Source organism: Lonchura striata, chromosome 26 (genome assembly GCF_050655825.1).
Source record: "Lonchura striata isolate lonStrDom1 chromosome 26, ASM5065582v1, whole genome shotgun sequence".
In the NCBI taxonomy this organism is placed as follows: Eukaryota; Metazoa; Chordata; class Aves; order Passeriformes; family Estrildidae; genus Lonchura; species Lonchura striata.
Window position 1 is genome coordinate 7,083,694 of NC_140728.1, and position 60,144 is coordinate 7,143,837.

Sequence of the window (60,144 nt, forward strand, 5' to 3'; positions counted from 1 at the left end):
TGGAGAGGGATGTGCAGCTGCTAATGGGAGATTAGGAGAAATCTTCCACTTTGGAAGCAATTAACGAGCCAGAAAAGTGTTTGCATGTGCGAATTGGATGGCTGGGTCGCGCTCCCATCCTCCGCCGGGCTCTGGGATGTTTCCCTGCCTGTGCCCGGTGCCCAAATTCCTGCCAGGCTGCCCCACATGGCATTCCCGTGGGGCACCAGCCTTGGCATCGCCACTCGACCGCCCCCGACAGCTCCTCCAGCTCCGGCTCTGGCACAGATGTGCCCAGATGTGCAGCCAGGAGAGCGCCGCTGGGATTCGGGCTGGCTCCGGCCCCTAATCCCATTTCCCCGGAATTTCAGGAGCCGGCTGTTCCCACGGCAACGGAGCAGGCTCTGCGTTTGTCCTGCCCCATCCAGGTACTTCATCAGCTCCAACCAACTGCATTTTTAATAGAAGCATGGGTTTTAATAAAAGCACGGATTTTTGAGATGTACGTGCTTTAAATACCATGTTTTTAATTAAAAATGACACGGGAATGTAAAATATATAATTATATTTGCATGAGTAACACACTGTCTTAAATATATATATATATATATAAAACGCTGTAAAATATAATTACAAATTATCTTTGAGGAAAGTCCATGAAAAAAAAATACATTTCTTGTACATTTAAGTAGCACTGCTGCTGAAGGCTGGCTGCAGGGTTTGGGAGCCAGGCAGGGCTCCTGGGATGCCTCTGGCTCTTGGACAGAAATCCAGAGTATCCAAGCCTGTGCATCTGCAGAGAGGAGACAAATTCCACTTCTCCCAGGCTCACCTGCAGCTTTGGCTTCTTGACAAAGTGGATTTTGGAGTGATGTTCAGCCCAGCAAAGGAGCAAACTGCATCACCTCCTGTTGCCAAAAGGATCAGGGACTCACAGGATGGTTTGGGTGGGAAGAGACCTTGAAGCTCATCCAGTTTCAACCCTGACACCTCCCACTGTCCCAGGTGCTCCCAGCCCCATCCAGCCTGGCCTTGGGCACTGCCAGGGACCCAGGGGCAGCCACAGCTGTGCCAACACCTCCCCACCTGTCAGAATCTGAGGTGTTGATGATTCCCAGATTGTAAAAGTCTCTGTCTGTCAGCCCCCTGCCAAAGCAGAAGCCATCATTGGTCTGTGCTGGTTTCCAGGTTGTTTATTCTGTTGATCTCTCACATGTTCTGCTGCCCTGCCCAGCTCTGTCCTGCAGGGCAGCGTGTGGGGCTCTGCCCTCAGTGGGATGTGACAAACATTAAATACCAGAAACTCCCTGGGCTGCATTTACAAGAACGTGCCAATATCTGTCACCTACGTTGGACAGTGTGTCCCCAGCCCGAACCAACAGAAAAATGCCAACACCACAGTGAGACATGGAGGGCATGAAGAAGGAGAAAAAGGACAAGGCACTCCCAATTTCCTCCGTCTTGTGCCCTTTGGACCTCTTACCTAGAATCCTAAAATTTTACTTTTGCACCTGTGCCACACTTAATTATTACTCATATCAAACCCTCAGAGCTGGTAATTCATCCTGTAAGATTGCAAACTCTTTTCCATTTGCAGAGATCACAGCCAGTGTCTCTGGGGGCTCTGTCCAGGGGGTTCCTGACCCCTGCCAGGGTCCCAGGGCAGCCAGGGCAGCCAGAGGGAAGCTCTGGATTCCCACACCCACCCTCCCAGCCAGGAATTCTTTCTTAATATCTAAACTAAATCCACCCTCCTTTAGTTTAAAACCATTGCCCCTTGTCCTAATCCGGCTGACATCTCCTGCACCGTGCAGAGGCAGCCCAGCTCTCCTGGGATATCCAGTGCTGGGAGGAGAATCCCACCCCCTGTGCCCCCTGGGCTTGCTCATGCAGGAGCTGAGAGTCCCTGGAGATGGCAGGCAGGGTTGGCAGTCCCTGCGTGAGCCACTGCAGAGATGAGATCCTGACCTGGCATTTGAATAAGTGCACAACTGTACTGATGGATAATCTTAATGGCAGGAAGAACAATGAGGGCCCTGGGGGAGAAAACCTCTGGCAAAATGAGATTGAGAAGTCTCGGGTTGCCTAATTAGAGACACAATTAGGAGAGCAAATAACAGAAGTAGTAAAAGTGAAGAACAAACAGGACGATATCAGGATCTCGATGATCAGGGCTGTAATTTTCTCCAATGAGCTATATATTTTTTTCTGTCTGATTTATTATCTTACAAGCAAAGATAAAATTTATCTGGACTGACATTGCTTGAACTAAAGACTGAAGGAGGACTGGGATGTGTTTGGGATGGAGCCCATTGGCTGAATGCTCTTCACAGGCTAATCAAGAATTATGTGTAAATAAAAGGTTTGCGAAGACATAAAACAAAATTGAAATCAAAGCACACAAACCTGCTCCTGCCAGAGAGCTGGGCCCAGGGAAGAGGCAGGGCAGCTGGAATTTGTGCCCACAAACCCACGTCTGTCCCCACGGTGTCCCTGCACTGCCCTCTCTGCTGCCTCCAGCATCCCACCAAGCTGCACAGAGCTGGGTTTGTGATCCTGAGTCCCAGAACCCCCATCTGTCCCTCCCTGTCTGCAGCTCCTGACAGCCAGGTGGGCTTTACCACTCCTGTTCCCAAAAACGTCTTGTAAAATAAGTGATTCCCAGCCCCGGGGACAGCCTTGCTGTGGCAGCTGTGACACACATCAATATTGAAGTTACATTTATTTCTCAGCTGCTAATTTTTCCCCTAAGATAATTAAAGATCATGTTTGTTTATTTCTTAAAGTATAAACCCCCAGTTGTTTTCTTCCTCACTGTTTTTTTTTTTTCTTGGTGTGTGTGATTTGCCAACCTGTGAATAGCATTCTGTAATTAGCAATTAAAGGCCACATTTGGAGACTAAATATGAATTGTTATGACAAGACTCTTCACTTTGCCAAACAAATGTGTTGCTGATGTATGAAAAAACCCCATCACACAATAATGTGATCAGTGGGAAGCCAGTAGTGGAGAATATCCTCCTGGCTGGGTATTGGGAAGGAATTCCTCCCTGTGAGGCTGGGGGGGCCCTGGCACAGCTGTGGCTGCCCTGGATCCCTGGCAGTGCCCAGTGCCAGGCTGGATGGGGCTTGGGGCACCCTGGGATAGAGGAAGGTGTCCCTGCCGTGGCAAGGGTTGGAATGAGATGGGTTTTAATGTCCCTTCCAACCCAAACCAGTCTGGAATTCCATATCTGGAACTCACTTCCCACGGGATGTTTTCCATCTTTTTTCTGAAATACAACTTATTTTGTTGTCAGCTGGGTGGGAAGGAGCAAGGCTGGGACAGTTCCCAGCCCTCTGAGCCCTCACTTTGGGCTGGACCCGTGGGATTTCCCACGGCCACCCTTCCTGCAGTGTCCCCTCCCCTCCCTCAGCCAGCCAGTGGCTGATGGCAGTGGAGACCCTGAGACTAAAACTGAAGAGAAAGGAAGGAAAAAAAACCAAAAAATGAAAGGAAGGTCTGGGTGTGTTTATTTTGCTTGCACTACTCAATAAAACAGACTATTCATTTGTGGCTGCTTGCAGCAGCATCCTCCCCTTTGCAGTGACTTTCAAAGGAGCCCCAGCATGGCCAAGCCTCCTGTGGGACGTGGCCCTGGGGTGACCCTCCTTATTTTGCTTGGAAATAATTGAAATGTCTCTATGAGTTGCTATTACAGGGTCGAGAGCAGCAAGTGAGGAGCGAGAAAACAACTCAACAAATCTTGGCGTGGCACTTGTGCTGGGCTCAGCTCCTTCCCAGGGTTCTAATTCCCCCCTGGATGAAAGGGAAGGGTTTGCCCTGGTGTGTGGAGCTCGTCCCCGTGAGTGTGGCCAATCCCCCCGAGTGACAAACACACAATGGGCTGATTATCCCCTGGCTGAGGGATGTGGCAAAATCTCAGCATTTAAAATATAAATTAAAGGTGGGGGGGGTAGTTTTAGCCAACCAGGCGTGGGTGTCACTCACTAACGTGAGCCCCAGCTTTCCAACAATGCAAGTGACAGCCAGTATTGAGTGAAAATTGATTATCTGTGTGAAGCAAGGATTAAAAATAGCAGCTTTGTGTCAAACCCCACGTATGTTTTGACTAAATCCTCGATAATAAGGAGAATGGATAAAAGATGGAGATTATACAGAGAACGCCAAAACCCAAAAAGCCTGGATTAGAGAAGAAAAGGATTTGAGTGGGTTGCTGCAATTAATGATTGTCAAGTGCCACCAGCTGGGACTGCTGTGGCTTCTTCTGGGGACGTCTTGTCCTTTGGTTTGCCAACCTGCCAGAGGCAGTGCCAGCTCATTGCCCTGCTCCCCTGAGGCTCCTCCAGCTCAGGCAAAGGTCCAGGGGCTCGTGGCCAGTGTTTGACCCACCCAGTCAGTCAGTTTGCATGGCCAGAAACTCACCCCTTAATTAAACACGGGACATTCCCAAAAGGATGATGGTCTCGGGAAGGTTGTCCTCCCTTTGTTCCCCAGCAGAAGCTCTCAGAACACTCTGTGTTGGGAAACCAATGCAGTTTCACCACTTTTCTGGGGCAGTGTGCTTGGAAATACAATTTTTGCTGCTGCAGCTGTGCTCAGGGGCTGTCCCTGGGATGGTGTGGCTGCCCCAGCCCAGGCAGGATCTGCAGAGCTCCAAATGACACCGTGTGCCCCTGCCCAGCCCCACTCCGTGCCAGGCTCTGCCATTATCACATTTTATGGCACCCACTGTGATCACTGTGCCCATCCAAAACCACACAACACACAATTCCTGCTCCCACAGGAGGAAATATTCCACCAGACAGGGCAGCACTTACAAACCAAATCATTTTATTGAGTTTCTGCTCCTATAGCATGTGGCACATAAAGAGAATTAAGACACAAGGTGTGATGAGGAATGATTTATTTACCCTTCACTGAACAAAGGATTCATCTCACCCAGGAGCAATGCAAACACCCCTCTGTGCCAGCCCTGATGTGCAGCCAGGGGTGACGTGGTGGCATTTGGGAAAATGGAAACTGAAGCTGACCTGAGGATTGTGGCTGATGAACACAGTCCTGCTAACCTGAGGGGAGGAGAGCCGGCTGCCTCGCTCCCAAACTCTACCTCCAAACCAAAATATCTGCTTTTGCCTAATTTAATTAGGGTGGAATAAACAGCACTAACACTCTTCTTAACTCAGAGAAAAATCCAGGATGAGAAAGTGTCCAAAATCCACAGCTGGCTGATAAAGATCAGCTGATTTAGCTGTAAAGGCAGAGCTTGGGATGTTCTAACTTCATTCTTGGCCTCTGCAGCCAAGGAACCAGCAGTGATTCAGGTTTTTTTTTCCCAGAACTTGACCCTCCTTCAGGGCTTGGGCTGAGAAACTTTATTCTTTAAGAAAGTGCTGACAGTCATTAGAAAAAAGTTGGGAAGCTTTTTTTAGCATCAGTCATGTTTTTGTATTTCCCTTTGCCCCTTGGGTCACCCTTTTATTACTTGGATGAGTTAAGAAATAGAGACCCGGTGGTCATGCAGGGCTGTCACCCATTTCTGTAACATTTTCCCCTTTTTTTTCCTGAATCCCACCTGTGGCTATGCCATTCCCTCCACTCCAGATAACGTGGGGATGTCCTGGGGGATGAGCAGCAGCTACAAAGGGGGCTGAAGGAACTGTTCATGCAAATAGCTCTGGGGAGATTTCAGATACAGGGGAAAAAAACCCAGGGTTTCCCTCCTGAGGAATCAACAGCATTTTTATAATATATGACAAAAGGAATTATGGGGTACACACTGCACAAACTTCTAAGAGCTCATGGACACCTCTACATGAACAGGAAACCCAGGGACGCTCTGCAGGGCTGGGGCTGACCACGAGCATGGAGCTGGTGGTGGCTTGGAAGAGTCTCTTCCATCTTCTGCCACGGCTTTCCAGTGGCCACTGTCCCCTGTCCCAGCCACCTCTGCTGTCTGCAGACACCTCCTCGCCCCTTTCCAGCCTTTGCACACACTAAAAACTATTTTACACGTTATTTTACAGACCAAACTCCCAGCACGTGTCTCAGTCCACCTTCTCCCTCTGGAAACAGATCCGTACAGAAAAAGCCACAAAAATAACATCACCTTGGGAGACATATTAGACAAAAACATATTTGACCACAAAACGGGTTTCTACCTTTACTTACGCAGGAACAACTAGACCGGAAAGTCCCGCTGCTGCCACCGCCCCTCAGCAACCACTGAGACTGAAGGCCAAGTGCAAAAATTACTTGGTTTAGTCCCATTTTGCTGTCCCTGCTCCAGATCATGGTGTGGGGGGTGGTTTGGGGGAGGGACAGGAGCCCTGGCTGTCGAAGCTCGCTGCCCGGCCGTGCCACTGGGGGACAGAGGAGAAATCAAGTGAATCAGACAGGAGAGATTGTCTGGGATTATTCCAAATCCTGCGTTGTGTTGTCCATCTCCTCTTCCTCAGTAATCCCAACCCATCCCATCCCATTATCCCATCCCATTATCCTGTCCCATTATCCCATCCCATCCCATCTTATCTCAACCCATCCCATCCCATCCCATCTCAACCCATCTCAACCCATCTCAACCCATCTCAACCCATCTCAACCCATCTCAACCCATCCCATCCCATCCCATCCCATCCCACCCCTGCCCTGTTGTGCTCTCATCTTCTCTACAAGTCCCAATTTCTGCAATGGCCGTGTTTAACCGCTCAGGAGGAATTGCTGAACGATTTACTTTATTGCTTTGTAAATCAATTCCCAATTGTGAGGATTCCTCACCCAAAAGAAAAAAAAAAAAAAAAACAAAAGGAAAATAAACAGTGTCTGTGTGTGCTGTGAAGACAAAATGCTCTCAGCTCTTCCCTGCTTTATTGCTGTTGTCTTTTTGGTTTAAAAATACTGTCTAAGCTCAGAAGTACTTGAATCTTTCCAGTCTGGTGATTTTACTCCACAGCAGCTCTGTCCAGAGCACCAGAGACATTTCTCAAAGGGAAAATCAGATCAGAGACTCAGTGGATGGAGCAAACATTTTTTTTTTGCCATACTTAGGGGATCATAAATTATTTGTCATCTGCCTTGGGGGCTATTATCATAATTCAAACCCATTATTCCTGAAGCTTTTGAGCACTTGCCCATCTCACCATCTTGCTATATTAAATTCCAGTGACAAATGATAGACATCTCCCAGACACAACGGGAGGCAGGATTTCCACTGCCTGGATCAATTCCCTGCCCTCCCACATCAGCAGAAACTCTCTGCTGCCTGATATTAATGTTTAAGCATGTATGAATTTCATTTCTCTGGGTAAAAACTCACTTGGGGAACCAGACCTCACCCTTGCCTTGGCAAAACCATCTTAAATGAAAACAAGAGAACAGCAGCCTGGTGCTCACAGGGAGGCTGAGCAGGGCAAGCAGCTCCTTGCAGATGCTCCATGGGTTTGGAGTGGTCAAAAATTTGGCCAATTTGGCCAATTTCCTTCCCCAAAGAAACCAGTCAGTGTAAAGTAACTCACTGCACAGGTTTGCTTTGAGCTGCCTCTATTTCATCAGGGCTGAGCAGAAATTAATGAATGAAGACGATGAGAAGCTCGTCCTGCCTAACAGCTGCCTTAAGGTAAGGAAACACTTTCCTCTGTGTTTCTCATGTCAAAAAAACTGCCTAAAATCCCTGAGGAATTTATAATACAGGTACAACCTCCCCATGAGAATTGCCAGTGAGCAGATTGCAGAAATTACAACAGAAATTGGCTTTTGGCAGAGCCATCCCCATGCTCTTTGCTTCGTGCTGCCTGCACGACAATGACAGAGTTGCTACTCCAAAAATGTGATAAAAACTCCTCCAAGGACAGGTCCAAGTGACCAGAGAGGAACCTGGAGATACCTTTTCTTCATTTAATTAGAAAAAGTGAGCCATGCATTGTGTAGTCAAGAGTCAGAAATCGGGACCAGTTCAATCAAAGTCAAACAGGCCCAGAAGTCTGGGAGACTTTAAAGACAAATTATCATTCTTTGTTATGGGCATGACTTGGCTCTCAGGAGAGTTACCAGTTTTAATCTGGAGCAATGTTTTAAACAAATAAATGTTGAACATCAGAGGCACTTGGCAGCATCAAAGACCCGTTTTGCTTCGTGCTGATGACGCGACTCCGTGATTCCAGGGTTTGTCTTTCACAGCTCACAGGGAAAATCCCCATTTTCAGAAGTTCCCTTCAAATCCTGGAAGAACGAGCTGTAATTTTCTGTTTCTCTTCGTGCACACCCCCTTGAACCTGGCTGGTGGGTGGAGGAATGCAGAAGGAACACGGGTGGGGTGGCTGAAGGACCCGGGGAGGGAACAGCTGCCAGCAGGGCCTCGGGGCTGAGCACTGGGAACAGCTTGTGCTGAGGGGGAGAATTTATTGTCAGAATCACCCCACAAAGAGGGATTCTCCCTTTCTGCTCAGAAACTCGCCTTCTGAACATCTGTGTGAGGAGGATAGCGCTTAAAAGCCCGTAATTAATGATTCATTTGCACATGTTCTCCATGTTCCCTCTTTAATGATGATGGTCATTAGAGAAGTGCAGTCATTATGGTTTGTTATTCACTGTTGATAAATATGGAGCAACCAAAGACATGATGTGCATCCGAAGTGTTTCCCTTTTCACTGGAGCCTTTTCCAGTGAAAGCAAAGAGGGAGTGGCACCAGAGCATGGAGGAAGAGCCAAGTTGCTTTTGGCACAGAAGTGAGGGGTTGGGCCATGTTAGCCCAGCACTGTGGCTGCTGGGACAGGCTGGAGCTGCTCAGGTCCTCATGGTGGACAAAGAATCATGGCCCAGCACTGGAGGAAGCTGTTGGTCCAACACCATGGACACAGCCATCCATCCATCCATCCATCCATCCATCCATCCATCCATCCATCCATCATCCATCCATCCATCCATTCCTGCTGTGCCAGGGTAAGGGGGTCAGGGCTGGGCCATCCTCTTGAAGCAGCACAGCTCTGGTGACATTCTCCTGGTAAATTCACCAGAAATTGTGACTCTGAGCTGTAGTCAAAATACGTTGGGACCTCCTTCTCCTGGCCAAAGCTTTCCCAAGGTGCACCAGGCAGGGTGTTGGTCAGCAAAGAATTTCCATATTCCCACACTTTTCTCCCCTCTGAAGGGTGGGGAGGAGGGTGGGACCCCAACCACAACGAGGGGAGGTGGCAGTGCCTGGAGCAGCTCCGTGTCCTCACACACACCGCTCCAGTTGCCGTCCCTGCATTTAGACATCAAAGGGACAATTCAATGCCGGCTCCCTCGCCTTGGTTTGAGGTCAAGCACTCAATCAGGGAAGATTTAGATGGAGCCAGAGGCTGTTACTGATGGTCAGAGCACACAGAGACCATCACGAGGACCAGGCGGGAAGCAAATGTTCCCTTTGCTGCTGCCCGGCACAAACGCACTCGGAGATGAAGATGAAGAGGAAGAAGAAGACGAAAGAGGAAGATGGAAATGATAGCTCAGGATGGCACCTGAGTTGACCCCCACAAAGGTGAGGAAGGCAGGAAGGGCCAGCAGTTCTCCCCCAGCATCCTCAGGGCAGAGGGACAGACAGCCAGCAGCCCACAGAGCCTGGAAGGATGGAGCAGCTGCACAGAGACCCAGAGCTGGGTTTACAGGACCAAACCCCCAAATCTCTTTTCAAAGGTACCCAAACACAACATGGAAAAGATGATATAATGTCTGGTAACCAACAAATACCATTTCCCATTAATATCTCTCCAGGAACCTGTGCCATTTCTGTTTGGTTTTTCTTTTAGGCTGCACTGGGGATTTGCAGACAGCAGTGCTAAAACCTAAAAGGGCAAATAAACACAGGGACCATTTGCTTGCTGGCTCTGTGCACCAGTTTGTAGCAGAAATACCAGAACAGATGATCAGAGGGTTTTTTTCTTTCCTTTTAAGCAGAGCTCCTGACCTGTGCGTTGAGGGGTGAAATGATTCACTCAGTTTTTTTCCAGAGTCTTGGGGGCTCAGCCATGGCTTTCAAAGTATATTTTAGAAGGTGAGTCATTTTCCATGTCTTCCTTGACTTCTCTGTGTTTTATCATAACAATAATGCCTTTTTTAACTTTTTTCTTAGTGATTTTCAAAAACTTTACAGGAGTTTTTCTTTCAAAACCCCACCTGCATCTGAAAAATAGTGCAGAGAGCCATAAAAATTGCAACCTGAAGAAGGAACTACTGCCCTTGGATCAGCCATGGCAGCTGGTGTCACACTGTGAGGTGCTACAGACGCCAAGAGATCAAATGAGAGATCAATTCCATTTCTGCTCAAACCTTGTGGCTGCTGGTCCCAGCTCCCCGTGGCAGTGGGAGGTGACACACGGAGCCTGCCCAGGGCCAGCAGGGGAGGGGGAACAAAGTCCTGGTGCTACTCAGCACCCAAAGGCAGAGCTAGCACTGCACACAAAGTGTTTAATTCTGCTCTGACTCACCCCAGCCCTGCACAGCTGAACCCTGTGCTGATTCAAGGTGAGCTCACAGATCACCTCACACAAGGGAGGGTGAATTTTCAGGTGTCCATTGTCTGATATATCTGTGTCCTAAGCTAAAATATCAGCTGCCAGGTTTTCCTTTGTGTGTAAATGACCTGGGCTGGGACAGAGGGCACTGAGCACAAACTGACTTCTTAATCATGCAATGGTTTGGGTTGGGAAGGAACTTAAAGATCATCCAGTTCCAAACTCCTGCCATGGGCAGGGACATCTTCCACTATCCCAGGTTGCCCCAAGCCCTGTCCATCCTGGCCTTGGGCACTCCCAGGAATGGGGCAGCCACAGCCAGGGTGTTCCCCACCCCTTCTTGTTGGAATAAAGAGCAGATTTCAAAGAAAGACAAGGTTTATACACTAATTCACACTACTGTGGAGTCTCAGGGAGCCCAGTGTCTGCCTTCCAGCACAGCTCAGCACTCAACTTGAAGGGGAAAATGAGATGCTTTTTGTTAAGTATTTACTCTGTGGCTTTGAGGGAAAATACCTCCTCAGCCCCAGACACAGTGGGAGGCTTTATTGCCTTTATTATCATATCACTGGCCTCAAATGCTGGTGCTTTGTTCTCATACTTGAAGTGTCAAATGCGTGTGTGCCCTTTTCCACATCTCTGTCCTCCAGAAATTATGACCTAAATCAGGCAAAGCCAAAGAGCTCCACAGAAGCATGAGAAATTGGAGTGCAAGGGGGGAGAAAATGTCAGAGATGGTTGAAATGGTACCCAGGCATTTCAGCCCTATTTTATCCTCTGGGGCTGCATCAAGTCAATCTCTTTCTCTGGAGATGCTTAGAGCAATTACATTTGTTCTATTTATTCTCCCTCAAAGGCTTGGAGATGAGTCAACAGAAAAATCTTTTAGGATGAAAAATTGAAACTTGAAATAGGCAATATCCCTGGACAATTTGTTCTGCAATCAGAGCAGCATTCTATTTCCTTACTGCTCTCAATCTCTAATTTAAGAAGGAAAAGAAAAAAAAAAGAAAAAGAAAAGAAAAAACCCAAAATGTAACAGTCACATCTGTAAATACAGTTCTTCTCAGTCTTGCTTGCAAGCTCAAGGAGCTATTTCAAGGCTATACAGAAGTGCTTGTTTTCTAGAGTTCATTTCTGGTGAGAAAATTCCCTCAGCTCTGCTCAGAAAATCCCAGGCGAGAGCAGGAGCTCTCTGAAAGCCTGGAGCCAGCCCAGTCCCGCCCAGCACAGGCACTGGAAGGGAAGGACACCCCACACACCTCTTTGAAGGATTTCTTCACCTCCACCAGCGGGTGCCAGTGGGCGATGGGCTTGCGGGGGTAGGCCAGCATCTCATTCCAGTGGTCTCTGCCCAGCCCCTCGGCGTTGATCCCCACACGGCAAACCCCGATGATCTCGTTGTGGCCCACCCTGAGGAACGGCAGAGAAACAGCACCATCACCATCCATCCATCATCCATCATCCATCATCCATCCATCCATCCATCATCCATCCATCATCCATCATCCATCCATCCATCCATCATCCATCCATCCATCATCCATCCATCCATCCATCCATCCATCCATCCATCCATCATCCATCCATCCATTCATTCATCCATTCATCCATCCATCCATCCATCATCCATCCATCCATCCATCCATCCATCCATCCACCCATCCATCCATCCATCATCCATCCATCCATCCATCCACCCATCCATCCATCCATCATCCATCATCCATCCATCATCTATCCATCCATCATCCATCCATCCATCCATCATCCATCATCCATCCATCCATCCATCCATCATCCATCCATCCATCCACCCATCCATCATCCATCCATCCATCCATCCATCATCCATTCCTCCATCCATCATCCATTCCTCCATCCATCCATCATCCATCTATCCCTCTCTCCCTCCCTCCATCCCACACCTGCCCACATCTGGCCAGGCAGAGCCTGGTCCCCACTGCTGGGCTCTGGTGTCTGCCCCAGCACTGCCATCACCACGGGTAATTACAGCAGCTTTTAAATTATTTCTGCAGGTCAGTCAGACACAGAGGTGTGAGCAGTGCTCTACAGCAGGAGTAACCCCAGCTTCAATAATGCATAATTCATACACCCAGTGCTGCTCGGGCTGACATTATTTGCTTTCTAAAATGTGCTGCAGGACAAGTAAATAACCAAGGGGAACGTGGCACTTGCTCAAGGAAATGCCATAAAGCAAGGATCGGCCTTGCCAAACTTGTTATTTTTCCATAGTCATAAATATCAATGTCACTGTAGCAATATATCACCAGAGACAGGTGGATAGCTGAGCTCTGCCATCGAGACTATGGGAAACACTGTGGAAAATTGCATTTGAGCTGGAAAATCTGCACCCAATGGGATGCTCTCCCCTCCAGCTCTCCAGAGCCTCCCACCTACCGATCATAATCCATGACAGAGATAAGGAGGCTGACTTGATCCATGTTCTCGGGGGGAATGTCAAAGATTATTGCTTCATTGTAGGTGGGATTAAGTGTGTTTTTCTTTATGGTGGTTTTCTTCTTTTTCAGTCTTCGCCCGTCACAGAGCAAAGACACTTTGACATATGGATCTAGGGAGGAAGAGATAGAAGACCTTTTGTTGATGGAGATGTGTTTTGTTACCTTTGCAATATAAAAACAGCTTTATCAGAGGATGGGTTGTGAGTTTCCATGAGCCAGAGGTGCTCTTCAAATGGACTTTTAGAAAAAAGTTATTTGCAGACCAGTAAAATCCTCCATCTCTCATACTGGTGTGGGTGGTGACCTGAGCTTCAGGCACCAGAGAACCAGCACTGCATGATTATTATTGCAGAAAGGCTGAGCTGGCTTCACCTGAAGTCTCAATTCTCAGACTTTTCATATAGCATTAAGCTCCAGCTGAGCAGAAACATTTTCTGCAAAGGTCTCTTTTGTTACTGCTTTTTGTACAATGAAATTCAAATACTCTGAAGTTGGCGTCTGGAAAAAAAACTGGGTTTTATGATGAAAGGCAGAATTTGTGCATTCTAAATTTGCAAGTCAGCTCTTTGAAACTGCAAATGCAGTTTTTAGGTGGCTGTGATCCTCAGGTTTGACTACTGGCCACTGTACAGGGGAATGCACATTGCAGTGGGATTTATCCAGGTGGGCCATGATCCTTTCCTGACCTTGGGGTGAAAGAGTTGGTTCTGGCTGTAAAGGGTTCCAAGAAAGCTCTGGCCCTGCAAACCCTCCAGTGGGATGGGAAACAAGCCACAGACTGTCTACTTTTAAAATTTTTGTTTGCACTTAAAACACAGACAAAGCTTTCTTAGTTATTTCTGTGATGGTTCACCCACCATCTACTGAGGGTACAGTGAGGGAAGAGAGGAAATGTGGATGCAAGGGGGTCCTCCTCAGCCACCAAACACCCACCTGAGTAACCAGTGATGTCCATAGCTTTGAGATTCCTGCATTTAATGACTGTTAAGGTGAGGCGACCTGCAGTTGGCAAATAACAAAGGGAAAACATGATCTCGCCCAGGTCCACGCTTTCCTTCAATAAAGCAGAGAACACATTTTATTGGAAAAGTGCAGAACCAGCCAGGTGCCTCCTCCTCCACCCCAGCATTTCCTCTGCTCTGCCACTTGTAGCAAAGGGTACATTACTTTATTCAAGTGCACCCCACCACAGTTTGGCTAAAAAGAAATACAGAGAATGGAAAAAATAGGTTACACCTTCACATCTTAGTTAAGGACAATCTTCCTCTGCCTCAGTGGAGTCTGTGCTTCCTATTGCAACCTCCCAGCTCCGCACAGCTGATGCACAGCAGATGCACTCCTGCTCCACTGCTCGCACAGAGGAGATGGGATATCTCACACCAAATCAATGCAGTGAGGAAATCAAATTAGTATCAAGTCTTGTTTGAGTGTACTGTACATGCCTCTGGTGCCTGGTTCCTCCAGGAATGTGACAAACTCAGTGAGGTGACGGAAAGTTGAGCTCCTGGTATGCAGTGATGCCGTGCTCTCCAGGTGTGCACTGCAAAAATCTCAGAAACTTTCTGTGACAGCCAGTGCCATCAGTTCATAACATCACAGGCTGGTTTGGGTTGGAAGAGACCTTGAATATATTCTAGTTTCAGCCCCCTGCCATGGGCAGGGATGAATTCAGTAATAAAGGTTTATGACAGTGCCCAACATTTCTGCATAAAATGAAAATGTCTTTGAGTAACACAGTGTCTTTCTCTGAGCGTGAGTTTTTGGGCAGTTACCAACTGGGGGTAAAACTTTGAGCCAGAAGACAGCCAAGAAGGGCTCGTTGAGCTTTTGGTTTGTGATGTGCCTACATTTGGACCACCAAGCCCTTTGAGGTGCCCTCAAGGAGCAGGCACAGCATGGGGCTGTGTGTGAGTATAAATGGGGAATTAACCAGCAGATGGCACTCAGAAATGTCTGGTACTTTAGGATTACACAGAGGCCAACACAATTTACTCTTTTAGTGCCCCATCAAATAACTTTTATCCATAGCTCTTAGCACTTCTTGTACCTGCAGCTTCATCGACTACACCTCCTAAAAGCCCTTTCCATCACTGCCTTGCCCACGGGAAGTCAGGGAAAAATAAACAAACCAAATGTCTGATTTAAACTAGAAAGCATCATCATCTGAAGTCAGCAGAAAGATTTCCAAACACCTTCTAAAAATGGATTTAAAAAAAATTCTTATTTTCTACATACAGATCCCACATCTGTACAGCAAACAACCCATTTATTTTCGGAAACAGTGCGTTTGATTCCTTTCAATGTGATATAATGATCTGCTGAAGAGAAATTGTGGCTGTTAGGAGTAGAGTGATGGAACTAGAAAGACAAGTAAATGCACTTAAAGCTTTGCTAAGTGTTAGGGGAATAGATCTTGTTGATGGATGAGGTTTTTGCCAAATTATTTCCTGCTCATTCTCAGGTAAGGCAAAGATTAAATCTTTATTCCACTTAGATGTGCAGAATGCTAATGAATATTATATAAAATTTTGATTGGGTCTATTCTTTCATGCATTCTTTGTTCTTAGTCAGTGTGGGAGGGATGAGGGCAGGAAACCTTGGACAAGATGTCAGAAGAGAACAGCCCTGTGTGAAATGAGGGTGAGAGCACCCTCTGGACACTATCTCATCTTCTATGCCTCTCCTTGCACTGAGAGCACCCGTTCAGGGTATAAAATGAACATAAATTATTCTTTGACCTCATTGTATCAGGTCAGGAGATTTTTCTTTGCAACCATAAATACAAGAGAGCAAAGCGTGTCCTGTGGGTACATTATTTTCTTGCAGATTATAGACATTGGGACATTTCCAAAATTCATATCAGTACCTTTTAGGAAATAATGGAAGCTCTGAATCAATAGACTTGAAACCAGAGATGTTTCCCTGATTCACAAGCTGTACAGTCATTAATTAAGTAGCTGAGTGCTGGCTACTTGACCAGATCAGTTCTTAAGTGTGTTCCTACCCTCCTACCCACACCATTGATCTCATGCATTATTAGGCACCCAGAGCTTTCTTGGGGTTTTATGCAAACTGTATTTACCCTTCTCAATTTTGATTAAAGAGAAATGTCCTTGGGTGTCCAGCTACAGCTGGCTGAGCTGTTCCAGGAGCAGCACATTCCTTAAGAATGGCATGGGGAGGACAAGGGGATGGAGCTCTGCTGATTTCTGCTCAACACATCATGGGCACGGGGCTGGCTCTGCTCCCCTCACACCTTCTCTGGAGGCTTTTCCCTCAACAACCTTCTCCTGGTGTATCTCCACCTGCTTTTGTGGAGTTTTCCTCCATTAAATGAGATTATTTAGCCAGGAAAGTATCCACTATTGCTTGCAGAACCAACAGGCAGGTTTCTCCAGGAGGCATCAGCTCATCAGGAGCACTTTGCTCCCCTTCCAGCAGCCCCTGTAGGGGTGAAGGATGTGCCTGGTGCCTGCTTGCCTCTCTGCCAGCATTTCTGCTTTCATTACCATCCATCAATCACACAGCCGTGGCTGTTTGCAGGTTGGAAGCCAAGAGCTGTGAGCACCCTGCTAACTCAAACTGTTGCTTTCCTCATGGTTGATCCTCTGCCTCCTTCCTGCAGCCCTCCCAGGCAAGATGCTCAAAAAGCAGCACAGCAGCAGCTCCCAGCACGCTCCCAGCGCTGCCCCAGGGTGCCTGGCAGGCACCACCTCCAGCCCTGGCAGGGTAAAGCTCTCCGTGCCCTCCAGGGCAGCTCCAGCCCCTGAGCCACCTTCCAGGGTGAGGTGCTGCATGTCCCCTGAGTGCCCCGGGACCCCGTTGGGCACAGCAGCAGAGGGCACGGGGCTGTGCACACCCGCTGGGCTTCCCAGAGCTGTCAGAGAGCTCTGAACGCCCTGCAGCAGGAGAACGAGCACTGGAGGAAGTCACCAAGAGGTTCAAGGGGTGGGCAGCACAGTGCTGAGAAAAAAGCACCCGAGTTACAAAGCAAATGTCTTGTGGCAGTGCTGGCCACGGTAAATATTTATGTTTGACAGTTCCCTCCTCGGCACAGAAAGCAGGGGAGCAAAGGTATGAGATGAGCTATAAGGGAAGCTGCAGGACAGATTTTTGCAAGTTGTGGCGTTCTGCCAGTCACCAAGAAAGATGTGACAGGGCCCACGCTTCCAGCCACAGGGGCGGGGATGTCTCATCTTTCATTCTCAGGAATAACAATGTGAAATGACAATGACAATGGCTGATTTAGTGTCCAGCTGCAGAGCAGTTCAATCATTCATTCGCCCTGAGGACCAGCCAGATCCTCCTGGGAGGGCACTGGAGGAGCAGACAGCTATTATGGAGAGGTTAATGTCACTGCTCTGCACGCAGTGATCAATGTGAGCACTTGGCTTCTCCTGCCAGCTCTGTGTGACACAGAAAGGGCTGGGACTTTTCCTCTCTGAGGCTTGGTTTCTCTTCCAGAGGAAATTCAACAGAACTATCAAAAGACCCAAATCCAGCTCTGGAAGAGTTGCCAGCAGCACATCCAGCATCTCTCAGCACCAAGAGGCTGGTACTGGCCCCATTGAGCTCTTCCTTACTGTGATCATCTGGTGACTTTTTAGCTTTTCTATTTTTCAGATCCTGTACTGCATTGGTGTATAACTCTGAACTCCATGTAGAGTAAGTTGTCTTCATATTTTTGTCAGACAAAACAATTCTTCCAGGCCTGAGAATCAAGGTCAGCCTCTGTCTCAGGCCCCAGAGTATAAACAAAAGTGAATCAGGGGCCAGAAGCAAACCGGGGAAATACGACTTCCTTATCTGAAGTTATAATTGGACAATTAACCCCTGATATGCAAATAGACCAAACTCTAATCTGTTTGAGAAACTCATGACCATTGTCCCCCTTGGGTGCAGTCTCTGCAAGGCTTTTGACTGCCCAAGTTGTATCTATCGAAGGCCTTTAATAAATACTCACTTTATTCTCCTAACTCTGCCTAACCTCCATTCTGGGTAGCCACTCCAAGGCATCACAATTGCACATGGCAGAGAACTGGGCCACGGTTGTGGGTCCCAGGGTCTGACAGGAGGTGAGGAACCCATCAGCTGGGAGCCATGAAGGATTTATCCCTGTGGAGAACCCCCACCCTGCCCAGCAGATACTCACCGTGGTGGCGTACTGAATGTCCCTCCAGATGGAAGTCTCCCGGGAGAGGTCCGAGTCCTCAAACAGGTTGTCCAAGATAACTTCTCCAATCATGTCGTGCCTGGAGAACCTGTCAAAGTCAAAGACGCTCAGGTGGAGCTTCCTGCTGGCCAGCTCCTCGTGGGGCACAGGGAAGTGGAAGGACTCGTCGAAGGTGGGGTTCAGAGTCTTCCTGTGCACTCGCGTCTGGAACTTGCGCTTGCGGTCGGGCAGGAGGTAGATCTTCACGTAGGGATCCGAGCTGCCGCAGAAGTCTTTGGCTGGCAAGTCAAAAGCCCTGAGAATCCGGACAGTCAGCGTCTCGTTCTCGTAGTCGTACTTGAGCGTGAAGTTGATTTTCCCACAGGTTTTCTCCGCCTCCTTCTTGGGGTCCTCGGTGTCCACGGTCTTTTGTTTGTAGAGCTCGGGCTTGATGCGGCCAATGCTGGTGGGCTGCTCGGCCACGGCCGGTGGCTCCAGGCCATAGTCCATGCTGGACACGTGCATCTGCCGGGGCAGGTGCCTCTTGAAGGAGATGTGCCTGCAGGAGGGAGACACCAACAGCTCTGTGGCTTTCCAAGGACCTGGCTCTCCTTTTTCACCCCTGGACTCAAACGCCAGCACAGAACAAGCTCCGTAGGTGCTCCTGAGCTCTGCACTGAAACTGGGTGTGTTATGGAGGTGAACAGAGGAGAGCACCTCCAAACATCTGCAAGGATCCAATCCAGCAGATTCCTTAAATTCCAGAGCATTTGCCACAAGCTGTATTTTCTCACCTGTGGCACAACTCACAGCCCACAGCTGAAGAGATGGGCCCCAACAACTCCTCATCCAAACCACAGACAGCACCACGTGGAGATTTTCCCCACCCTCAGTCCTTACGCTTCCAAGATACTGGCACTAAACTCTCTCAGACAAAAAACCATTGGTTTTTGCTTTTTTCTTTTGGTGACAGAACCACAACCAGTTCAGAAGCTGAGGCTTTATTCAAGGAACCACAGAACGATTTGGGTTCAGAGTGTTTTAAAGCTCATCTCAGTGCATCCCCTGCCACAGACAGGGACACCTTCCCCTAGATCAGTTTGCTTCAAGCCCTGTCCAGCCTGGCTTTGCTGGGTATTGCTGCTTCCAGACTTTTCCAACAGCCTCATCACACACTGATAGATAATTGTTGACAGGGAGGGAGGCACAGCCTTGTCAGGAAGAGTCTCTTGCCTTGAGCTCTCCTCCAGCACAAGCTGGAAGTGAAGTTTTATCTGAACAAAGCATAAAAGCCTTCTGTGAACTGAGGGCATTATTTCAGATTATCTGGTGTTTACAAGAGCAGTGTATAGAGTTATTTAACCAAACTAAAAACTCTACAGACAGAGCATTAGCCTTCAGTGATACGTGGTGCTTGGAGACCTTGGCAGGTTCCTCAGAGGTATTTTGCACAGGGTTAGGCTGGGCTGTGAATCAGAGGAACCTGCCAAAGAGAAAGTGTGTTTGAAACCTACCCACGTACAGCTAAGTCCCACTTTGTTTATCCTAATTCAGACTGGCTGAGGGTTTTTTCCTCCTCTGTTGGAAAGGTGTAATAAAAGCAGAAGGAGGGTGTGCATGCAGAGAGGGAATCAGCTGCCCAAAAAGCAGTGTGAATAAATAAAGGAGTGTGGCTCACAAATGCAGGTGGCACCGTGCTGATCTAACTCAGCTCCTTCAAACAGGGGGCTGCCATCAGTGCCTCACTAATCCTGCAAAAGTGCAGCCAATTTTCTGAGCAGCGCCTGATTTCCCTGCCACACTCCTGTGCACATCCCAGGCACGGCCAGCCGGGCAAACAGAAGTGCTGGGGCACAGCCAGGACCCTGTGATCCCTCTTTCCTGTCCCTGTTTCACCTCCTTCTGTGTCAAGGAGAGAAGCTGCATTTCACAGAATGGTTTGTGTTGGAAAGGAGCCCCAGAGCTCACCTCATTCCACCCCCTGCCATGGCCAGGGGCACCGTCCACTATCCCAGGTTTGCTCCAGCCTGGCCTTGGATATTTCCAGGGATGGGGTGTTACATTGTGCTCAGGACATGCCTTTTCCCCCTTCCCCGGGACCCCGTGACTCTGATCAGATAACCCTGGACCCTCCTTCCTGCCCTGACAGGGTTGGTGGAGAGCCAAGGAGCCCTCCCTGCCCAAAGCCTGGATAAACCCCTGACATTTCCTGTTTGTTCTCTTTTTGCCCCGCTCTTTCCCTTGGACATCACAGAATAAAGAGAGCTGGACAACTACATCGGGGTAAGAGCCTCTTTTGGCAATCTTTGCCATCTCCTGATATTCCTCCCCTCAAAGCCTCGGATCTCTGGGCTAGCCTGATAATTTAGGGGCTGAGAGGGGGGAAACATCAATGGGGCAGCCACAGCTTCTCTGGGCAAACCTGTGCCAGGACCTCACTCCACTCTGAGTAAAGAGCCCCTTTCTAACATCTAATCTAAATCTCTCCTCATTACCCAAGCTGAGAGGGAGTCTCAAGGTTCACACAGCCTTTCCCTGGCTTCCTGAGGGTGATGTTGATGTCTCTGTCCCCATCTGAGCACAAGCACCGAGCACAGCTGGTTCAGGGCTTGTGCAGCGAGCGATCCATCAATTGTGCTGATCTAATTGTTTCTGCCAGGAGCCACAACAGAGAGAGAGAGCCAAAAGGTCTAATTCTGTCTGACAGGGTACATCATTGATACTTCAGCCTGCCTCTCATGTTGGAACAAAATTAAAGTGGCCAAAGCGTGCGGGTGACTTGACACAATGAGGTCAAGTCGCAGTAACAGGGCTCGAATCCCTGATTTTTTAAAAGAGCCACAGTCTTAGAACATTCCTTGGTTAATAGCCAAGCTTTGGGCAGTAATCTGGTGTGTAGGTGCTCTCTTTAGTCTCCCTGAGGGTATCTGAAGCTCTGGCTCCATCCAACAATCCTCCCACTTCTCCAGCTGCTGTCCCTGCTGAGCACCTCAGCCCCACCCAGCAGAATCATGGAATATCCTGAGCTGGAGGGCACCCACAGGGATCATCCAGTCCAGCTCTTATCCCTGCATAGACATCCCCAAATCCCATCCTGTGCATCCCTGGCAGCGCTGTCCAAACTCTCCTGGAGCTCTGGCAGCCTCGGGGCTGTGCCCATTCCCTGGGGAGCCTGGGCAGTGCCAGCACCTCTGGGGGAAGAACCTTTCCCTGATATCCAACCTAAACACCCCTGACACAGCTCCAGCCCTTCCCTGGGTGCTGTCACTGTCACAGAGAGCAGAGATCAGAGCTGCCCCTCGGGAGGAGCTGCAGCCACTGAGGAACTCTGACCTCAGGCTCCTCCAGTGTGAAAATCCAGGGCTTCCCTCTGGCTGCCCTGGCTGCCCTGGGACCCTGGAGGGGTCAGGAACCCCCTGGACAGAGCCCCCAGAGACACTAGCTGTGATCTCTGCCCATGGAAAAGAGTTTTCAATCTTACACGATGAATGACAAGCTCTGAGGGTTTGATATAAATAATAACTAAGTGTGGCACAGGTGCAAAAGTAAAATTTTAGGATTCTAGATGAGGGGTCCAAAGGGGACAAGATGGAGGAAATTGGGTGTGCCTTGTCCTTTTTCTCCTTCTTCATGCCCTCCATGTCTCACTGTGGTGTTGGCATTTTTCTGTTGGTTCAGGCTGGGGACACACTGTCCAACGTAGGTGACAGATATTGGCACGTTCTTGTAAATGCAGCCCAGGGAGTTTCTGGTATTGAATGTTTGTCACATCCCACTGAGGGCAGAGCCCCACACGCTGCCCTGCAGGACAGAGCTGGGCAGGGCAGCAGAACATGTGAGAGATCAACAGAATAAACAACCTGGAAACCAGCACAGACCAATTATGGCTTCTGCTTTGGCAGGGGGCTGACAGACAGAGACTTTCTACAATATCAGAATCATCAATACCTCAGATTCCGACACTCCAGGCTGAGCAGCCCATCCCATCCCATCCCATCCCATCCCATCCCATCCCATCCCATCCCATCCCATCCCATCCCATCCCACCCCATTCCTTACCTGGTGGAAGAGGCTGGCTCCGTGGTTTGCCTCTGGATCCGCGTGCGCCGCATGATGTGATCCTTCATGGACATCTGGACCTCAGCAGGGATGTCCGGGGAGGTGTGGCTGATCTTCACAGCTGCCTCCAGGAAGCTGATGGCCCCCGTGTCCTTGAGCTTGTCTGCCATGCTGTCCTTGTGGCCTGCCTCGCTCCGCAGCACGGCCAGGTGGGAGGAAAGGGCCTTGTTCCTCCAGGGAACCCAGCACAGCTTCCAAAAGAGAAACACAAACACTGCCACCAGGGCCAGGCCACACACAATGACTATCACTGCAAGGAGGCTGATGGAGAGCTCTGAGGGAGACAAGGACAGCGACAGGGAGGGATGGGAAAGAAGAAAAGAAGAGACAGATGGTGAGAAAATCATAAGTAAAAGGAAGAAATGGTCCAAAGTGACTTAAATCACAACTAATGGAGAGCTCCTAGCATATTCAAACCAGAGCCAAGGCCAAGTCAGCACCCCCTGACAGGCTCGGGACACACCTGGGGAGAAAATGGGAGTCTCCAGATGGGCAGAGCTGTGAAGTTTTACACCCTGATGCTTAAACGGGCTATAAAATACCATCCCTGATTTGTTCTGCAGCATCAGCAAACTGCTGAGTCTGAAATCGAGAAGATCTGTACAATTCCATGACAGAAACAAGCTTGGTGCTGCTGCACCACAGAAAGTGCCTTTTTGCTTCGTTTCACAGCTGCTCAGGCAAAGGAATGAAAAAAAAATCCATCTACCAGGGTCCTGGAAGTGGATTGTTGTTGTACTATCAGCGCCCACATCTTGTCCAGATGTGTCCATAGGGAATAGAAAGAAAATACCAACACCAAGGAAAAAATAATCACAAGCTGCTGATGCAGAGAAACCAAACATAGCAGGAGTTTGTGCAGGAGGTGCTACACAGTCTGCCTTGCTCTGAACAGCACAGGAGCTGCGTGTGTGCTCTGATGCTCTGAGACACTTTTACCTCATGTGTGCTGAATTCCAGTCTTTTTCTGGAAAGAGCTTCCATACGTGTGGCTGACGAATCAGGAAAAATGGAAAACGAAGATATATATAGATATAGATATATATGTGTGTGTGTGTGTGTGTGTGTGTAAAATATATATATATATATATACACACACACACATCATCTAGGCTGTGAAATGATTCACAGCACTGCACAAAGAGAAAACACTGGCTATTTTTGCTTCCTTTCCTATTAATTCCCAGGTCCTCATCCAGACCAAAACTTGGAGAGCTCAGGATTCCAAGGAATACCAGTCCCTGATGCTGGAGGCAGGATTTGTTCTGGAGGCAAGTCTGCAGTGTCAGGGCTATGGAGAATTCCACCATGGATTTCTTGGAGCTCATGGACAATTCCTTGATGGATGTGTTATTTGTAGTGCCCAGTAAAGCCACACTCCTTAAACTACCCAAGAGCAAGAAAGAGAAACAAAAAAAACACCCAAACCCACAAAAGTTGATATGGAACAAGCATTACCTCTTAGCCATCCTGTTTATGTCTAGTCCTGGACCATAAATGTTTTGTGTGAATTTTAACTCCCTACCTGAGCCCCAAGGAATGGGGTGGGGGCCCTGAGCATTTCTGAACTGGGGAATTCCCCTCTGGGCTGCATCACAGCTGCTCTAAGTGTGAATCCTGATGTGCTCTACCTAAAACAGGAGCCATAAACCTTCTATAAAGGTTTTTTATAAAGGGAACCTTCTGACCCCTTTGATCATACAGTTTAGTTTTGTAAAGCTGTGATAAGACATTTAATTATAGAATCACAGGATGGTTTGGATCCGAAGGAACCTTGCAAATCATCTTATTCCACCTCCTGCCATGAGCAGAGACACCTTCCACTAGACCAGGTTACCCAGACCCCCATCGAACCTTGCCTTGATGTTAAGGCTGAGAAAAATCTGTGAAATATGAGGGAAAACTTGTTTTTTAATCTTGAATAAATAGCTGAATTTAAAAATTATGGGGAAAAAAAAACAGAATCACAACAAAACAACAGACCCACCACCCATCATAGGTGAACCATGACAGCAAAGTGCTCAGGAGCACATTTGTACCTTCAGATTTTGCTCAGGACTCTCAGGGTGTGCAGCAGCCACTGCAAATTTGGGATAAGTGAAATCTCCAGGCAGCACCAGACACAAAATGTGACATCCACACCCGAAGAAGCCGGCCCCACACAGTGCCTGGGAGCCATCTGTTGTTCCTGATATCCTGGAGGATTTTGTTTTTCCACAAAATTACTGAGCACAGCAAATCCAGCAGGAGCTCCAGGCAAAACTCCCTGGCTGCCTCTGGGTTTTTGACTCAAAGGGAAAGGCTGGAAGGGATGGGATGGGAAGGATAAACATCACCCAGATGTTTTTGAAACTTCTCTTTCCCTTTCCAGCCTCCTGTACAGGTAATTTATTTTCTGTTGTAGCTCTGAGGTGGAAACACAAATCGCTGCTGGGGTGAATAAATAGGTCCCATCTTACTCAATAATAAATAAGGTTGTACCAGCAGCAGAGCTTCCTCAGAGATTTGCCTAAATGTATTCTCACCAAAGCTGAGAGCACAGAGGTTCCACTTTGCCATCCTTTGAGTTAAATCTTGGAATTGTGCCCAGGAAAGTCAGTGTCAAACATTCATAAGAAAACTCAAGAACCTGGACTTTCTGCAAATACTCTGTGTTGGTACAAAGGAAATCATTGCAATGCAGAATCTCTCACTGCTGGGAATTGCTGCGTGACAGAGAAGATTTTTTTTAAAGATATTTCCACCCATTCCAAGGAGTTTTATAGGCTGCATGTCTCTGCCAGCACACCAGGCTCATTAATGGGAACCATCAGAAATAATCAATTATCCTTTCAGAAAACCTGTTGCCAGCTTGAGAAAGATCCTGGCTCCTGTCACTCCTCGCAGGGCTGGCATTCATAATGTCTCTGACAGGATTCACAGATACTTTTGTGCATGACCTCCTACTCCTTCCTCTGACAGCTGACACAAAGCATGAGTGGAAGGGATCAGGATTTTACAGACAGTTTTTAAGCATCTGCCTGCTTAGAATATTGGGTTGTTTGAAGACGATATTGAATTCTCCAAGACTTTTTTGTGACTTATTAAACTTAAATATCAATTGGACAGAGTTGACCTTCATTGATTTAATGAGCTTTCTCTTATGAATTTGAAAATACCTGTTTCTTTCTGAAAAATATCTGGTATTGAAATTGCTATGATTTAAATGTCCTTTAACTTACAAGAAAGTGTAAAAACAAGATAATTCCTCAACTAACAGAAAATGCCCTGGGGCCAGAGGCTGATTTGGTTTTCCTGGCACGGGTGGACGTAAGGCCAGTCCCCCAAAAGGACACCTCAACCCAGGGGAAGAATGAGCTCCTTGGTTGATATTATCCCCCCTTTTTCAAGGTTTGGACCCAAAGTGTGGGGAAGAGAGGGAAAAGAGGGATGTGTCTGCACCCAGCAGGGAGGAAGGGCTCTGTCTAAGGCAGGAACAGCTCAGAGCCCAACTGCTCAAGGGAGACTCACATCATCACTCAGCAATGTCCCACCAGGGAAAAGCACGACAAGAACTATGGCTTTGTTCTGTTTCCTTCTTAAAAATTCACAGTTATTTGCCACTTTTTTATCAGGTAAGTGCTGTGGTACAAGTGCAGAGCAGCTCCAGCCATTCCTCACCCCGGTCCTGCTGAGCTCAGTGCTGCTCCCTCATCCTCACCCAGTTCCCATGAGAAACACGGGGAAAAACTGGAAAATAGTCTTATTACAGCTTGTAATTGAAAAGATAAAGCTTAAAAGAAGGAGGTTGCAAACACAAATTAACATGGCTGTTTTCCAGCCTGGCTCCCTCTGGGAGCAAGCGCTGCTTCCCTGAGGAACCTTCGGCTGGAAAATGCTTTTGGCTGCAGGGCAGCAGAGACACAGCTCCCTCCTGAGCAACGAGGAGCAGGGAAGGGATGGACACAGACACTGGCAGGAGCCACCCCTGGAAGTGGTCAAAACCAGCCCAAGACTTTGAGCAACTTGTTCTAATGGGAGGGCTCCCAACTCACGGCAGGGATTTGGGACCAGATGATCTTTAAGGTTCATTCCAACCCCTCAACATTTCATGATTCTGTGATTCTGTGATCTACCTGCTGGAGCTGATACGTTTAGGATAAGCCATTGAGCCTATATATTTATTATATACCTATTTTATATCCCACTAGTTACCAAAACACCCCAGAAAAGATCTGAAGCTGACAGCAGTGGGGACACCAAGAACACAAGACTGGATTCTCTCAGCATCACCCGAAACTGATCCCATTTCTCCTTTGACTTGACTTCTTGGTTTGTGTTTTTGTAACACCCAAACCCCTTGCTACTGAACCACACCAAAAATTTCAAACTGCAACATCCCCAAGGTCACTACTTCCAACTGCCTTTAAATCAAAGACAAACAGCCCAGGGCAGGACAAAGAAACAGTGGTTTACAGTTTAAAATGGTGAAGTTAAAGGAAACTGAGGAAAGGGCAAACACTCCTTGGTTAATCCAGCCTTTCTCATCACAGTATCCATGGATCACAGAGCAGCTCCTCAGCACACCCCCCCTTTTTGTTTCATCCTGGATGGGAGCTAATGAAGAGATATGGTCCAACTGCTTTTCAGCTTGATGTCCCTGCTGACTTCCTAATGCCTAAACTGAGTTACCAAAGGGGATAATTAGCAAAAGTCCAACCCAAAAGCGATTAATAATATGACAAAGTCATGATTAGAGCAGTCTATTAACTGCAAGACAATAGTGGTCTAATTGTGGCAACATTGACTTTTACTGCTGTGAAGTAGCTTGTGCTGTCATTAAAGAGATTCATGGATAACTCCGAGTTTAATGTGCAGAGTTATATTTAATATCCCAAGATGTAATTTAGCTTTCCTTCCACCCACTCCCCACAGAGAAAACACAACATGTTTGATGGCTCTCAGCACTCCAGCAGCCATTAGTCATTCCAGCTACCTGTTGCATTTAAACAAAGTTGGAATGGCACGAGTGGAAGTTGGAGAGGCTGGAAGGGGCAGTGTGGGACCAGGGTGATGCCACCAGCCCCCAGGACCTGGCTGTCCCTTTTCTCTCTTGTCACCTCCTCAGGCCCTGGAGCCCCTCACCAAGGCAGTGGTGACACTGACCTGACCTTCTGCCACCTCCTGCCAGGCACAGCCACCAGCCTGGCCCTGCCAGGAGCCCAGAGGTTCTTCCTTCTAAACTCTCAGGTTGCTCACGGAAAATTTGGGCATCAGGGAGAGCTCGGGGTGCTTTGCTGCCTGCTGGGATCCCTTCAGCTGTAAAAGCAGCTCCTGGCTGTTCTGAGCACCATGGAACATCCTCCACAGCCAATGGCCCTGGAAGGGCAGCTCCAGGAGGTGGCAGAGCCCAGAGCAGGGTGGTGGTGATCACCTCACTCACACTGGCTGGGTGACTGCCTCCCCAGTGCCACACATCACTCACACCAGCCCAGCAGATGCTTCCAGGCTTCTGTGTCCATTTTCTGCTGCGTTTTTCTCTTGCAGGAGTGTTTGTGAGGATATATTGTTCTGTTTCTGCAGAGCTTTGCAGGGAGCACGCACTCAAGTGATGGATTGGTACAAGAGGTGATGCTGGAGGAGAGCAGCAGCTCTGGGGCTCCAACACACCACGTGAGGCTCCCACCAACTGCTGATCTCATTTTCTCTCAATTGAGGAGCATCAGCAACGTGAGCCTGATTAGCTGAGGGCTGGAAATTGGGCATGGGGGGCTGTGCTGGGTCTCAGAGGTGAGGGCAGGGGGGAGCACAGGGCAGCAGCTGCAGAGGAGGAGGAAGGGTTCCATTAAACCCCAGCCACGGAGATGTTTATTGAGCAAAGCTGCTCAATGGGACTGGATGGAACAGAATTCAAACATTAGAGCCCCACAGCAGCATCCAGCAGCACCATAGAGACAAGAGGGAATGTCCCTTTTGGGGACACAGCACGGAGCAAACCCTGAGGGGCAGCAGGGAGGGCAGAAACAAGCAGAGCCCTTTGCAGCAGGGATTCTGGAAAGGAAGCTGGCTGGCTGGTAAATCCTGGGATGCTGTGCTGGGGGAGAGGTGACTGCACCGTGCAGTCCCTCAGGCAGCTCCTCCAAGCCTGCCATGGCCTCGGGAGTGGTAGCAGAGCAAATGGTACAGATCAGACTGTCCCTGTCACCCCCACAGCCCCAGTTCCTGCAGCAGCAGGCTCTGTGTCCCCAGAGCTCACAGTCAGTGGGCACGGGGGCTGCACAGGGCATGGCAGTGACAGGGAAGCACTGCCAGCCCACTCTCCCACTGTCCCTCTTTGCAGGGGCCGTGTCCAGTGTGCCAGGCCCCGGCCGATGCCTTTGTTGTCACATTTTGGGCCCCCTCACTGCCATTTGGCTGCCATTTGAAACTTCATCAAGTTCTTGATTTGCTGGTGGTGCTCTCCAGGCAGGCAGGAGCTACAGGAATATGCCCTGAAATATTCCTGAGCGAGACGAGTCATTAGGAGCTGTCACTTCAAAGTCTGGCTGCCGTCAACTGGCTCAGCCTGGCAGCAGGAGCTCTGCTCAAACAGCACCGAGCTGGCTCCTGGCGAGGGGAAACATCCATCAGCCTCTCAGCAGATGTTAGAGCCAGGTCAGGACACAGTTCTGGGTGGGGCAGAGCTCCTGCTGCCCCTCAGACGTTCTCTCACGCTGTGGAGGTGGGAAGGGCTGCAGAGCCCCCCTGCAGCAGCACGCCCCAGCCCGTGCATCACTGCAGGTCCCAGGGTCACCAACGTGGCTTTTCAGGCCCTGAGAGCCTCTGCTGTGCAGGGAGTGATGCCAGCAGCAGGGCAGGGCTCAGCTGTGCACCCCCTGCCCACAGGGGGACAGGACCCAGCCCAGGGCAGCACTGCACCCCCAGGGTCTGGGGAGAGGGAAATGAAATCAAGGAGTGCTTGGAACCGTGACCCATCCAGAACAAAGCACAGAATCCCAGAATTGCAGAATATCCCAAGCTGGAAGGGAACCATAGGCATCATCCACTCCAGCCCCTGCCCCTGCACAGGGACACCCCAAAATCCCACACTGTGCATCCCTGGAGCGCTGTCCAAACTCTCCTGGAGCTCTGGCAGCCTCGGGCTGTGCCCATTCCCTGGGGAGCCTGGGCAGTGCCAGCACCCTCTGGGGGAAGAACCTTTCCCAAAATCCAACCTAAATAACCCTGGCACACCTCCAGCCCTTCCCTCAGGTCCTGTCCCTGCTGACAAACCAGGTTGTTTTATTCTCTTGGTAGTGAAAGTAAAAAACACTGATTGTTCCTCTCAGCTGGCCAGGGCTGCACAATGGTATGAAACACCCAGAGAGACCCTGACAGACCCCCCTGCCTCCCTGTGCACAATCCCAGCACCACAGGACAGGTTTCTCCAGGTGGAGGCAGCCAGCCCCAGCTGCTCTGGACATGGCCAAGCCTTGATTTGTTATTCCATACCAGCCACAAGTAATTCCACAGAAGACAGCCCAGGGAATGGGATTGAAAACAAGTTCTCACAGTTTGCTGAGCACTTTCACACTCAGCTCATCACCCAGAGCTCAGTGGCAAAGGCCCCTCTCAAAGCAGAGGGCTGGGAATGCTCAGGAAGGGGATGTTCTAAGAGGAGACATTCAGAGAATCATGGAATCATGGAATGGTTGAGGTTGGGACTTTAAAGCTCATCTCCTTCCACCTCCTGCCATGGGCAGGAACACCTTCCACCTTCCAGGTTGCTCCAAACCCCACCCAGCCAAAGTCTCCCTGGAAGCTAAAGTGAGATTTTTTCTCTGTTGCTGTGCTTCCCCAGTCCTTGAACACTGAGTCCTGCACTATCAGCTCCCACCAGCTTCCTTCTGCCAGCACAGGCTCCCCAGGAACCCCGACAGAGCTGCTCATCTCCTGCACACACTCAGCCATGAAATGGATCCCAGGAAAGTCAGAACAGGAATGCTCCAACTGGCAGTGCCAAAGTTTCAGTTAGACAGCAAAAAAACTTCTTAAAATTTAATTTGCTGCTACCACAGGGCTCCTGCCATGCAAGAGCTTATCAGAATGCAAACTATAAGCTTCAAAGGGGAGGATGAATCAGAAGCTATTTTGAGAGTAATTATATAAGACTATAAAACTCAAACCATCTCATTATTGCACGTTGAGGATGGAGACAACCCTTCATATGGAGACCTCGCAGGGATCCTGTGTTTCCAGTGGCTGATGCATGGCCCAGGAGCAAAAGCAGCCTCATCCCTCCCAGGCAGGCAGAACCTGCTTCCCTGAGCAATGCCAGGGCTTTCCTCAGCATTTGCTGCGTTTCTCCTGGGGATGAGGTTCTGCAGCTGGGAAATGAACTGGAACAGGAGACAACTTCAGCCAAGTGTTGGTCCTTTAACTGTTGCATAATTTAGAGTATCCTGAGTTGGAAGGGACCCAAAAAGGATCATTCAGTCCATCCCCTGCCCTGCACAGACATCCCAAAATCCCACCTTGGGCATCCCTGGAGCGCTGTCCAAACTCTCCTGCAGCTCTGGCAGCCTCGGGCTGTGCCCATTCCCTGGGGAGCCTCAGGGGGAGAAACCTCTCCCAAAATCCAACCTAAACACCCCTGGCACATCCCCAGCTGCTCCCTTGGGTGCTGTCCCTGGTCACAGAGAGCAGAGATTTCTCTGAGAATTCGCTGTCCTGGATAGCAGCTCTCAGCTCGTTAGTGCAAATACTTGCAAATTCCCCAATTTTATAAACTCCAAGTTATAATGAAGGAGGAAATGCTTAAACCATAAATCTGCACATGGAATAAAGTTCTATCCCAACATCCTCAGCCACAGCCTCGAGGCTTTCCCATGTCATGCTGGAGCCTGGGGCACCTCAGAGCTGGGAGAAGATGAGCTCCTGGGACACCCCCGAGCTGTCACCTGCACTGTGCCCTGCCTGCAAGCAGCAAAGAGAGATTTTTTTATACTTGCCTACATATCCAGGCTGCAGATGAAGCTCCCACTGTGTGTCATAGATACATATTATAATATTGGCTTTTTGAAAATATTAAAATGGAGTTTGTAAGTATAATGTTAAAGTAACTTTGTTATATAGTTTTTACTTCTGTTGTTAATTAAGCTTAGGCATAGTAGTGAAACAGCTGATATCAGTGTGCTTGTGTTAAAATGCCTGCTGGGATGGGATAACATCCACTGAACACAGGATGAGGACACCTGCACAGATCTGCCAACCATCAGCACTCGCTGTCTGAAGGCAGTGAGGACCAAGGCTCAAAAGCTGGAGGTGACAAGAATGGACTAAACTGGAGGGGACAAGAATGGACTAAAACCACAACCAAAAAATACACACGCTCTCAAAAGGTGGATCCAAGGAGGATCCAGGCTAAACAATCTTTGGAACATGTGATGTAGTTTGGGGGGAAGTTTACTATGCATGAGGGTCTATGAATATGCAGCAGGCTGATGTAATTAAAAGGTATTTAAGGGGTGTCCCCGAAGATAACAGGGTGCTCTTGGCTGAGTGCCAACCCTAACAACCTTTGCTCTGTGATCCTCGTCTCCCATTGTCCTTTATTAAACTTTTGACATTTTCAGAGCAGAGTGAACGTGTTTTTCCCGTGTGTCTTGGCCCGGAGGAGGCAGCACAGAGCTGCGGGTGATGCCAGCACTGTCCCTGTCCCCTTTGCACCCCGTCCCTGGCTGGGGACTGTCACACCTCATGGGCTGATTAAAGGAGAGCATTAAACAGAGAAAAGACACTGTCAAACCCTTTGCCACCTACTGCTCTTCAGTTCAAGGTTTGGTCCTTCCTTCACCACCAACAGGCAGCAAATGCCCTCAGCCATGGGTGTGAGAGCTGCTTCAGAACCCAGGGGAGTTTAAAAACCAGAGGGAAATCTGAACAGAGTAATTCAGAGGGACATATTAAAGGTGATTTTCAAATGCAGAGTCAACTGTGAGGCACTTCATGTCCCTATGTGAATTTGTAACATAAAAAAGGAAAAATAAATCAACACTTACAAATCACAGAATCACTAAGGTTGGAAAATGCCTCTAAAATCATCTAGTCCAACCAAATGGAAGTGCAGAATACACCAAAGAAAGGGATGTGAGGTAAGATGAGAGTTTGGTGGCCTGGAGCTTGTGCTTTTCCCACTGAAACAGAATGGAGAAAGAGTTAATTGCCCAAAAAGAAGGCAAAAATCCTGAGTAGCTGATGAGCACGGCGTGGCTCTCTGGGCAGGAGGAGCCTCCGGCGCAGCAGCCAGAACAGAGCTCAAAACCCCACTGATGCTGCAGCTCTGCAGGGCTGCAACTGTTGGAAAGGATGGATAAATAGAATTGCCTGGCAAAAGATTCACAATAGTACAGCCAGGATGAAAACAATCCCCCCTACTGGCTGGACAATACCCTTACCTACAGATAGGTCCAAAAGTCAAATGGACTGTTCCATCCAACCCCCAAAATGTACTGTTCATCCCACACCGTAACCCTCCCCTGAAGCATCAAGTGTCTGTGACCCCATTGGCCCAAGTCTTGTTCCAGCCCACCTTGAAGCCCCCGGATAAGGGGCTCCGAGGGGCCAGACGCCCTCTTGGATCTTCCCCTCTCTTGGAACTTCCCCTCTCTTGGAACTTCCACCCTCTCCTGGAGCATCCTCTCCACCCCCGGTCTCTCCCCTCCCTCATCCCCTCAGGCCTTGCCCCATGCTGCGTCTGGCAGCTCCAAGCAGGACCTTTCTCCATCCCTAATAAACCTGATATTGTAAGAACAGCCTTCAGATCCCTCATCTCCATCCATCAAAACCATCCTGGAGCCCAGCCTTCCCTACATGCAACTCCAGATCTGAGTTTCCAACATCCCAGATTCCCTCCTGGACTCTTGCCCATGGACAGCCCTCAGCCCATCCTCAGCTTCACTTCCGCAGGTGGACCTGGAGACAAAACTCCCCTCTCCCACCACCAGCCACCAACCCTGTTGGTGGCTGTGGGCTTCACACGGTGCTGAGGGACATCAGGGACGAGAACAAGCCCCAGTGAAGTGGCTGGGCTGGAGGAGACCCACCACAGGCTCCTGAAGACAAAAATGTTGGTTTTCAGCCATTATTGACCGATTTGGGTTTTCCCTCCAGGCTGCAGATTTGTCACTGAAACTTCTGCTGGCGTGTGCAACCCAAAGGGGAACTTTGTGCTGTCAGAAATGCAGCATTTCTGTTATCAAAAGTGACAAAAAAAGAGAAAAAAAAACTTTTCCAAGCCGAAGGAAACATTCCCTGGTGATTTATGTCACTTTGTGACTTAATCAGCTGCTCTCTAGAGCATTATAAATGTGATAGGAAGAGTTGTCATTGCTTTCTGCCTAACTGATGACAAGCTAATGAACTATTATAAGCCACAGTGAATGCAATTATGGCACAGGGCTTTGTGCTAATCCCATGACATTTTAGCACAATATGCTGGAGCAACATCTGTAAACAAGCCCGTGGTGCTGAACACACACAGTGGCCAGGGCTGGGGTTAAATCCCTGCTGAGCTTCCTCCTCCCCCGGGCTGGGACCCTGCACAGGCTGAGCCCTGTGTGCCAGGGGAGCCTGGCTGAGGCTGCTCTGCACGGGGGAAGCCTCTGATCCAGAGCTGGAGCTGAGCAGAGCCAGGCAGAGAGGAAACCTTGGAAATCCAGACACTTCTGGGATGCAGAGATCCAGCTGCGTTTCAGGATGCAAAACGGAACAAGTAAAAGCTTTTCACTCTCTCTCTGTCTCCCCTGAGCAACCAAAAAACCCTGGAACTTGAAATTTCCTTTTCAAAACTTGATCAAAGCTGTGTCTGCTGTGAGACACCAGCAAGAGCTGCTCTGTGCCCACACTTTCCACCCTGGAGCTGCCACCTCGCTGCCCCTCACTTCCTACAGTGGGATCCGATTTTGGGGAAAGGCTTCCCCGTGTCTCCCTCTCAGATCCTATTTTTGCTCAAAACCCCACTAAAACCAGGCTGCCTTGAAAAGATCTCAGGGTAAAGCTTGGCAGGGAGCAGAACTGGGGTCTCTCCCCATCCCAGTGCTGAAGCCTCCCACCCTGGGATCCAGGCTCCACAAGAGGACACAGTCTGGGGACCCAAAAAGCCTCAGCCAGAGTGGGCAGAAGACCCCAAGCATGGGACAAGAGAGACATGGAAAGCTTCCTAGAGGCTTTCCTGAGTGCCCCCTGCCCAGGACATGGAGCCCCTCCAGCAGCAAGGGCTCCTTGAGCTCCTGAGACATTCTGGATGCATTTATTGCCTGGACCAGTCCCCAAAACTGGAGAACCCAGAACCCAGAACTGCCCTGGCTCCAGGTGCTGCAAAAGCCTGGTGATGCCCAGCCTGGTGCCCTGGAGCTGCCAGCTGGAGCCACCCAGACCCAGAACAGCCACACAAACCCACACCAGTCCCTCTTCCTCTGTGCCTCTCAAGCAGCACAGAAGGGGCAGAGCAGCACTGGCAGACCCGGAGCTGGGCTCAGATGGAGCAGCCAGGAAGGACTCAGCTGCCTGGAGCCCTGGCTGGTACAGGGACCCTGCACTGAAATACAGAGGTTTGGAACAGAGCATTTCTTTGTTCAAGCTGCCCTGAATGAGAAAGGAACTTCCTCCCCATGGCTCTGCTGCTGCCATCAGCAGCTGCTGCTGCTTCCATTAGCTTGGAGCAAAGACAGGGCTCTTGAACCCCTCCAGTGTGCTGCAGTGTGCAGGCTGGGCTGCCTGGTCCTACACATTGATTAAATGGATTCTGAGATGGCCTTTTCCAACAGCTCCTACCACTCCATTGTGAGCCTGCAGCTCACAATTCTTTCAGCATGAGCATTTTGAGCAGAGCCCAGATTCAGAGCTGGGATCAAACAGCTCTGGAGTAAACGCTCAGCAGCATCCAGGAGATGAAGTGCTGCATCTGGAGAGAGAAACTGAGGAGGTGGCACCTCACACTGTGCCACACAACTGTATTCATTTCTTTGCAGCAGCTACGAACGCACAGAAATCAGATTATTACAACACCAGGGGCTAGAATTCCTGGGCAATTATTATTCCAGACGGTCCAGGACCGTGTGCTTCAAGGATGGTTTGAGAGGGCTGGTGTGAAGGGAGCTCCTGGCGTGCTGCCTTCAGGCTTGGCTGCACAGTTTGCTGTGATGTTGTTAAACATGAACCTGCTACAGCACAACAAACTGAACTAAACACAGAGACACCCTCAGCCAGCAGCTGCGGCTCCGCCGCGCAGGGCTCCCCGCAGGAGAACTTTCTTGTTCCCCTCAGGCAGGGAAAATGTACATTTAATAGACAATCACTCCAAAATTCTCCTCCCTGACCCTCCAGGATGCCATTTTGCAAGGTACAAATATAATTAAAGACAATACATGGCAGAGGGACTTAATTGCATCTCTCCCCAACAACTGCCAGGGCGATTGCTCTGTCACGGAGTCCGCTGGATGGAAACACTCTTAGACAAGATCTCTGATTTTCCAACACGCAGATGGGAAGGGAAAATACAGATTGTTGCCTTTGAAAGAGAAATAGAAAATATTAAAGGCAGAAAAATATGCCTATCCATGATGAGATGGAAACCTGGGGGTCCTGAGAAAGAATACTCAATTGTACCTGGAAATGTGAGCAGTGAGAAGAAACAGTTATGAAAAACAAGGGTAGTGGAGGCTATAGTTAAATAAAACAATTGAATCAGACACGATTCCCCGTTGTGGGTCTGGTTTATCCCTGCACAATGAACACGCACACGGGAGAGGATCCGGCTGCCGGGAGCACACGGCGAGTGCAGCAACTCCAGCACAGCCAGGATGCCGAGCAGCAAACACCTGCAAAGGCAGGAGCAGCGAGCACCTCCCGGAGTCACCCCAGGAGCCGCGGGCACCATCGGGCTGTGCCCTGCCTTGAACCAGCTCGAAGCCCACGCTTTGTGCCGGGAGGATTCTGCGAGCGGGGCAAAACCTTCCAACAGCAAAGGCGTCCTGCCGGATTTATTTTCCTTTAAACCATAAGGCTGCGCTTCGTATTATGAAAAGAAAAGGCAAAGAATGATTAAAGTAACTTGAGAAATGCGGGCTTACCAGCGCGGCGGCGGCTCCTCAGCGCGGTCCCTGCTCGAGCATCAATTAGCGGCGGCGGCGATCCCGCTGCTGTTTCTATGGAGTTGGGGATGCTGAGCCCTGACTATGCATGAGGCTGCTGCAGCTGCATGGGAGCAGCTCCGGGGCCGCACGCATCCACAGACAGCGGCAGCCTCCCTGCTCTGCCTCGGCAACGAGGAGCAGCGGCAATTAGGCGGCTGCAAAGCTGCGCCTATGCAGAGCGGTGCTCCCGGGGCTCCCGGGCACGCACACTCCGCTCAGCTCCAGAGGGGCATTTTATTTACCAGGAGCATCACAGAGCATCGCCAGAGGCGGCTGGAGAGCCACGCATCCGCACACAACACGCCAGCAGAGACACATGTCTGGAGACAGGCGATTTAATCCGTTTTTGCCTCGATTTACTCAGCTGGTTTCCAACCCTATTTCAACACGGTTTTACAAACCTTCCTCTGGCAGCAAGGTTTGAACCTGATACCTCCAGGATCCCAACCTGGTTTAGTTGGGCTAAAGAGCAAATGTGCTGCACGTAGCTCTGGTTGGCTCTTTGCTGGGAGGAAAGGCAAGATCCATTTTGCAAGTGCATTGCTCTGTGATAAAAAAGATATTTGCCCCAAGGAGCTGCTCTTCACATGCTGGGCCTCTGGAAACTCAAGCTTCAGTGATTAATATTAGCTTTGCCTGGATGGCTGGGAGCATGTTTACTGTTATATTGACTTAAAATACCCTTGAATGGCAATTCAGAAAAGTGTTATTATGCCTGGTGAGTAAATTCAAGACATGCCCATATTTCACAGGTAGCGGCTGAAGGCATCCCATAACCATGAATGAGGGTGTCATCAGTTCTCAGTAATCTATCAGAAGATAGGTGGGGTTTTTTTTCCTAGAAAATACTCCAGGACCAATTTCTCAATAAAAAAAATGATCTTTCTGCACCAACATTACTGCGATGAAAAATTGCCCAGAAATTCTCCCCTTTTTTCTGCCTGCAGCAAGAACACTTCTGTGCTCGGGTTAACATTTTAATGGTCTTTGCCAAGTGCCAGGAGGGTGTTCAGCGCTGTACAAGCTGTGCTGCCTGCACCAGGACCTTCAAAAAGTGCAGTTCACACAAGGGGCAAAGCAGTAAATGTGCTCTGAATTATTGGGGGTTGGAACACAGGTGAGCTGACACCATGTGCCAGGGAGCAGAGAATATCAGGAGGTCTCTGACTCTGTGCCTTCCCCGCTCTCCTGTTCCCTCCTCTCTCTCCAGCTCTCTCCTCCTGCAGCAGGAAGGCACAGGAGCATTTTGTTGGGATGGATCAGCACGTGAGGGAGGGGTTGAGGAGGGGTCTCACCACGCCGAGATGAGCAGGGTCTGCTGGGGACAACCTGCAGCCCCTCTGCACATCAGCCTCTGCCTCCTGCCCTGGCTCCACTGGGCAGCAAAGCTTTGTACAAAGGGATCACTCAGGCAAAAAAAAAAAAAACAACTTAGGTTGTTTAAAGAAAGCCTCAGCACAGAAGTGCTGAAGGTAAAAATCAAACCCAGAGGTTTTCTCCTGGATGTGCTCTGATCCCAGGATAAATTCCTCCCTGTACCCAGGCACCATCCTTTAAATTAACAACACCAGATCCTGGTTCTAGTCACAGAATCATGGAATCCCAGACTGGTTTTGGGTGGGAAGGAGCTTGAAGATCATCCAGTGCCATCCCTGCCATGGCAGGGACACATTCCATTGCCCCAGGCTGCTCCAAGCCTCAGCCAGCCTGGCCTTGGACACTTCCAGGGATCCAGGGACAGCCACAGCTGCTCTGGGCACCCTCTGCCAGGGCCTCCCCACCCTCCCAGGACAGAATTCCTTCCCAATATCCCATCAAACTCACTCTATTTAGTAACTCTCATCAGCCCTGCAGGATCATTTCAGAACCAGCCAAGCTTCCCCTGTCTCCCCCAGGATCTCCTGGGACAGGCTGGCAGCCTCTGTCCTTGGCCAGGCTCTGTGAACCACGGGGAGCAGCACCCAGCCCAGGGGAACCCCAGAACCCCCCCAGCAGGACATGAAGCCCAGCTCCTGGGCTGCCCAGCACCCCGTGTCCCAGAGCCCAGAGCCTGCTGCAGCTCCACTCCCACGGGCAGAGGGGACAAGCACAGGGGACACATCACTGTCCCCACGGTCCTGGGGGGTGCTGACTCCCCTGCCCCACAGCCAAACACTTCACCTTCAGCACAGCTGCACCTCAAACCCTCTCAGTGACACCCCAGAGCTCTCACTGCCCCTCCAGGGCACAGAAGGGATGAGTCCATCCTCTCAAAGGCCATCACCTGTGGCCAGTGCTGTCCCCAGAGCCCGGGTGGCACTGCCAGCATCCCTGCCCGGCAGCTGAGGCCTGGCAGGGAGCAGAGGGATCAGATGGAGGCAGCTCCAGGGGAGGACTGGCGACAGGCACGACAAAAGGATGCTGCAGCTCGCTCCATCTCGGGCCAGCCAGGAGATCAGTTCTATTCCTGGCACCGCCACAGGCACAGCTCCCCCTCACAGCCCCCCTGACAGCGGCACCAAAACCTCCCTTCCCCAGCCAAACTCCTGATTTTTCTGACTGGTTTGGCTGCGGGCGAGGCAGCAGCCTGCAGTCCTCCTCTGCTGGGTGTGCACAGAGAAATGCTGCAGCTCGGCTGCTCTTCTTGGCTGTGAGGAGGAGATTCAGCTGTTACATAACCAGGGAGTAGAGGTGCATCCACTCCATCCACAGCAGCCCTTTCAGCCACTCAGTCCAGAATGGTTGAAAAAAAAAATTAACACCGCACAGAAACTTACTCTTACATAAACTATACAGTAGTATTGTTATATTCACAGGTTTTTTCCACTCTTGGATGCAGTTCAGGAAGGGTGATGATACCTGGCTCCACACATTCCCTGAGGATACTGCTCCCCATCCACGCATGAAACAGCAGAAAAGACCAAGCTGCCCCTGTGCTGAGCTGTGCAGGAGCACCTTTGGCAGTGCTTCCTTCAACCTGAACTCCAGCAGGACACTCCACAAGCCAAGCTGATCCAGCCAGTACTAAATAGATTTATCCAGGAGGCAACAAACTGCCCGAGAAGCCGGAGACTCCACATGATGATGACAAATGAGGCCAGTTTGACTCCAGCAAATTTGGCGTTTGGCTGCCGGGGCTGTGCTGCCCGCACAGGGACACTCCAGCAGGGCAGGGCTCCTCTGCCCTGCTCCTGACACAGCACCTGCCTGCTGCCATCTGCTCACCTCCACACAGCCCCACCTTCCCCCTGCCTGCTTTGTGAGGATGGCTCTGAACACAGGACTGCAGCCAGACCACAGCAAATCTGCTCCACGTGAGACCTCGGGATAAAATGGACAAAGCATCAGTGCAGATAATTAAATCAACATCCAGACGCTGATGGGGAAGGCATCGTACCTCTGTGACTGTGGTAGTAAACACTTGATGCAAACAGATTTTTTCCCCTTGCTGGAGCAGCTTTACAGGCAGGAACTGAGAAATATTAGTACATGTCAGGCCCAAACTGTGTCCTCTGTGCTGTCTAGACATAAAAATGGGCCCAGTCATGCAGAGCAGAGACAACAGCCCTGGCTGCTCGTGCAGCCAGCCCAGCACAGCTCGCCCGGGGCACTGGGGCTGACCACAGCTCAGAGCACACAGACATTCCCTGTGCTAAAGGCTGATGATGATGATGATGATGATGATGATGATGATGATGATGATGTGATCCCGACATGAACATGAGGTCCTGGACAGGCTGTGCAAACAAATGCAGACCTGTCATATCTATACAGAACAAGAGCAGTGAGGAGTATTTCTGCTGCAGACTCAGGAAAATGTTCATTTTGGTGCAAGGTAAAGAATTCCAAATCGATGCAATAAGTTTGCAAGCTGTTTGCTCTATTTGCAATAGCTGCATGGGATGTGATGTGTAAGGACACAACCGGCCATGGTAAGAGGCCTCCAGAACAGGCAGCTTTAAAACAAACTCATTTGAAGAAGAGAATTAAGTTACAGGCAAAGTGGGATGTGGAGGGAGGGTGTTTGCCTGGAGCTATCAGCAAAGCCGTGCTGGAAGCACCACTGCAAACCAAGGGCTGGCAGAATCCTGGTGCCCTGTGCCCTGGGGGTGCCAGCTGCATCCCAGCATGAGATCCTGGCAGAGAGGGGAAGGAGAGAGGGAGGGAAGGTGACACAGAAAGCCCTGGACAGGGATTGATGGGCAGCTGTGCCGCACGGGGGCTCTGCACAGTGTGCTCAGCAGAGGAGGAGAGTTTGTGAAAATTCATGGTGTAAAAACGCTGGAATTCCACAGATCCTTGCCTTAGAGGAAACTTAGGAACCTTAGAAGAAACCCTCTATGAAAATGTTGGAATACACAAACAAACAACTTTGAGCAGGTTACTAACAATTCTAAAAGCTGTGAGATTTGGGGTGTTGCTCCTCAGCACATGAGCCTGGGTTCCAACTGCCCCTGCCAATGTCATCTGAAGTGGCAGCAGGAGATCTCTCTGGAGTGAGCAGCTGGGAGAATAGGTGTTGGGAAAATTCCCCACTTTGCAACACGGAGCTGTCCCTTTGCTCCTGGAGCAGAATTCCTGCTCCTGACTCATCCCTGACACACCAGAGTCCCTCCCTGGCTCTACAGCCCGACCAGGAACAACTCAGGCAATCCTTAGGGAAGGTAGAACACACACATGGAAGTACACCAAGGTCCCTTCCTGATGAACAGAAATCCACGCAGTCCGTGTGATTCCCTCCATTTCTCCAACACCAATCAGTTCCTGCCATCCCAGCGGCTCAAGCAGGCTCTCTACTGCTTTTTGTTGGTTTGCTCTTGTTTCATACAGGACAGGAGTCTGTGTTTTTGGAAAAGGATCTTTCACAGGAACTTTATCTCAGGAACTTTATCCTGGCTGTCCCCCCGTGCAGCCATCAACAGGTGAGGCAGGACTTGACCCAAAACTTCACCGTGGAACATGTGGGAAGGGAAGGAACCCTCCCAGAGGGTCTAACACGGGTCTCCCAAACCTTTTCCTCCCCTGTAGGGCACGGATGCCCCTCCTGCCTTCCACGAGCATCCTCCGGCAGACGGGAGCAGGGGCCGTACCTGGCTCGGAGATAATCAGGCTCTGGTCAGAAGGCAGCAGGAGGAACTCCCTGCAGGTGTCCAGGTCCAAGCCGGGCAGGCTTTTCTTCTGGCACAGCTCGGTGAGGATGCTGATGGCCCTGCGACAGCGGCCATCCTCCCTGGGAGCGCTCATGGCCCCCCGCGCATCCTCCGCTGCCTCCGCTCTTTGGGAAAGTCTCAGTGGGAGGAGAGGCTGGGCTCGGCGCTCGGCACGGGAGCGGCTTCGCTCCGGTCCCACGCGCGGCCGCGGCAGCGCCCGCCGGGACACGCGGCGCCGCCCGCAGCCCGAGCCCGCAGCCCCCGGCGCTCCCGGAGCCTCATGGCCTCTGAGATCACAGCTCTGCTCGCTGCCAAGGCTGCTCCCGGCAAAGAACCTCCTACCAAACTCCGATCCGTGCCCTCCGCACGAGACGCGGGGAAGCTGCAGCCCAGAGCATTCCTTTTAACCCTTTCGCTGCTGCCCTCTCTGCGGGCGCGGAGTTGGGCGTCCCAACCCTGGATTTTGGCAATGAAAACGAGCGGTGAAACCTCCAGGCTGAGACACAGCGGAGAGGAGGAACCGGAGCGCTCCCACAAACACCGCACAAACTCCTCACAACTGCCAAAGGCGCAGAAGAAAAGCTGCGGGTTTTATTGATCTGTTTGTGCTGTCCTGCCACAGCAGGCTGCAGGTGGCAATAGAGATTGAGAATGCCATTCTAGTTCATAATTAGGTTTTTTTCCCTTTTACTTTCCGTAGTATTTTTTTTTTTATTCCTGTTGCAATTTAGCAGGCAGGTCATGCCACGCGACAGAGCATATATTTGACAGGCAATTGTGGAGCAGGCAATTAAAATTATGTACAGCAGGATGACTTCTTGCAGCTTGTACAAACCTAATGAGCATTGTGGAGAGCCAGGGCTGAGGCTGCACAGGTCCCTCAGCCCCACAGCACAGCAAGGCGTGCTCAGATGGTGTTTGTGCTTTTGTTAATGACCTGCTGGAGCACTGGGAGCTGTCACAGCAGAGCATCCCAGGGGTGGCACCAGCACCCAGGACAGCACAGGCTGCCCTGGGCACAGAACCTGCTCCACACCCCATTCCCAGGCTGGACAGTTCCTCCAGCTCTGGGGCTGGTGTGACACAAAGGGTCTGGGTGGCACTTGAGGAGCACAGAGGTGTTGCCCAGCACCCCTGGAAAGCTGCAGCAGGGTCCTTCTGGCCACTCTGGTCCCTCCTTGGCCAGACCAAGGATTTCTGGACTCGTCACCACCACATCCCTGCTGTCCCCACTGGCACCTTGTCTGGCAAAGCCACTTACCCGCCAAGCTCTGCTCCTCCCAAAAACTTCTGTTGCCAGGACAACGTGAGTGAAACCTTTTATTAACCCAGTAACTGGTCACAAAGAGAGGCTTTTAATTAAACATTGTCCTGGCCAGTGCTCCATGAGCTGCTGCTGCAAACAGTGAGGCAGAGCTGCACACTGAGAGCTCCTCCTGAAGGTGTTTGTCACCTGCCACCTGCAGCCAGCACCAGCAGCTCCAAAGGTCTGTGTTTACTGGGGAGAGAGTCAGACGCTGGGAGCTAAACCAGTAACTTCCCAGAGATCACAGAATCCCAGAATCCCAGAATAATGAGGTTGGAAGAGACCTCTAAGATCATCAAGTCCAACCTGTGCCCTAAAGCTCAGGCAGAGTTTGCTTTACATTTAGATGACAAACTCCATAAAGACACTCACACATTTATTTTTTAAGAAATTTGAGGATCAAATGATGCCTCAAACCTGATCTTTGGGTCCATACAACATCTAGTTGGCTGGGGAGGGAACAGCTCCTCTTCTCTGCTCCTCCTCTCACTGCCTGCCCTGGGGTATTCATGTCCCAGAGTCCCAAAATCAAAGGATTTGTACCCAAGGGGATGCAATGAGCCCCAGGCATCACGTCATGTCTCCAGCACAGCAACAGTTTCTGCCTGAGCCACCAAAACTGCCACCAAGAGAGGAATTCTGGAATATATCAGTCAAGTCTTGCATTTGAAATTTGAATTTATCTTAAAGAGGTTTCAACAGACAAAAAAACATCACAGCTAAACTCTTTGAAAAAGGTTAATGCCCAATTGAGAGCTTGTAACACAGAAATCAATAATAAAATTCAATTATTTGGGGGAAAAAAGGGTAATTTTATTACAAGGGTAATACCAAGAACTTTTACTTTTAAATTTAAAGTCACCTTGGGTCAAATATTCACCTTGATTTACATATCAGAGGATTCCAGGCTTGCTCAATAGCAGTAACAGAAGATCCTGCATCCATACTCTCAACAAATATTCCTTCAGAACAAAAGCCAGACTTTTTTTACACCTTGTACCTTTGAATTTATGTCACACACACTCTTTATTGTCCAGCACAGAAGGCTGGGAAAGAGTCAGGTGGAAGCTGAAAATCCAAACACTGTTTGATTTTCTGGTTCCCAATTCTCCTCTCCCACAGCCACACACACCCAGCAGCTGGGGCACAGATTTTCCCTCTCATGTCCTGCTGAGAAGATCCCACTTTGGAGAAGTCAAATCCCACCCCAGACCCTGCAGCTCCCTCCACCCCTCAGGGCAGCTCCAGAAATTCCATTTTCCAGCTGCCTCAGGCTGAGCTGCCACTTGGACCCCAAACTGCTCCCCGAGCTGTGTTTCCACCTCCCAGCATGAGAAGGAGATAATTCCCCAAATCCCAGGGAGCTGGCAGAACTCAGTGATGTCTCATCCACATCCCCCTTGGCATTTTGGGTGGAAATTTTGGGTTTCCTGTGTCTGGCAGAGCTTTCCCTGCAGCTGCCTGCCCTTGGCGTGCAGGGAAGTGTGGATGCCTCTCCCTTTTATCTCAGCATTTCTCTTCCCCCTGCTCCTGTCCAGTGGCCTGGGGTCACAGCTGGAGAGGCAGAGCCAGGAGTTAAACGCAGCAGCAGCGGCCCCAGAAGGGCTGGCAGTGGAGTAAACTTCGGGAGAAAGTGGCTCAACAGGCTCAACAAAGAAATGAGTTACAGGCAACACAGCAGCTCTTGAATTACCTCTGAAATAACCCCTGAGGGCAGGAGCACAAAAGGAATTAAAACTGCAAGGAAAGAAGGAAAACTGAAACTTGTGGCAGCTCGAGGCTGCTCAGAGAGAAAAGCAGGGAGTGGGAAAATTCCTAAAAACCGAGAGCCACAAAAGAGCATCATTTTCCCTGCAGTAAAGCAGAAGCCAAGCACCAGAGACAGTATTGCACAAACATTTGAGGAACTGGGAGGTTTCACAGCACGCTGCAATTGGATTGATGAGGGCGGTGTGCTCCAGACATTTCCATTGGAAGGGATTTATTTCGGGGCTGGAGCAACCCGGGCCAGGGGCAGGTGTCCCTGCCCATGGCAGGGGCTGGAAGGGGATGAGCTCCAAGATTCCTCCCAACCCAAACCATTCCATGATTCCACGAATGTGCCACTAAGCTGGAATCACAGCTATATTTTTCCAGCTGAGACAGAACTCGCTGTTCATTTAATCCGCATTAGGATCTATTTGAAGCTGATATTTTTATTTCTTAATAATAACCAAGTCTGGAGAGGGAGCAGCAGCATTTCTTTGTGCCAGCTCTATCTAATAGCATGGCATTGTTTACTTTCCCAGTTAATATAATAATTGGAAACAGCTCACAAAGGATCCAGAGCTTCTTGCCAGGAAAAATGACGCGGATCTGGATCCTTTGGCAACGGCGCCGAGTCATCTGTGGATAAACACAACACTTGGGCATTGCTGTGCCTCCACACGCTCCTCCAGGGTGGTGTAGCTGTGTGAACAGAGAGAAAGCCAAAATCTTCACCTCATTCCTGCCTGCACAGAGCAGGGGTGTGTCCCTCACCTGCACGGAGGAGGAGAGCACCTTATCCTATGGAGACAGCGAGGTAGATTCAGTTGAAGTCCAACACAATTAGTTTAAAAAGCAATTACTTACAAATCTGCTGCACAGAGCAACAGCAGAAATATAAAGGAGATGCTGGTTCCCTCCTCCTGTGTTCTGAGTCGCTCCTGGCTGTGCATTCCCTGGAAATTTGGGGGTTGGGAGGAGTTATTTTATTACAGATCCTCTGCTGCTTGAATATCCAGGAAGGAAGGGAGAAAGGGAGGAAAAGAGGAAGGGGAAAAGGGAGAGAGGGAGGAAAAAAGAGAAGAAAAGAGGAAGGTAAAAAGGGAGGAAATGAGGAAGGAAGTGAGGGAGAGAGGAAACGAGGAAAAAAGGGAGTAAATGAGGAAGGACGGAAGGAAACAAGGGAGGAAACGAGGGAGGAAACGAGGGAGGAAACGAGGGAGGAAACGAGGGAGGAAACGAGGGAGGGAGGGAGGGAGGGAGGGAGGGAGGAAGGAAGGAAGGAAGGAAGGAAGGAAGGAAGGAAGGAAGGAAGGAAGGAAGGAAGGAAGGAAGGAAGGAAGGAAGGAAGGAAGGAAGGAAGGAAGGAAGGAAGGAAGGAAGGAAGGAGCTGAATTTGTAGCCTAGAATGAAAATCCCTGGGCTGTGCCATGAGCGCACTCTGAGATGAGGAGTTTAAAGATAAATCACACATTTCCCTCCTGGGCACAGCCTGGGAGGAAGCTGCTCAGCCCAAAGGCCACAGTGGCAGGGGGTGGCAGTCCCGGCTGCCAGCTCCTGTCCTGCAGTGCCAGCGAGGCATTCTGTGCAGGGCTGGCTTCATTGGATTCAGAGCAAGGAAATGTGGCTCTGTGTCCTGAAAAGCTCCAATTCCAAGAGGCATCTTGGACTATGCTGTGTTGCACACAAAGCTGGAGCCAGGGGCAGGGGGATTTGGAGCTGTGTGCATCCCGGCAGGAAGAGTTCCAGAGGCAGGACTACCACCAAAAGCTCTTTCCTGGTGGTGAGGCTTCTGAAATACATTTTATTGACCTGGAATCTTTGCATATCCTCAAGGTGAAGAGTCAGATCCTGATTTGGCAGGGCTGGAAGCTCTAAAAATCCATTTCTGCTCCAGCAGCATCAGATGGCTGATGGTATCAGCTGAGCTGTGCTCAAATCCATTGTCCAGGGAGCTCAGGGAGCTCTGACCTTCCAAAGCTGCCTTTAACACCAGCCACAGCCTCAAGAAAATGAATGGAGTGAAAGCCTGGCCTGGCTGAGGTACCAGGGACCCAGGGAAGGGCTGGAGCTGTGCCAGGGGAGGGTCAGGCTGGAGATCAGGAAAGGTTCTTTCCCCAGAGGTGCTGGCACTGCCCAGGCTCCCCAGGGAATGGGCACAGCCCGAGGCTGCCAGAGCTGCAGGAGAGTTTGGACAGTGCTCCAGGGGTGCCCAGGGTGGGATTTTGGGGTGTCTGTGCAGGGACAGGAGCTGCACTGGGTGGTCCTGGCAGATCTTTCCAGCTCAGGTGCTCCATGGCTCCATGCCTTGGCAGCCTGGTGCCAGCCAGGGCTGTCAGCCTCTGTCAGCCTGGCAAGCTGGGCTGATTTAGGACATAAATTTTAGGAAGATTATGGCAGCAAATCCCTGGAACGAGCATTAGGCTGGGATTAGGCCCATTTCAGTTCCTCTCCCTGACTCAAAGAGTTAATCCTGCCTCCCCCAGGTCACCATGGCTGTTGTTGGTCCAGGGCTGTCAGAAGGCTCAAGCTGGCCTTTGCCTAAAAGTTAATGATCAATATTAACACATCCTTTCTCTGAGAGCAGATGAAAAACTGCTGCTTTTAGGGTCTCATTTCAGCCTTCTGTGCATGGACACCTCTATCAGTGTCACTGCATAATTTATTTTTAAAAGACTGCAGTTTCTTTGAAGGCCAATAAAGTGCTGGTGTCAGAACCCAGAAGAGAGATTAAAATTTGTCCTTGGTTATAAAGTGCTAAAGATTCCTGGGAAGCCTTTGCTCTCACATCCTGCTCAGCCACTGCAGCTCAGGGGAGCAGGAGGAGCCCTTTGCCATTTAATCCCAGCAGGTTCCAGGTGGCACTCAGGGTTTCCAGAGCAGGACGAGGCTTTGGCCATTGATCCCCAGCTCCAGCAGCCATGAAATGAGGGATCTTTAGCTTTGAAACATCCCCACTCCACACAGCATATGGCTTTATCTCAGCACCATTTCCAGCAGTAAAGAGGAGAAGGCTGGATAAAAGGCCCTGGATAAATTCCATGTGTCTGCACAGTCAGAGATTGAACACATCCATCTGCAGCCACCTTCCAGTAACACCTGGCAGGGAGGGCAGGAGGTCCCAAGCCCCACATTCCTTGGAATTAATCCAGGCTTTAAGCCATGAGTGTTTTCATGGAAACCAAAAAGCAAAGCAGGACATCCTTAATCTCAGCCCTCTGGAAGAAACACTCTAAGTTGCTGTCTGTAATAGGAAATACGGAGTTATAAGCTGGGGGTTTTTCCCCCCCCCCCCCCAGTGTGCTAACAAAGTATTTGCTGTATTCTGGTTATTTTTATCTCTCCCAGTAGAAATACAAGTAATAAAAATAGCAGTATTTTATAACAGAGAAAACAAAACCTATGGTGCACAATTGTGCCTGGGAGAGAAAACGCTGTAATGTTTTTATTTCAGGAGGATATTAACATGTGAAAAGAAACCTGAGAGCTCCTTGATTAACCTGCTCCAGCAGCCTCCAGAGAGGAGCGTGGATGTGCAGGAGCTGCTTTTCCTGGGCTGGTGCTTCCCACCAACACCCTCAAGGAGCCGAGTCTTTGACCAAGTTCCTTATCCCCGTTCTCCCCTGCTCTGCCAGGAACCTTCCAGCCCTTGGGAGGGCTGTGGGTCACAGCCACTCCCAGCTGATCCCTCTCAGCCATCCCAAACCTCTTTCTCCAGACTCAGAGCCAGCAATCCCAGTGTTTTCTCCTGCTTGGAGACGTGTGGATGTGCGTGGAGGAGCTGTTTACACATCCAGCTCACCCTCAGAGCCTCCTCTGCAGGGAGCTCCCCTGGGAGCCCAGAGCAGCGTTTGCAATACTCCTATTAATAAAAAGAAAAAAGAGAAAGCCCTTGTCAATCACTTCACTAGTTAATAATCTCCTTCCACAGGTGACAACAGACAGAATCCTAAATGACAGCTGTGCTGGCAACCATGTCCCCAAGGACCCTCGTGGAGAAATAACCGGGTTCAGCTGAGCCACGCAGCACGTGGGCCTTGCCCAGCTTTGGTTCCTGCTGCATCTGCTTCCCCAGAGCTCCACACCCCCAAAAAGAGACACCCCAGTCTGGAATAAAGCTGTCCTTGCCAGCTGCCCATGGCAGAGCAGGAGAGCCCACAGCAATGGGATGGTTTGGGAGGGAAGGAGAAGATTCACAGGCTGCTTTCCCAAACACAAAGGTTCCAACCTTCGAGGACTCACCCCGCAGAAAGGCTGGGATGGGGCGAGGGGATGGTGCAGGGGAATTCTCTGTGGGGTGTTGGCTGCTCCTGCCCGCATCAGCTCCCAGGGCTAAAAGAGTTCACTGGGATTTTTTTTTTTTTTAAGTATCTTTATTTACTGATAACATTATTCCCCAAGGCTCTAAATGACAAGAGACAAGGGCACCCTGCTGTTAGCTTTAGAGCTGTTTGCTGAGTTTATCTGCTGTCTGACAGTCAGACATCCTCCCAGCACTGCCCTCAGAGCCCAGCACCAGGGCAGGGCTGCAAAGGGATGGACTCTAAGGTCCGATAACCCAAACCACTCTGTGATTCTGTGACTCTGAGAACTCAGGAGCAAACAGGAAAAACGTTGTTGAGTCAAAAGGAAGAAATAACTCATCAGGGAACTGAGGATACAGGTCTTGATTTGGATGAAGCTCTGCCATCTTTCAAATATGGCACAAATAAATCACATTTCATCCATGATTCTGCAGCCAGAAATCCTTCCTGTGAAGCCACTTGCTGTGCCCATCACCCAGGAAAGGCAAGAAGGAGAGAGATCCTTGGAACCACAGGGCAGGACAGAGTCTCCAGACCCACCAGCATAACTGAATTATTCTCCACAGAATTTAGTTTTCAACAGCCAGCAGCAAATAAGGTGGCCTGGCACACTGATGCTCTGCTCAGCCACTAGAAGGACCCTGGCTCTGTAACTGCAGGAGAATTAGGCTGATTATAATTGGGCAGGAGATTAAACTGGTTTGACGTCCACCCTGAAGCTGCAGCACCACATTTCCTGCTGGGAAAGGCAACTGGGAAGTGGAGGAGTTAACAAAGAGCAGGCTGAGGTTTTCCTGGACACCTAACTGGGAAAGAGAACTCCCAGACAGCACAGCAGAGGACTGAATGCTGACTACACACTCGGATTAATCAGCTTTTCCAGGGGGCAGGAGAGCATTGCACGAGGCTGGTAAAAGCAGGAACACGCTGCAACTTCATCAGGAGACCCAGAGCACACACAGGTACCCACAGCCCCATCAGCTCTGCCAGTGAGTAATGAAGGAAGAGCCAAAATGTCTCAGTATTCCAGATTTTGGCTCTGCCTGTTCCTTCGCTCATTCCAGGTGGTTATACCCATCCTTCTGTTCAGTGCAGGGCAGCAGGAGGAGATGGACACAGGGAAAGTCCAGCCACAGCTGTTATTAACACTCCAAGCAGGGTCCACACACCCAACAGCCATTGCAGGGCCTGATTTCACCCAAAACTCCAGATCTGAGACCCCTGGCAGGCTGAGATCTCCCCTGGCCTCAGCTCTGCTCAGCACCAAGGACACACAAGGCCAGGAGGAGCATCAGATCCTGCCTGCAGGAGGGCTCAGACCTCAGGGCAAACCTGTGCAGGGACTGCCCTGGGTACCAGCCCTGCTCACGGAAAGGAGCCCAAACCAAGACTTTGAGAGGCAGAAAGTGGCTGAGGAGCAGGTCTCAGCAGTGCAGAGAGCACCCAGAGCTGTGCTCCATGCCTGGAAGATTTCAGATGAGAAGTTCCTTGGTGGTGCTCAGCCTGGAGGAGACTGAGGGGAGACCTCATTGCAGTTACAGCTTCCTCCTGGGGGGAAGAGAGCAGATCTCTGCTCTCTGTGACAGGGACAGCACCCAGGGAAGGGCTGGAGCTGTGTGAGGGCAGGGTCAGGGTGGAGATCAGGGAAAGGTTCTTCTCCAGAGGGTGCTGGGCATCCCCAGCTTTCCCCAGCAGCTCTGCTCACACACCCGCAGCTCTGTGAGGCTGGGAGGGGCAGAAATGACTGAACCCCCAGGCTGCAGCCCCCTCCAGCAGGGCCCTGGGAGGGGGCAGGTGGGGCAGTGTTGGAAAGAATGGATAAATAGAATTGCCTGGCAAAAGATTTACAACAGTACAGCCCAGATGAAAAAAATCCCCCCTACTGGCTGGACAGTACCTTTACCTACAGATAGATCCAAAAGTCAAATGGACTGTTCCATCTCACCCCAAAATGTACTGTTCATCCCACACCTGTAACCCTCCCCTGAAACATCAGGAGTCTGTGACCCCATTGGCCCAAGTCTTGTTCCAGCCCACCTTGAAGCCCCCTGATAAGGGGCTCCGAGGGGCCAGACGCCCTCTTGGATCTTCCCCTCTCTTGGAATCCCCACTCTCTTAGAACTTCCACCCTCTCCTGGAGCATCCTCTCCACCCCTGGTCTCTCCCCTCCCTCATCCCCTCAGGCCTTGCCCCGTGCTGTGTCTGGCAGCTCCAAGCAGGACCTTTCTCCATCCCTAATAAACCTGATATTGTAAGAACAGCCTTCAGATCCCTCATCTCCATCCATCCAAGCCATCCTGGAGCCCAGCGTTTCCCACAGGGCAGGGCAGAGCTCTTCCCTCGGGGTGAACCTTTCTGTTCAAAGCTCCTTCCCAGCCCCTCCATGGGCCACGCTGGGCATCTCTGGGGGCTGCTCCCTGCCCACCTGCAGAACCCAAATTCGGGAGTTTCCGCCCCAGAAAAGCTCCTGCTCCCTCGGAGCCCGGCGTGCAGAGCTCTGTGTTCACAGCACCATCTGCTGCCGCCATCCGGGCAGCAGATTTTAAGGAATGAGCAGTTAATTTGGGGATTCTTGGCAGGATGGTGCACCTGCCTTCACGGTTATCCAGAGCTCTCCATGCTTCCCACCCCATCCCTGAAGTACCAGCACCTTCCCTGAGCTCCTGAGCTGACCAAACCCGGGCTGGCAGATGATCTGCCTCCAAATCTGCCTCCAAATCTGTCTGATTTAGGAAGAATGCACCCTGAGCCTGGGCCCTGCTTGTTGCAACATCTTCCTCTGGAAACATTTAGTGCAAATAGAGAAGATGAAGAATTTTCAATTTGGATTTCCTGGGGACACAAACCCAGAGAGGAAACAGGACTTCAGTTTGGAATTTTTCACCTCGTTCTGCAGTCAGCAGCAAACCCCTGTTAGATCCAGGGCACAGACCGTGTTGCTGTGCCTGGTGGTAGCTGTAGAACTGCACCAAACACAGCTCCAAAAGAAAATTCCTAACGAGTGGGGGTTCCAGGCACTTTCAGAGCTCTCTTTTTCCTGGCAGGAAGGTGATGTGAAACAGATGAACACTGCAATGCAGATCCCATTGTCCACAGCACAGCCCAAAGGTGTACCCCAGCCCCATATCCCCACCGTGGTGGAAATCTTCAAAAGATGTCATTTCCAAACACTTCAGAGCAATTCTTCCACCACAAAAGGCTTTTGGTTTGGCTCTGATACACAAGACCAAAAAAAGTAAAGATACTCTCAGCCAGCAGCTGCTGGACAGGTTTGGCTGGGGTGGCTCATCCTGCCCAGCCTCAGAGGTTGTGTCTGAGGGAGGGCAGGGGCTGAGCTGCACAAACAGCAGCAAATCTGCCCCTGGGCAGTGCTGGGGGTGCAAAAAAGGCCAGGTGGCAGATCACAGAATCCCAAAACAGTCTGGTTTTTAAGGAACCTTAAAGCTCATCCCATTCCTGCCATGGGCAGGGACACCTTCCACTATCCCAAGCCCTTTCCAGCCTGGCCTTGGACGCTCCCAGGGATGGAAGAAGAATATCAGTGCCAGGATGAAGCAGCAGCCAGAGCCCAGCACACTCTGCCTGCTCCCTGGTGAGGGGTCCCCCAGCACCCTCAGCCACTGTGACCCAGACTTGTGCCACCTGCTCGCTGAGGCTCTGTGCTGAACGTGCTCATGTGCTGTGTCAATGAGAGGAGCAGGAGTTTATAGCCCAGCTTTTAAACCCTGCTAATTTAGCAAACATTTTGCTGGTGCCCAAGCATTAACCCAGGTGGAGATCAGCCAGCACTGTGCTGCAGCCCGTGGCAAGCAGTGGAAGGTAATTTGGCCAAGAGCAGTTTGCTCAGCCTTAAATGCTTTGTTCTGCTCCATCTGCTCCACCAACACTGAGCAATGGTCACAGGAACAGTCAGGAGTGCAGTTCAGCCCCTGTGAGCCTGTTCAGGCACTGGAGAGACCCAGAGCTCACATCGGGAGGGAGATTAATCAGGGGAAGGAAGATCAATGCTCTGGAGAAGATCCAAACCCATCATCTCAACCTTCAGACAGCAGTAACTCCAAAATCATCTGTGTCTGCAGGGTATCCACATGCCTGGAGTGTCCAAGGCCAGGTTGGATGGGGCTTGCAGCAAGATGGGACAGTGGAAGGTGTCCCTGCCCATGGCAGGGGTGGATCTGGATGAGTTTAAAGCCTTTTCTAACCCAAACCAGTCTGGGATTCTGTAACAGATGTGAATTCTACAATAGCAGCAAGGGGTTGAACAGTTGAGCAGCCGTTTCTAATCCTTGGTAGAATTTTGGGATGGGATTTTTCACCCTGGGTTGAAATGAAAATTGGCAACTGTGTGATGGGGTGAACAGCTCAGTGTCACTGGAGCAAGCCAGAAGAATTAATTAAAGCCAGGAGAATTAAACCCAGGGCATTAAGAGAAAGAAAATCCAAGCAAGCCTGAGTGGAGGCAAACAGAGGAGCTGCAAATGCCAGCCGCCAGCCCAGCCACAAAGGCCAACTGCACCAGCTGCTCTGGACACAGCCAGGCAGCACCTGGCACAGAGAAACAAAACCCCCCTTGATGCCTCAGGTTTAGCTTTTGTATTCTTCAGATTCTGTGCTGCTTTAGTGGGTGGGTCTGGGCTTCCTTTTAGGGGATGGTGAGCTCTTTAAACAGAGCAGGGAGACAAAACAATTCCTGCTCCAGCTGGGGACCAAGGACAATGATCCAAATCTCAGCCCAAGAGCACAAACACCGTGGGCTGGAGAGAGAAAAACAAGAAGGATGGGACTGGATGGGCTAAAGCTGGAATTGGACAATGAACTCCAAGGTGCAAATGGAGCAGAACCTATAGAAGTGAGAGACCCCATGAGCAGTTGTGCATTTTGGGACCATTTTGGTTCATCTTGGGTGCAGCCCTGGCTGGGCTCTTTTGCTACCCAAGGTGGATCCATGGAGGAGATCCTTTTAATAAATCCCTGCTTGATTCTTGAGCTCTGTCCTAGCTCAGCCCTCAGAAGGCATCAGCCTCCTCCCTGCTGCCCTGCAGCCCCAGGGAGGCTGAGCAGGGCACTCACACCCCTCGTGCCCACGCAGAGCCAGCACCAGCTGTGCCACCAGGGTTTGGGCTGAAAGTGCAACAATTCAGGTGCAATCCACCTGTGTCGAGCTTTGCCTGGCCTTGGGTCTGCAGAGAGACAGGGGCAGTTGTTGGTTGGTGTAAAGTTTTTTATTGCATGAATATAACAAAAGTTTTCTGCCATAAAGTCCTGATGTTCCCAGCAGAAGCAGCAGAAGCTACTACCAGTTTTTTTTTATTTTCCACCCCAATACAGGGGGATTTTATTCATCAATCATCCAATAGCTAAAATCAGGATTCTAAAACATTCTTCCTGCACCTATCCTGGCTTGTTGCTAATGTGTGAAAGCAGTGTCAGCTCTTACCCAAAATCTACACAAATCATTCTGTCTGTCCATGCAAATGGTTCTATCTGTTCTATCTAGAAATGCAAGCAGTGTTCTGCTGCGTTTTTGTTGTCTGGAGCTGAGTTAATTTTGTGAAAAATAACATAACTGAACTTTAAGCTTTGGGGTTTTTACTAGCTAACACAGTCTCTTAAGGCACTTGAGATATATTTCTACTTACTTCAAACTAAAGCTTTTACACTCCTACTTCATGTCTGTGTGGTTTAATATATTTCAGTTTCCCTAAAGGTTCCAATTCAATCTCTGCACTCCTTTCTCTCTCTGAGGGACTCAGAAGGTTTTTATTTCATGCATTCCTACTCAGCTGGTGCTCTGTGCAGGGAGTGCAGGTGTGCCTGGTTCCAGCAGGAACAGAAGCTTCAGCTGAGCTCGCTGAACCCTCTCCTAGAACACGGCGCCCATCACGGAGCCTCGCTGACACTCAGCCACCCCAGGCACTCAAAGAACAAACAAAGAGGGAGAGAAGAACTGGAGTTTCTATGAGCCTGAAGGGACCTGCCTGGATCAGAGCCTTCAGCTGGTCTGGGGGTTCAGACACCCCTGCAGGCTGGGAGGCATTCCAGGTTACCAGAGCCCTCCCTCACTGGCTGCAGAAAAATTATTCCAAGGGAACTTCAGCTGAGGTGTGTGAAAAATGACCAGATAATATTGGCTTTCACATTTATGGATTAGATTTTGCATGTTGTTAGAATTTATTATGAATATTTATTATATATAAAAATTCTATTCTATTTTATTAATTATATTATATTACATTACATTATAGTATATTATAGTATATTGTTATATTATAATATAATCATTCTATTGAAATATAATATTTATAATCTAGATATTTATAATCAACTATAAATATTTGTAGCTGGTTTAAAATATTTATAAATAATATAATATAATATAATTATAATATAATATAATATAATATAATATAATATAATACATATAATATGTAGGCACTATGTTGCTCATAGAAATAGTAGTGTAATGAATATAATATCTATGTATTACTTACTGAAATAATATGATGATGAGTGTATTTTATTATAGACCTCAGCAAAACATAAGATGGAAAAAAAGGGTTTTGTGTAACTAAAAGCAGTGTAAGGCCATCCACTGACCGACCTGTCCAAGGGATAGCCCTGACACAAAGCAGAGCACCAGAGGACAATTAGAGAATACCATGGCCAATTTAAAGAAGACACACTAAATCCTTTTCAGAGAATATGAAACAGCAGGATGGAGACACAAGAAGAAATAAAATATATTGACCTGACACCCAGGACATCATGTAGTTTGAAGAAGGCAAAAAAAGGAGTTCCCAAAATATCAGGAAGTTCATGAGAATGTCTGAATAATGCATGACACACATGAATATGCATATGTGTTATAAAGATAACACTATTTGGATGTACCTGTGAGTTCTTTGGCTCAGGAGCACTCCAAACACAAGAATCCAGTGCTGGATTCTGCATTTTTCTGACCCAGAGATGGGACAATTGAGAGGAGTTTTAAAAAGTTTCATTCTGTTTTTAGTCTTCTAAACCATCAAAGACGTTTTTTTCCATTTTCCAAGAGAGAGGGGGAAATGTGGGAAGTGGATTTGCAGAAAAATTTTTGAAACTTGTTTCTAGTTCCATTTCTCTCTCAATGTCTGTCTTATTCCATGGCATTTCCAAGTCAGCATTTCTTATCTCAGTGTTTGCATACAGATGCACACTATGTGAGCCTTCTGTCAGGTTTGGAGAATTTTCTACAAATCCATTCCCACATTTCCTCCTCTCTCTTGAATGGAAAAAACTTCTTTGATGGTTCAGAAGACTAAAAACAGAATGAAACTTTTTAAAACTCCTCTCAATTGTCCCATCTCTGGGTCAGAAAAATGCAGAATCCAGCACTGGATTTTTGTGTCTTATCCCTTATTAAACTTTACAGAACTTCTTTCACCTTTACCCCATTTTTCACAGGTGCAAACTCACTCTCCTTCCTTGGGGCAGGTCTGTGCTCAGCTGCAGGAGCTGCAATCATTCCTGGCTCCTGCCAGAACCAGCCAGACCAGTCCAGAGCTGCAGCTTGGTGGATTTCTGGGGGTTCTGATGGTCAGGGTGACCCCGAGATCGTGGAGAGTCTTCGAGATTGAGAGAGTCCTCGTTCCCTTAGCCCGCTGCAGCCAAGGAAGGAGCCTGGAATGTTCCGATTGCGCTTCCAAGGTTGTTTATTTCTCCTTATCTAAACATTCTTTCTCTGACCTGCTGAGCTCTGCCCAGCAAGTCCACCATGCCATTCTGCCCCGAGCCTCGGGCAGCTCCCACCTTATAGACTCAAAACTACGTGTCTGTGTTTACAATTTATTATCTATTCCCATGCCCCGTGTTAGACTGTGAATCTCTGCCTTAAACCAATAGAAAAGTGTCACCATCACACCAAGACATGGAGGGCAAGGAGAAGAAGGCCAGGACACGCCCAAATCCCTCCATCTTGACCCCCTGAATTATATTCTAAAAACCCCAAATTTCTTTTATATTATATAATATAAATATATTATATTATTTTATATTATTTTATATTATATAAATATATTATATTATATAATATATGTATATTATATTCTTTCCTATATTAATTCAAATATGCCACTACTCAAACCCTCGTGGCCTGTAATTCCTCATAAAGCTTTTTCCACAGGCTAAAATGGAAGCCACAGGTGTTTTTGACTTGATGCCAGGGTCTGGAGACAGCCAGAGGGATGTGCTGGACTCCGACACAGTCGGGCTGGGCACAGCAAAGCTCAGTTCCACCTCTGCCTCTGAGCAGGGAAGTCAGGACACAGCTCCAGCAGCAACATCCACACCAAAAATGGGATTGACCAGCGGTGGGGAGCAGCTCAAGGCACAGCCACCAAACTGCAGCTCCAGAATTGCAGGTGTGCAGCTTTTTCACTGCATGCAGAAGGTCCAGAGACCTCCCAACCCCTGTGTTTCGTGCCCAGGGGTTGATCAAAGTGATAAATCACTTTTTGCAACCTCAGCTGGGCTCACCTGGGCTCCTGCAGCCGAAATTTCACCCTATTTCAACACTGCAGGTGTTTGTCAGGAAAGTCTTGTGCCAGGTGTAGATCTGTAGCTGATGATGTGCAAGAAAGAAACTCAAATTGAAAGAGTGGTTTTTCTAATTTAATAGAAATAAGCAACCAAAATGGGTTTCAAACAATGCTTTAAACTGAGCTAATACAACTTCTACAGCACATTCCAGAGCACTTAACAAGAAATATTTACAGGCAGCTAAAGTATTAAATAACCAGAGAAAGAAAAATTTTATTTTAATTACACACCAGCAAAAAAAAACCACCACGGGAACAGAACAATTCAAAACAATAACTTTTAAAAAAAAAGTTAAATAGGATGATTCAGGTAATACAATATCACAGAAACAGCACTTGTTTTTTTGTTGGTTTGTTTTTTAGGGTTTTTTTGTTTGTTTTTTTTTTTTTTTGAAGAAAAGATGAGGCAAGTTTATTATGTGCAAAATGAGCCAGCTCCAGTACTGGAAGCAGGAAATAATTGAAGAATCAAAGATGCCATGATTTAACCCTTCCAGGAGAACGTTTACATGTAAAACAAGCTTTGCACTGCACAAATCTGTATAGGATTATTTACACGTGTCCTGGTGTTCTGAGCCTAAAAATCCCCCATTGCAGGTGAGCACAAGCGTGCAGGGGAGCTCACTCCAGACTGAATCCTGCCAAAGTCCAGCTCACAAAATATTCCAGTACCTCTCTTTGTAGAAATCCCATCAATTCTAACGACAGCAGCCTCGAGCTGTGATTTCAATCAACAGAAAAGGCCCAAGCTGCATTTCATGCATCTCATAGTCCACTTATAATAAAGATTCCCAAATTAACTCCAATTTTGGAAAGCTGTTTCAATCCTGGTGCATCAGAAAGCACAAAAAAAAAAAGGATCCCCATAAGCCAAGTGGAAGTAGATGGAAGAGTTACTGCCACACACTTTGAGAAGACAAAATAAATCATCATACCCAAAGATACAATCCATACGTGCCATCTGTGTAAACTGTGGCATTTACATTTTTATTTTAAAAAAGTACCTCCATTATTTGCTCAAGCACCTACTTCTTAAAAAAATATGGAACTTTCCCCAGTTTTTTTTAAATAAAATGTCACACTCTATATTGTCAGGAACTGCTGCAGAGTTTGTTTTTAAAAGCTAAGCTTGTGATTTGCATACAAACTTCCCTATAAAATCATTATCCTAAGGAAAGGATTCCGGTCATGCTGAGGCAAATGACAAAGCAGTTTTATTGCTTTTTCCAAGGAAGAGAGTGAGAAAAACAAGGAAAAGCCAGCTGGGAAAAGCCAATTCCCAGCACACCACACACACAGATTCAAAACACTGCTGCAATAACTTAAACTTTTCCAGGTCATCCAAAATCAGGTGATAAAACAGAATTTTGGGCTCATTTTAGGGACTTTTCCGGTAGCTTCAAATGTTTGATCCAGCATAAAGAATGTCACAGTGAAGTGTCACAGTGACATCCCACACAGAGGAACAACCTCTCCACACTTCACTGAGCATTTCTGTTTGCAGAAGTTGGGGAAATCCCCTTTTTTTGGAGAGTAGCTCTGCCTTACTCTGCTCTAGGCCACTTAATTCCAGGGCACAGCTAAATAAAAGCCCTGAGCCCATTTAGCTGTTGAATTTCCTCTCATCACCAGGAATTCGTGGCAGGACAGCTCACCCTGAGCATTTTGCACTCATTTCAAATTGCCTTTTCCTTCTTTGGATTAACTTAAAACTTCAATGGCAACAATAATTCCCAGCCAAAATGGAGACACACATTTTTGGGAGTATTTTAAATGAGAGCAGAGTTGCACCAAGTGCCAGATTCCTCCTGCCACCCCGTGGGATCACAATTTCACAGGATTTCCTGATGTGAACTCTGATTCCCCAGGTAAAGTCACTCACACACGGCACACCCAGCAGCTGGCACAGAGATGCCCAGAGAATTAATGTGGCTCATTAATAGAAACCCTCTAATGAGTTACAGTGAGGCACCAAAAATTGTTTCCACTGAACAAACCCTTCCCAGTTCTGTGATGAACACCCAGACTACAGGATCAGGGAAGGTTTATCCACCCTTTCAAATAATTTCAAACAGAACTTTGCTGCTTTCAAAACAATCACTGAATTGCTGCTTTGGGAGTTCAAAAATGAAGGGGAAGAAGAGTAAGAGAATGTTTTGTTTCCTTGTATCAAAGAAACACTTGAGATTTCTTGCAGACATTCAAAATTCCACATAATCCTACTGAGCACTGGGGGATGGATGGGAAGAGCAGCTCTGGAGGGTCACTGGGCTCTGAGCAAGGGAAGAACTCAGGCTCAGCAAGGTCCAGCTCAGCTGCACTCCTGTGTGCAGAGGATGCTGAGCATGAGCTGGCCAAGTTCTCCACCTGGAGTGAAGTGTTGGAGAGGCCACCTCAAAGGAAAGGCTGTCCCAAACCTCTGGAACTGCTCTGGGGTCTGGGTGGGGAGCAGAGGGTCCTGGTCCTGCAGCAGCTGGGGAGCACGAGCCTCCCTGGAGGGTTTGAGGTGAGTCCTTCCCACTGTGCTACACCTGGGATCCCCTGAGATCCATCTTGGATCCTTCTGAGCTCTGCTGGGATCCTCTGAGATCCATCTGGGATCCCCTGAGATCCACCTAGGATCCCCTTTCCTATGCTGGGATCCCCTGAGCTCTGCTGGCATCTTGGACTCCATCTGGGATCGCCCGAGATTCATCTGGGACCCC

At 49.3% G+C, this 60,144-nt stretch overlaps 1 protein-coding gene across 1 annotated transcript; it reads right to left on the bottom strand.

Annotated features, from left to right (window-relative positions):
- Window positions 1–4,792: 4,792 nt before the first annotated feature.
- On the bottom strand, window positions 4,793–41,790 carry SYT6 (synaptotagmin 6). The gene is made up of 7 exons (XM_021535298.4): window positions 41,448–41,790; window positions 22,166–22,499; window positions 18,107–18,665; window positions 13,888–14,008; window positions 12,893–13,064; window positions 11,734–11,884; window positions 4,793–6,342 (listed from the first exon to the last, which is right to left on the bottom strand). Exons 1-7 carry the CDS (start codon window positions 41,599–41,601, stop codon window positions 6,271–6,273), a joined length of 1,563 nt encoding a protein of 520 aa, XP_021390973.1. The 5' UTR covers window positions 41,602–41,790; the 3' UTR covers window positions 4,793–6,270.
- Between the last annotated feature and the right edge of the window lie 18,354 nt (window positions 41,791–60,144).

What these genes read in the sequence shown, in the direction of transcription:
- SYT6 (XM_021535298.4), bottom strand. Translation starts at nt 41,601, where the DNA reads ATGAGCGCTCCCAGGGAGGATGGCCGCTGTCGCAGGGCCATCAGCATC. An exon ending in CCTGATTATCTCCGAGCCAG is followed by an intron (nt 22,500 to 41,447) that starts GTACGGCCCCTG and finishes TGTCTCCCTCAG; the next exon opens with AGCTCTCCATCAGCCTCCTT. An exon ending in GGACATCACTGGTTACTCAG is followed by an intron (nt 13,065 to 13,887) that starts GTGGGTGTTTGG and finishes CTTCCTCCCTAG; the next exon opens with ATCCATATGTCAAAGTGTCT.